Source organism: Erigeron canadensis, chromosome 6 (genome assembly GCF_010389155.1).
Source record: "Erigeron canadensis isolate Cc75 chromosome 6, C_canadensis_v1, whole genome shotgun sequence".
In the NCBI taxonomy this organism is placed as follows: Eukaryota; Viridiplantae; Streptophyta; class Magnoliopsida; order Asterales; family Asteraceae; genus Erigeron; species Erigeron canadensis.
In genome coordinates, this window is record NC_057766.1 from 366,552 (window position 1) to 420,095 (window position 53,544).

Sequence of the window (53,544 nt, forward strand, 5' to 3'; positions counted from 1 at the left end):
GCATATACCTTACAAATAAGAGGTATTTGGTTGTCTTAGATGGTGCAAATACTTGCTATATTCGTGAAGATCTGAAAGAAATCTTCACAGATGTAAAGAATGGAAGTAAGTTAGTCTTGACTTCTTCACAAACAATGGATACTATACAACCGAGTATACCTTTGCCTGGTATGTGTCCCCTAAATGAAGCAGACACTTTGGAAATGCTCAAAGAGAAGGTCGGTGAAGAGAAGAGTCCGGATCTACTTCCAGAAAATTCAAAGCTAATTCTGCAGATCTGTAAAGGTTTACCCCTCAATATTGTTCTGCTTGCTCGTCTTCTCTCAATGAGGGATCCAAGCAATTGGCCTCAACTCTTCTCTCGCATGAAAAACTCTGTGAGCATATTTTCTCTTTGCTATGATGACTTGAGTGACGACTTGAAGGTATGCCTGCTTTATTTAGTGCTTTTCCCTAAAGAATTTGACATCCCAGTAAGGAGGTTGTTGCGGTTGTGGCTTGCTGAAGGCTTTGTGAAAGAGAACTTAACCCAAGAATTTCAAGAAGATACTGCACAAATGTACTTTGAAGAATTAGTCAACCGAAACATGATTCAAATATCAAAATTAAGGTCTGACAATAGCCCAAGAGGATGTCGAGTGCTTGGTCCCCTGCATGATTTTTTGCGCCCGAAAGCCAGGCAAACCAATCTCTTCTACACCTATAGCAACTTACTAGATTCTGAGGAAGTAGGTTCTTTAAATATACGTAGGTTGGTTGAGTATGAATCTCCAAAGATGGAACAAGGAACTGACAGAACGAAAATCCCAGGAAAGGAAAATGGCGCTTACCCTTCTTCAAGTTACTTATCTTCGTTTACATCAGGTGAGAATAAAACCAAAAATCAGTCTGAAATCGAAATGTCAAATCTGTTTTCCCCTAAGAAAACACAGCCAAAAAGTTCAGGGTTTAATCCTTCTAACCTGCGGTCTTACATATCATTTAACCATCGAAAAACAGATTATAAGCAGGCTAAACAAATTGGAAGTTTTTTGTGTAATATTATAAATGATGGCTTTGGGTTATTACGGGTGCTTGACCTAGAAGGTGTATATAAACCAATCTTGCCTGAAAATCTAGGTAACTTATGCAATATAAGGTACTTGGGTCTAAGATTTACATATCTGGATAGTCTTCCTGAATCAGTAGGAGAGTTGACCCACTTGGAAACCTTAGATCTAAAACATACATGCATAGATGAGCTACCTGATTCCATTTTGAGATTGAAGAAACTTCGCCATCTCAATCTTAACGAAATGTATCTCAATGAGAAACTACAATATTCGTTGAGGCTCTTGACACTGTGGGGATTGTGTCTGGACGAGAAAGTCTCGATAAAGGATGGTTTGGATAAAATGCAAATCCTTAGAGAATTGGGTATTACGTTCCTCCTAGGTACCAACCAGGAAGATCTACTGAATTGGATTGGCAACTCAAGGGATTTACGTTCACTAAGGTTGCGATCCAAGGATAATTTGGGGCGCCCTTCAAAACTCATGTTCAAATCAATGTCGAATCTGGTGCAACTTTCCCACCTAAACTTGTTGGGTAATTTAGAGAAACTGCCCCATCAAAACGAATTCCCACCAACACTCAAGGTCTTGACACTGTCCATCTCACTGCTAGAGCAAGATCCTATGGAAACACTTGGTCAACTTCCCTGCCTAACAGTCCTCCGGCTATTAGGACAGTCCTTCATAGGGAAAGAAATGGTTTGTCGCAAAGGAGGGTTTACTAAGCTTAGAGAGCTGAAAATGTGGATGCTGAAGGAGTTGGAGAGCTGGTCGGTTGAAGAAGGGTCGATGCAAAGCCTCAAACATCTAGATATTAGATGTTGTGAAAAATTACAAACTATTCCAGTCACATTGCTGCAACAACATCAATTAGAAAAGCTAGTTTTGACAAGCATGCCACATGCATTCACAGCTGAGGTCAAGCGATTAAAATCAGAACACACATCCTTGACCATCAATCATTGGAAATTTCCTCCATTACCTGTAAGTTCTTGATCTACTGATTAGAATATTTATATATTCACTTTAATCAGTAGTATTATATATTTTATAATCAATTTCGATTGGAATCCTATCATAGAACCTAAGGTGTTAGGTGTCAAATATGCATATAATGCATGGTTAACTTACAAATGCCAACCTTCTTTTTGAGTAGCAGTGGGAGTCCAAGGATTCGACTTTGGTGAAACATGGCAAAAATTGAATCTCCAAGTGATGTCAATAATACATATAAGAAGGCTACCCACGGGTATTAGTATTACTTTAAGTAAAGTCTAATTTTCAGGGAAAATAGATGTACGTGCTACTGATGAGCAAAAGATTGGTAGATTTGTGTGGATTAAAAATAATGGGGATGAAGTTAAGTTCAGTGTAAGCAGAGTGTAAGCAGGGCCTGGAATGACTATGAATGCAAAGTGAGATGGGTCAAGCTGGTTTGGTTCAATCAACGCGTGCCTAGCCATGCATTTATCATTTGGTTAGCGGGGAAGGCTGAGTACCCAAGATAGGTTATCAAAGAGGCACCCTAATAAACAATTTGAATGTGCATTATGTAAAGGTCAAAAAGATCATATGGAACAATTATTTTTCACTTGTGAATAATCTAATTGGATATGACAGGAGGTTAGGGTAACAGTTAAGGTTCAAGGTATCCCTAGTGCTTGGGATGGGAATATAGAATTGTGAAATGGTTTATAGATTCTAAATATCTAGTCCCAAAACAGTTTGGAATGTGGTTAAAAGGATCTCATTTGCTGCTAGTGTGTGTTGGATTTGGAGGGAAAGAAATGTGAGACTGTTTAAGCAAAATAGTAGACCAAAGGAAAAATATAAGGGAGAATATCCTGGAATTAATTAAACTCAGATTGATATGTCTGAAGTTTAAAAATTGTAGTGCTTATAACGAGTTGAGGATAAATCAGATATGCGTTAACTGGTGATTATGTTTGACTGCTAGTTGGGTAGGTAAGCGTGCAGATTTGCTTGGTTTTATTGACTATTTGACTGAATGCTGGTGCTTGGAATGTATAATTGGGAGTTGCAGTGTGAATTATATGCAGGGGGACAAGACTTGTCTGTGATGTTGTTTCAATGTTTGTGCAGGAATGGAGGTGTAGGATGTGTGATGATTAGCATGGTAGGATTAAATTTGTGTATGTAGTTGATGTATAGTATAGTATCTTTGTGTTGTTGGTTCTGGTTTAGTAGTGGTGGGCATGTCCACCATTGAAAGACTAAAGAGCTTGGATGTATAATTTTGGTGTAAATAAAATTTAAGAGGTACTGTTAAATAAAAAAAAGTCTATATATCAGTATGTGAACTAGGGAAGGAAGTAAGACAGGATAAGACTGCTACTATTCAGACCTCATATACATCTACACCAACTCAGATTCCACCCCCAGACAAAGTGGTTCCAAAAATACATGCTAGTAATGCATTTTCCGCATCGGATGAAGGATTTGATGTAAGGGATCATGAAATGGACTTTGTTTTGGAGAGATGGTTGAAGCTGAGAAAAAGAAGTAGAACGAGCAAAAGGGTGGTGATTCTTCTTCTTTAGATGACGAGGCAATCAGAAATCCATAATGAAACATCTAATTATATGCCTATATGGCTCATGTGGGATGAAACTATCGCTAGTTTCCGTGTAATATTTCTTTCATTGTTTGATTAGAATCATATTAGAAAGAAAGAAAGAAACAAGAGTCATATTTTGAGATTGATTTTCCATATGTTTATTTAATTAGGCCACAAGTTTGGCAGTACGTCATTACCTCTTTCAAGTTCAAAAAATGATGAAACAATCATCCTAGTATTCTTCTCTTAATCGAGTTTATGACACAACTTCTCTGATAGATAGTTGAAAATAACGGGATTTTATTAGCAGTCATAATGAGCCTTTTCCATATTTTCAAGCATATCTACTATTCAAACAGTCAACAGGACAAGGGGAGAGCATATGTAAAGTAACTTTTAAACTATACCAACAAAAGGAAATAGAGTAAATCCTTTCAAAAGTGTAAGATAAACCATACCTCCGCAAGTTGGCGAAGCCTGAGCTTATATAGCTTCCCGAGTTTAGGCCTCAACCTCATTCGTAAGAACGTATTTGACTTTTGAACCCCCCCCCCCTTCTTTTTACATTAAGAGATACACAAAACATATACACTTTGAAAACCAGGAGTATTTTGGTCATTTTAGGGTCTTGGCATGATTTGTTGCAAATACCACTAATTGCAACATGGATGATCGACCACTTTTGACAACCGTATTATTGGGTAACTTAAGTTTAAACATGTATCAAATATCAATTATGAGCTGGGATTTAACGTACGTATTAATATGCATTCCCTTGCAAAGATGAGAAGGGTCATCTGTTAAGACTTTGGACAATGCAAAACTCTGACAGTTTTGGCCTACACACAAACGCATTTCAAGCAAATACCTGAAAAATGAAACAAACATAGAACACGAACCCAATCACAAAAACATGACTCTCTTGTAAACCTTATAAACAAACATCTAGTTGCCATAAACCAAATACCTGTGAATGCTTTAGCATGAGACGGATAAAAGAGTACCTGGTAATGAAGATGAGTTTGAAATTCGTCCGGATAGCTACTCACAACATTCATAGCTCGATATTTGGCTTCAGAAGAAGATGAGTTTGAAACTTGAAAACATCGACTACAACTTGCATTATAAGTTAGATATATAGTTTGTGCATGTAAGAATATATAATCCATACAGAACTTGGTTCACGTAAGCACGAAACAAGGATCTAACGATGTTCTCAGCCCATACTATCTTTCAGAAGGTGTTGAGCTAATAAAGATAAACACAACATATTTGGAAATAATGGTTCCATAAAGAGTGATTAGGTCAGATTCGGAAATGGATCAAAACATGCCACTTTTGATATATTGGCGTAGCATCTATGTCAAACAAGTAGGGTTGGCATGCTTAAGAGACAGACACATTTGTTTTTATTCCCTTATAAACACCTTAAAACTTGAAAGCCATTATAGCATCAAAAAGGCAATGGAGGCAGAACGGACCGAAACACACTTTTATAAACAAAGATTAAAAAAAATATTCATATTCCAGTAAAACTAAACAAACCCATTTTAGTATACCAATGCTAGCCAGCGTGAAAAGGAACTGAAAGTATTAAATGAGTTTATGTTTACCCACTTCTACACGTATGACCAGTTTACATATTGTAGCTGTCTTAGTTGTAACTATATAATCCAAGCAACTTCCTGGATCACTTTGTTTAATACATAACTGCAGTTCCAAAAGAAACGGTTACATATTGCAGCTTGGCCCAATTGACCTCCCAAATACACAGTAAAGTCATAGAAATCCAATTAGTGACATTAAATTAGCCAAACTAAAGTGACCCGTTTCACGGGATTTGGGTAAATATTCCAATCAACATCGAGTATGGCCTAATGCAAAAAGAACTTGGGCTTTAAAAACTTTAACAAAAAAATAAAAAAGTGAAAGTACTAGTTCACAAAAGTCAATGGCTCGATGGTGTATGAAAGGCTCATGCTCCTGATTTCATTCAATAATGGAATAAGATAAACACAAGATATCTTGAAACATAAGGAAAAACTAAAGGGTGTTACTCATGTTGTACCGTCCTAATATATTAATGAGATAGAACATAACCGAAATAACATCACATATATATTGCAAAGAGAGCATGACAACTGGAAAAGAGTTGAAGCACAAACTAGACCAACACTAAACATAACAACTAAAACAAAGTAATAGTGCACAATATTTACAATGAAGTGAGATTCAACACAACTAATGCTAAACATAGGTCTCACAGATAACAAAAAGCATATGGCTATATGTAAAGAGTTTGAAAATTTTCTTAACTTTTAGGATGCATACATTGTACTTGAATCTCCAGCTTAGCTTGCTTGTTTCAAAAGTCCTCAATTCAAATGCAAACTTTCAATGTGGTCATATTCTCTTGTTCATAAAATCTCAATGACCAAGCAAAAGTAGTGTTTCCATATAGGAATGCACAAAACGAGTACCACGAATTCCGATTTTAGTGTTCGTATTTGATTCTGGTTCATAAATGGCAAGTTCATACTGATAATTATAATGTTTGTTATCATTCTTCACTATGACTATGGTGCACCAGTCTTTCGGAATCCCAGTGTGGTATATATTGATGCATCAGTTGCATGAATGGAGTATAGCTTATTAAAGGATCTAGTACAGCCATGCCCAACCATCATCCATACATGATAAATTTCTCTCTCGGTGTATGTATTGAACTCGAGAACAGCCTTAGATAATATAGGGACCAGGGTTGTCGAGTGCTAAACAATCAGGGAGGTTTACTTGGGTAAATTCTTCACTTGTCAAATCAAATAACAAGATCAGTTTGGGAGTTCTTCTGAAGCCCTTCCAATAAATAACCCCGTCTATAACTGCTGGCGAACCTTCAAATTCAACCGATTCACGAGGAACATTGCCACTTCTCCAAGTCCCTCCCGAACTTAACAACGTGAAAACCTCAACTTGGGTGCCAGCATTTGCATATCGTAATCTACCCAAATCAGAAACATAAGTAATCTTGACAAGCTTAGGGTCAAGATTCCGAGGACAAACACCAAAACCGACAACAGTTGACAAATGCCGTTTTCTTAACAAATTAGGTACTGCAATTTCAACAGTTTTCCGAATAAAAGGATTCCAGATAAGAGCGGTATCCTTTTTAGATACAAAAAAAAACAAAACAAGCCATGAGAAGTACCGAGTACTATTGAATCATCATTACTAAATTTATGGACTGAATCGGGTACGAACACATTATGCTTTTGATGTGGGAAAGTGTCATCATCGACAGACAATGGACACATATTTTACCTCGATTGTGGGCCTGATGGCGGAGGGTATGAGCGGCAACAAAATCCTTGCTATCAATCACAGACTTCCATGCCTTTGAGACCGATCGGCACCGAATCAAGGATTTTGTATCAGGGATCCTCTCAATGATTTCCATTTGAATCTCGCTCACTCCCTCACTCTAGGGTTTCAATAATTTTTGTTCTCTATTTCTTGTCTGCTCATTTGTTCAAAACGTTACCTTTTAACTTTTTCATTTGACCACTTTTACTTTTTTAAGAGTTAATTACTGTATAAAAATTCACTGGTAGCTTTCGTCCTTAACTAAAAAAATTATGGTTTTGGTCTAAAAATTTTAACACTTTTGTTACAAATGACTAACCAACGTTAAAACCCCATCATCTGAATTGCACATATTAATCGCTCATTTGTTACATGACCAAATAAAAAGTACCGTTTGGACATGATGTATCTGTGATTATGTGATAGGATGAGGATCCATTATGCTCTATTCTTAAGTTTTTTTTATGAGAAAAGAAAAGGAAGGGATAGAAAAGAGATGAGAAGAAAGGAAAATTTAAATAAGTATGTTATTCTTGGGTTGATAAGAAAGGAAAAGAAAGTAATAACAACTTTACAATTATACCCTTTTATATTATAAGTAAAATATGATGGATGAGGACTTTATAGTAATAACACATAAGTTGTAGTTATTTTCTTTCCATTCCAGCCCATTTTGGAAGGAAAGTATTTAAAACTAAAACCCTTTAAATTCCCTTTTTTTTTCTATCTATTTCTCTTTACTAAAAAACTCAAGAATGCAAAAAACTATCATTTCTCTTCCTTTTCCTTTCTTTTCTATACCTAAATAAACTCAAGAATGCAGCATTAAAGTTGGTTTTAACTTTACTAGTAAAAATTTGAAGACATTTTAACATTTGAATTAAAATTAATGGTTAAGATTCAAAAAACCTTAATTTTAATTAAATGGTCAAAATCATCAATTTTACTAATACAGCTGATATTAACTTTAAAATATTTCAATCGTATGTGTTACTTGGGAGTAAATTACTAGGAAAGAATAAACATTATTTTTATCTCATTTGAAAGATTTGTATATCTGATACTTGTCTAATATGAATTTTAATATAGATATATAGAGTTATTGGGAAAGAATGTTGAAAAAAGAAAAATACACGGTGTTTTATAATCAATTAAACTTTTGGTCATGTGTTAAGAAAAAGACTATTATCCCCATCACATGCAAGTCACATGATGGGGTTTTTTAATGTCAGTTAGTCATTTGGATTAAAAGTGTTGGAAGCGGGATTTTTGAGCTAAAATTATAAATTTTGAAAGTTAAAAATAAAAGTACAAGTAACGTCTACGACAATAACGATTTATGTGATTAACTCTACTTTTAATTGTGAGTGAATAACTTCCACTCACTACTTAGGATCTCCAACAAGATATTAATGAAAAGATTTTATCTAAGAAAAAAGTTTTTTAATATCTTATTATCATTGAAGATGATTTTTCTTAAAAAGGTTGACATATCAACCTATTGATCAGACTTTTTTTATACTCACACTAATTTTTAAATTTCCTTTAATAGTATAACTTCTAACTAACAAATTTAATTTAATATCATAAATTATTGGTAGAGACACACAAAATTAAAAAAATAAAAAATAAAAAAAAAAGTCTAAGTTAATACCATTGGACTAACATTTGGAGAATTCATGGTTCCATGCGATTTTAGGTTTTTGGAAGTAACACAAAGTTTGTGAGGTCTACTCTTATATGCGAATTACAAGGTACGAAAAAACAATAAAAAATGAAAAACATCACAATGAGAATGAAATCTAAAAAGGAGTTTATATACATCGATCAACCAAAACTATTAAAACATCATACCCAAAAAAAAAAGTGGCCCAAAGATGTGAATTTCCACCAAATCAAACCAACAGCCCGATATAGTGTTGCTTTCACAAATCAAATTTCAGATTGTGGTCCAATTAAGAAACCCGTAATTCAGCCGAAATAATATGAAAAACAACCCCAAATTCCGTATCTCAAAGTAAAAAGTCCACCTAATGATAGTAGCAGTCCCATACAATTACAACTTTTAGCTAATGTAACTCTCTGTTAGAAATATGCAACTAGCAGTCTGGTGTTATACGTAACAACTTTCAAAATTGACCGAAAACTTTGCCGGCAAAAGTAACCGCCATCGAAAATCACCTGTTCAGAAACTTGAAACCAATATTCAAAGCTTGCAGTTTGTTATTCTTCATAAACTATTGGAATCCCTAAAATTATCTTTTCCAAAATCAGTAGCCGAACACGATTGAAACCAATATCCAAAGCTTGTAATTTGTTATTTCTTCAGAACCAACAAATATATATTTGGATTAAAAAATGAGAATCTAGTGACCTAGTGTGTTATACAAATAGATCAGGATAACTTCACATACACAACACTTTTATCTACAAAATTCCAACAATGAAAGAATGTAGAATCAACTAGGTCACCGATAAACTTACAAGCGTGGCCTTGAGATACCTGGAACTGTTCCGTGATCCCCAGATGTGTCATCAGAAGCCAAACATGAGTCAGAAAATCCCCTGCTTTCCTGAGCTGCTGCTCACGGTGAAATACGCTGCAGTGAGTAGAAGCATAAGCTAGAATCTCGATCCATACATGACTCATGACTCTCCACATCCGATCTCTTTTCATCTTTTTCAAAGTCAACGCGGGTCTACAACCTTCAAAAAGGACAGACTTGCATCGGTCCCCCTTCACTTGAGTAGGCAAAACTTCTAAACAATTTACTTCAACCAACTTTATGCAGGCTTCTATTTATCGATTATCAAACCTTTTTCGTTGAAGAAACATGTGGCTTCAGCACAGGTGTCACGGTACCTGATCATGCCCATACCTATTGGTAACATAACAGGGTATGACACGAGAAGATAGAGCAGATAGTGCTTGCTTTTGGTACGACATACATCAATGCTTTGATCAAGTTCCACATTAATGATGCTCCATAGAAGAACATCACACTCGCTCTTTCTGAGAGAAATTCCCTAATGAGTACATAATGCTTTTGGGGTTGGAGTTCAAAACCATGAACTCACAAAACTGACAACAGATTAATTCTTTTAGGTCTTCAGAAACTTTACTATAAGTCATGTAGCGGTGCTTTACACGGATGTCATCTAGCCCAACGAGTTTCTAAAATCTTCAAAAAGCTAGCGGGTTTCTCTTCAAAAGCAACACTGATTAGGTCAAACTGTGCAATGGAACCCACCACCTTTTTAGATTACTTTCTTGAAGAAATGGAACCCATGACCAACATGTTATGAAGAAGGTAAGTCGTATTAATACGAATGGACCAAAAGGTACACGATTGCTAGGTTGGTTAGACCAATGATCAATAGTGTCACTTTATCTCAACATGTTCGATTATAACTAAGCCTTGTTCGATTATAGATGTATGGCGCCATGTAGTTTTCTATAGATGTGCAAACCAAAAGAAAGAAACATTAAAAGTGGAGAGGAAAACGGTGAAGCAGAAGTGACAAAGCTGGGGCCTCGTTTGTGAGATGACACGCATGCTCACACACTAATTCTATATAGAGAATTACCACATGAGTGAACAATAAAAAAAATGCAATTAAATGGACAGGTTTCATTTTGTATTGGCGACAAAAGATTCGTATCCTTTTACATTATTTCACACGCTAAACTTCTCTAAATTAAGCCAATGGCCCATTGGCAAAAAATTTTAAATTTTTGTAAAACATCACTATAATTCGAATCTCAGTTCTTACATTTGTAGTAGTAGATTATTAGCAGTGGCGGATCTTGAAAGTTTTAACAGTAGGGGCCAAAAATTTTTTTTCTCATCGGTATGTTTCGGATATTATATTATGGTTATGCAATACATTAAATCGAGTCGGGTCAAACAAAAATAACACTAATAATCTAAGTTTTCCATTCAAATTATCAATACATAGTTTCTAACCAACAAAAAATTACAAGGACTTATGAAAATACCAAGAGAAAGACGTGGATTGTAGGCTAAAACATAGAATTATGAATCGACTAAGTGAATTGTGGGTTATAAAACTAAAAAGGTACATTTTTATTTTGTGCTAGAGCCTAAAACTCAAAAAAAGGATGAAGACCTTGTTACGTGGATTGTGAATTGTGGGCTAAAACATAGAATTATGAATGGACTAAGTGAATTATGAGTTATAAAAACTAAAAAGGTAAATTTTTATTGGACTTTTAAATTTATTAAACATATCAAAAGTTTTTAAGAATATAATCCTTGGGGACCAATTTAACCGCTAATTACTAACTATTAACTCGTTGTTAAAAAAAAGATATAATTTTTTTGGACAAAATACGGATATATTAGTACTATTAAGCGAAACGGCGGTGACCCGGCCCCCCACGGGTCCCCAAAGAGAACCGCCCTTGATTATTAGACGGTTTTCGAAAGTCCTAGGTTTCATCTCATACATTTGTGGTTCGAGCTCCACATACTGCCCAATTAGATGTCATTGTGGTGTCTCAAATGTTAACTGTTAATTACTTACTCGTTAAAACTTGTCTAAATTAAACTTTTTTTAGAAGTTATCAAATTTATAAAATGTGCTTCGAGTTATTTTGTTGAGGTCAAATGATAATAACATCAAAAATCTAGAAATTTTTTATATCATCAAATATTATGAGTTAAAGTATAGTAAAGTAACACCTAGTGTCATTTTTAACGGGTTTTCGGTTTCAATACCATATTTGGCCGTGTATCAGGAGATTAAGATATAGACAGTCTTACCCCTATCTAAGGTAGAAAGGTTGTTTTTAGTGTCTACTAAGTTAGAAAAGGATATCCAACCTTGCTGGATGTAAAAGATCAAAAACTTGACATCTATTATCTCCAGAGATAAGAGCTCTAACCACTTGATACAATCTAGTTTGCTTTCAAAGACTATATAAGCTATAAATTAAGTAATTAACATAAGTAATTGTTAATAGACTTTTAAACTTATTAAAATATCAAATGGACTAACATTTTTGCTGTTAAAAAAAATGGACTAACATTTTTAGATTTTAAAAAAACTATGGGAGACCGCAATTTAAAAGAAAAATAATAGAAGTGAGTCGGTTTATTAAAGCATTTCCAATGAGCAAAAACTATTAAAAGTTTTTTATCTTCCCAACCAACCAATCTATTAATTTAAAATAAGAAAAAGTTATTGACTCCAATGGCAAAAGCTTTTTCTTAAGGTTTTTTTGTGTGTGACTTCCAAAAAAATGCTTTCCTTCAAAGGCTTGAAGATTGTCAAGCTTTTAATAAAAAAAAAGTCATTGACTCTAATCGTATCAAGTCATTGAAAGACTTTTTTCTTTCAAAAAAAGCTTTCCATCAAGCACCATTGGAGGTCCTGTTATACATAAATAACTAGATTATTAACTCGTGTAATGCACGGGAGAACACATATAAATAATGACATTTTAATGTTTTATAATACTCATGTATAACTATAAATCATAGATAGTGATAAATCAACTTAAAAAGAATTTTAAAATCAACTTGACATTAAAATAATGGCATTTTAAAAACTACACAACATTGAGTTAATTCAAAACCAAATCAATCTAATTTATATTTTGATATGAACCCAACCACCATGAGTTGTATTTTTCCTCACTTTTGCAAATCAAAACAAAAATGTCTATAACCCTCTTTATACCGGAGTAAATTCAGACTCCTAGAATGGCACGCACGAAGAAGCCTACGTATATATTATAACAAAACTCTTAATTCCAAATTGAAAAAATAAAAAACAATTAATTAAATTTTACCTCTTATTCTCCAACAATAAATTTTCTTGATATCATCATCATTGACCAAAAAATTGGTAAATATAACATTTGGTTTAATACTTCGTAAATGATACAATTAAATACCACTCAATAACTTTGTTAACTACATCTTTATAATAATGGTACTCCTTATTCCTCCATGTTATAACTTATAAACAAATAAAATAAAATCATTTATATGTATATATTATATATTCATGAGAAAACTCAGTCAGATTTTTCTTCCATTAATAACTCTTACTTCAATGACACAATAAGTTTTTTTCAAAAATCATTATATTATATGATTTTTTGATGTGATGACTTTAATAATACATAGTGTTTTATAGACTAAACAGATCCGTTGATACCTATTTTTTTAGAACGACGTGTTAATTGGTTAGTGGTTCGAACTCTAACAGTGACATCCAAACGGACAGTATGCTAAAGGGTGAAACCTGAGGGCATCTCTCGAGACCAAGGGTGCGATAAAACAGCTCGCACGCGTCCGAAGAGGTAAATACCCAAAAACATAAAGAATTGAGATTCTATTCCTGGTCTTCAAGTCAAGATCTCCTCCCATAACCCCGATAGAGTGCCCTAGGTGGCCATTTGATCTAAGACCAAGTGGTTCGTCAATACTTATTATCTTTTATGTATATATAGTTATCATATTTTTTTTGGAATGTCCATACGTCATTCCATACGGATTATAAAACTATAACATTAATAATGATAACAATATTAGCGGCAGCAGCAGCAACAACAACAACAACAACAATAATAATCTTCTATATCTTTAACTTCATACATATATTCTAAATAACTACTTATTAACCAATAAAAAACTTAACTTATCCAATTCAAACATTATTTATGCCAACTGTATGTAATTAAAGTTTAATTCAACAATACATGTGTTTAATATACGTTATCTTTACTTTTATATAAAGGAACACATCTCACTCAGTCTTCTCAAATTACATGTCTAATATAACTTAAATGTCTCTCATAATTCAACACACCTACTACTTAAGATACATGATCTACCAAAAATATCTTTAATAAAGTTATTTACAACATCTATCCACCAACTCATAAAATAAATAAATTACCTCGTTTTAAATCAATTAACTTTAAATCAATTAACTTTAAATCAATAACATTTATTACTCGACGCCACCACCAATTGCCATAGCTACCTGTCGCCGCACTGCGTGTTCTTAATTGCTACAACTAAGCACATATTCAATTCTTCAGAATTGCATGAGCAAACTTCTAGTAACTTTTTAAAATTTTAAAATATAAACAATAATAAGATAAAAAATATAGTGATTTATATTATATATATACCAAATTCTAAAATTAGATAAATAAATAAAAAGGCTAAAATAATATAAAAATCATACATATTTAAAAGTATTTGAAAATAAAAATTACAAAAGAATTCAACTTGCTTAGTAAAATTCCGAAAATAGTTTACAAACTCAAACTTTTGATAACAATAAAAAGCTAGCTATATGTTTAATATAAGCTATATCATTAAATATAAAGTTTATACATCCTTATCTATACTATCTAAAAAAAATAAACGACCTTTTTTTTCCTTTAAACTTTTTATCTTTGAAAAATCAAAAATACGCTGATCTCCATTATTCACTAATTTAAACATATTCATATAATATATCTGTAATACCCTTAATGAAATAATTTACAGTATAGATCCTACAACACTTAAGATAACTACAATACCACATTTAACATCAGTTATTTTTACATTTATCCCCATCGCCGCCCTATTACCATCCACACTACCGCCCCCACCACTCCGCCACCACTACCCCCACCGCCGCCGCATTGCGCGGACATAAGTCTAGTCTAAATTAAAAAGTATTATTAATTTTTATTTCAATTTTAAATATAGCAAAAGAAAATCACATTAAACACACTATTTTTTTATTTTAAATAAATAAATACTCGTATCTAAGTTTTCTTTAGCTATATTAATCAACTAGGTTATACCTGTGCGTTGCACCGGGTTTTCTTATAATAAAATATAAAACCTTATTTCAATGAAAATTTGCAAATATATTTAAACCTTATAACATAAACGGAAGGTTTTGAATATATGTACATTGTCATCACCGGATCATGTTAAATTAACAAAGGTTGGGTATTTTTTTTTTAAGGTAGCAGTATACGTCTTGATTTATATGAAGATTTATAACTCCAAATCAAAATCTATAGCTAATTATATCAACACCAATCTTCACAAAAACTTTAACCACCTATTAGCAACCTAAATTCTTGAAGTATCTCGTATAACAATTGAATTACCGCATTAACTACATGATCAAGTATATATGATAATAAAAAAATTTTAAAAGGTATATATATTAATATAGTTGTATGCAATAAAGATAGTTTATCGTGACTCTCACATGATAAAATCCATTTGTGAAATTCTACAAATTTTAGTATTTCAAAGTCATATGATTCTAATTGTAAGGCTATTTCTTTTTAACGGTAACACTTGATTATATATAGTGTATATTTATCCATATATAATTAATATTTACAACATTTAAACATGTTAGGCCTTGTTTAAAACTATTTACTCAACTTTAGCGCTATAAAAGAAAACGGTGAAGCAGAAGTGACAAAGCTGGGGCCTCGTTTGTGAGATGACACGCATGCTCACACACTAATTCTATATAGAGAATTACCACATGAGTGAACAATAAAAAAAATGCAATTAAATGGACAGGTGTCATTTTGTATTGGCAACAAAAGATTCGTATCCTTTTACATTATTTCACACGCTAAACTTGTCTAAATTAAGCCAATGGCCCATTGGCAAAAAAATTTAAATTTTTGTAAAAAATCACTATAATTCGAATCTCAGTTCTTACATTTGTAGTAGTAGATTATTAGCAGTGGCGGATCTTGAAAGTTTTAACAGTAGGGGCCAAAAAAAATTTTTTTCTCATCGGTATGTTTCGGATATTATATTATGGTTATGCAATACATTAAATCGAGTCGGGTCAAACAAAAATAACACTAATAATCTAAGTTTTCCATTCAAATTATCAATACATAGTTTCTAACCAACAAAAAATTACAAGGACTTATGAAAATACCAAGAGAAAGACGTGGATTGTAGGCTAAAACATAGAATTATGAATCGACTAAGTGAATTGTGGGTTATAAAACTAAAAAGGTACATTTTTATTTTGTGCTAGAGCCTAAAACTCAAAAAAAGGATGAAGACCTTGTTACGTGAATTGTGAATTGTGGGCTAAAACATAGAATTATGAATGAACTAAGTGAATTATGAGTTATAAAAACTAAAAAGGTAAATTTTATTGGACTTTTAAATTTATTAAACATATCAAAAGTTTTTAAAAATATAATCCTTGGGGACCGATTTAACCACTAATTACTAACTATTAACTCGCTGTTAAAAAAAAGATATAATTTTTTTGGACAAAATACGGATATATTAGTACTATTAAGCGAAAAAACGGCGGTGACCCGGCCCCCCACGGGTCCCCAAAGAGAACCGCCCTTGATTATTAGACGGTTTTCGAAAGTCCTAGGTTTCATCTCATACATTTGTGGTTCGAGCTCCACATACTGCCCAATTAGATGTCATTGTGGTGTCTCAAATGTTAACTGTTAATTACTTACTCGTTAAAACTTGTCTAAATTAAACATTTTTTTAGAAGTTATCAAATTTATAAAATGTGCTTCGAGTTATTTTGTTGAGGTCAAATGATAATAACATCAAAAATCTAGAAATTTTTTATATCATCAAATATTATGAGTTAAAGTATAGTAAAGTAACACCTAGTGTCATTTTTAACGGGTTTTCGGTTTCAATACCATATTTGGCCGTGTATGAGGAGATTAAGATATAGACAGTCTTACCCCTATCTAAGGTAGAAAGGTTGTTTTCAGTGTCTACTAAGTTAGAAAAGGATATCCAACCTTGCTGGACGTAAAAGATCGAAAACTTGACATCTATTATCTCCAGAGATAAGAGCTCTAACCACTTGATACAATCTAGTTTGCTTTCAAAGACTATATAAGCTATAAATTAAGTAATTAACATAAGTAATTGTTAATAGACTTTTAAACTTATTAAAATATCAAATGGACTAACATTTTTGCTGTAAAAAAAATGGACTAACATTTTTAGATTTTAAAAGAACTATGGGAGACCGCAATTTAAAAGAAAAATAATAGAAGTGAGTCGGTTTATTAGAGCATCTCCAATGAGCAAAAACTTTTAAAAGTTTTTTATCTTTCCAACCAACCAATCTATTAATTTAAAATAAGAAAAAGTTATTGACTCCAATGGCAAAAGCTTTTTCTAAAGGTTTTTTTGTGTGTGACTTCCAAAAAAATGCTTTCCTTCAAAGGTTTGAAGATTGTCAAGCTTTTAATAAAAACAAAGTTGTGAGTCTACCTAACAAGATGTACACGAAATCAAGATATAACAAGATATAAGGTTAGATAAAAATAATCACAAGTTATATCAAGTAACCCGACTGACAAGTAAATCGAAACTAGATGGGACTAGTTAGAATTACGATCCAGATAATGGATAAGAGTAATAAAGAATAATTGCTTGAAACTATATTAATTACTAAATATAATCAAGTATTATGGCAATGAGTCAAGATGTATTTTTCAATGTATTTTATTTATTGCTTATAAACAAAATACAAGAGTTGTTGTGGAACGAAGATAATCACACTTGTGAAAGTATCTAAACAACCCAGAAATACAAATGATCTATGTAACGAGGAATTACTCGTAAGAATACTTAGAGTAATATCACACGTTGCAATTGCCAAAGTTCCAAGCTATTTTGCAATTGTGAGAAGTCTTATATTTATAGGCAAAGCATGTCTTGATGACATGGCAAAATGCCGTACTAAATATGGTTGGATGGATTTGTAGGACAAATCCATAACACGCTTGTTTAAGGTAAAGTATGTCAGTTTCTTGATGTGACTTGACATACTTTATTCCCAACCTTTTTGCTAAAACTTTCCCAATCCCAGGTTGATAGTAATTAACCGGGTAAAGGTAGTTAAAGCTGCAAAAAGACTTTCCTCGTAATCAGTTAAAAAGTGTTGTAGATATTTTTTCACTGAGCCTCTTCAGATTTCAACTTCAGGTAAGATCTTCTCTGAGCTCTGCTTCTGAGATGATCTTCTTCCTCAGTATTCAGTCTTTGACTTTCGTCTGAACGTCTTTCAGTGTTGGTTGATTCTGAATCTGAAGTGAAGCTTCAGTGAACTATATTCTGAATGACCTCAGAATCCTGAGCAAGCTTTCTTCTGAGCTTCAACTATTTTGAACAAATTATACTTAGTCGATTTTCGATCTAACAAAAGTCATTGACACTAATGGTATCAAGTCATTGAAAGACTTTTTTCTTTCAAAAAAAGCTTTCCATCAAGCACCATTGGAGGTCCTGTTATATATAAATAACTAGATTATTAACTCGTGTAATGCGCGGGAGAACACATATAAATAATGACATTTTAATGTTTTATAATACTCATGTATAACTATAAATCATAGATAGTGATAAATCAACTTAAAAAGAATTTTAAAATCAACTTGACATTAAAATAATGGCATTTTAAAAACTACACAACATTGAGTTAATTCAAAACCAAATCAATCTAATTTATATTTTGATATGAACCCAACCACCATGAGTTGTATTTTTCCTCACTTTTGCAAATCAAAACAAAAATGTCTATAACCCTCTTTATACCGGAGTAAATTCAGACTCCTAGAATGGCACGCACGAAGAAGCCTACGTATATATTATAACAAAACTCTTAATTCCAAATTGAAAAAATAAAAACAATTAATTAAATTTTACCTCTTATTCTCCAACAATAGATTTTCTTGATATCATCATCATTGACCAAAAAATTGGTAAATATAACATTTGGTTTAATACTTCGTAAATGATACAATTGAATACCACTCAATAACTTTGTTAACTACATCTTTATAATAATGGTACTCCTTATTCTTCCATGTTATAACTTATAAACAAATAAAATAAAATCATTTTATATGTATATATTATATATTCATGAGAAAACTCAGTCAGATTTTTCTTCTATTAATAACTCTTACTTCAATGACACAATAATTTTTTTCAAAAATCATTATATTACATGATTTTCTGATGTGATGACTTTAATAATACATAGTGTTTTATACACTAAACAGATCTGTTGATACCTATTTTTTTAGAACGACGTGTTAATTGGTTAGTGGTTCGAACTCTAACAGTGACATCCAAACGGACAGTATGCTAAAGGGTGAAACCTGAGGGCATCTCTCGAGACCAAGGGTGCGATAAAACAGCTCGCACGCGTCCAAAAATGTAAATACCCAAAAACATAGAGAATTGAGATTCTATTCCTGGTCTTCAAGTCAAGATCTTCTCCCATAACCCCGATAGAGTGCCCCAGGTGGCCATTTGATCTAAGACCAAGTGGTTCGTCAATACTTATTATATTTTATGTATATATAGTTATCATATTTTTTTTGGAATGTCCATACGTCATTCCATACGGATTATAAAACTATAACATTAATAATGATAACAATATTAGCGGCAGCAACAGCAGCAACAACAACAACAACAATAATAATCTTCTATATCTTTAACTTCATACATATATTCTAAATAACTACTTATTAACCAATAAAAAACTTAACTTATCCAATTCAAACATTATTTATGCCAACTGTATGTAATTAAAGTTTAATTCAACAATACATGTGTTTAATATACGTTATCTTTACTTTTATATAAAGGAACACATCTCACTCAGTCTTCTCAAATTACATGTCTAATATAACTTAAATGTCTCTCATAATTCAACACACCTACTACTTAAGATACATGATCTACCAAAAATATCTTTAATAAAGTTATTTACAACATCTATCCACCAACTCATAAAATAACTAAATTACCTCGTTTTAAATCAATTAACTTTAAATCAATAACATTTATTACTCGACGCCGCCACCAATTGCCATAGCTACCTGTCGCCGCACTGCGTGTTCTTAATTGCTACAACTAAGAACATATTCAATTCTTCAGAATTGCATGAGCACACTTCTAGTAACTTTTTAAAATTTTAAAATATAAACAATAATAAGATAAAAAATTTAGTGATTTATTTATATGTATACCAAATTCTAAAATTAGATAAATAAATAAAAAGGCTAAAATAATATAAAAATCATACATATTTAAAAGTATTTGAAAATAAAAATTACAAAAGAATTCAACTTGCTTAGTAAAATTCCGAAAATAGTTTACAAACTCAAACTTTTGATAACAATAAAAAGCTAGCTATATGTTTAATATAAGCTATATCATTAAATATAAAGTTTATACATCCTTATCTATACTATCTAAAAAAAATAAACGACTTTTTTTTTCCTTTAAACTTTTTATCTTTGAAAAATCAAAAATACGCTGATCTCCATTATTCACTAATTTAAACATATTCATATAATATATCTGTAATACCCTTAATGAAATAATTTACAGTATAGATCCTACAACACTTAAGATAACTACAATACCACATTTAACATCAGTTAGTTTTACATTTATCCCCATCGCCGCCCTATTACCATCCACACTGCCGCCCCCACCACTCCGCCATCACTACCCCCACCGCCGCCGCATTGCGCGGACATAAGTCTAGTCTAGATTAAAAAGTATTATTAATTTTTATTTCAATTTTAAATATAGCAAAAGAAAATCACATTAAACACACTATTTTTTTATTTTAAATAAATAAATACTCGTATCCAAGTTTTCTTTAGCTATATTAATCAACTAGGTTATACCCGTGCGTTGCACCGAGCTTTCTTATAATAAAGTATAAAACCTTATTTCAATGAAAATTTGCAAATATATTTAAACCTTATAACATAAACGGAAGGTTTTGAATATATGTACATTGTCATCACCGGATCATGTTAAATTAACAAAGGTTGGGTATTTTTTTTTAAGGTAGCAGTATACGTCTTGATTTATATGAAGATTTATAACTCCAAATCAAAATCTATAGCTAATTATATCAACACCAATCTTCACAAAAACTTTAACCACCTTTTATCAACCTAAATTCTTGAAGGGTCTCGTATAACAATTAAATTACCGCATTAACTACATGATCAAGTATATATGATAATAAAAAAATTTTAAAAGGTATATATATTAATATAGTTGTATGCAATAAAGATAGTTTATCGTGACTCTCACCTGATAAAATCCATTTGTGAAATTCTACAAATTTTAGTATTTCAAAGTCATATGATTCTAATTGTAAGGCTATTTCTTTTTAACGGTAACACTTGATTATATATAGTGTATATTTATCCATATATAATTAATATTTACAACATTTAAACATGTTAGGCCTTGTTTAAAACTATTTACTCAACTTTAGCGCTATAAAAGAAATTTTTTGATACAGATAATTAAGAACTTTAGCATTAAAACATTTGCTAGTTTTCTATTTTATAATTTTGATATGATAAATAACTGAATATTCTTGAAAAAGTTATCGAAAAATCGATTGAGCTAGTATACATAAAAAAAATATTGCCAAGAATACCATATCTTTCAACTTAAAGAAAAAAAACCTTTTTGTTTTTTTATGTTTTGTATCATCTTTAAATTTATTGTTTTTTTAAGTTTTAGATTTATTTATATATTTTTTATGAAAATACTTGCATAAGATAAGTATTTTATTTAAAACAACATGAACTTACTCTTTTTATACGAATTATTATTTATTTAAACTAATATTATCATCTATTTTACCTTTTTAATAATTTTATTATTAGTATTACTATAACTTCTATTAATTTAAGTTATATTTAATATATACTTAAACACAGTTGTTCTAACCTTATGACCAATTACAACTCTCGATTTCGTAAAGTTGACATCTGTTTTCAATTTTGACTTTAACATATATTTTTTTGTTTTCTAGAACAAATCTATTTTTTTTAACCAATAAATTTAATATAATAAATAAAGAATAATAGTTAATATATATCTTATATAATAATATCTAATATATATACACAATAGAATAATACCTAGTTATATTTAATAAAATATTTATGGTACTTTTTAATCAAAAATAAGATATTATTTATAATAGTGTGAAATTAAATACTGCTATGCGGGCCCCGGGGGAGTTTACACCAAGGTCTCGAGTTCGAGCCTTGGTAGGTTCTCCTCGACGGTATTTTCCAATTAAGGAGGTGGTACGGTGAGAAAAACTATTTAAGATCCGCTTAGTGCGGAACCCTTTCGTTGTGCGATTAGCACACATCATACGCGTCTGAGGTAAAATTCACTTGTCAAAAAAAACTTATAATAGTGTGAAATTAAAATGTAATACACCATGTGTAGCAATAAAACAAATAAAATAATAATGACATATTATTGCTTTTTAATAAAAAAAAATGTCACAGTAAACAACTTCGATGGACATATTTTTAGAAAATATTTGAAACTAAAACTCACAGTTTTAATACATAGATCAATTTTTATTATTAAAAATAGTAAACTAAACTCTAAACCATAATAAAACAATATTTATATTGATAATTTCGTAAGCCCCGTGTATTAGACAGAGCCTAGAATCTAGTATATTATAAAAGGAAATTATTGACCTAACAACCATTAACTAATCGGATTCTTAATTTAAAAAAAGTAAATTATTAAACATGTGAATGAATTGAGTTATTTTTATAAAAATAAAAAAAACTGGATATATATTAACTATTTATAAGTTTAGATAATTTGGGCTCATATAATTACTAACTATAGAAAAAAGTCGATAGACATTTTAAAAAAATATTTCAATATTAAACTTAAAGTTTTAATATATATACTCAAAAAAGTAAACTAAACTTTAAGTCATAATAAATTAATATCTAATATTGATAATATCGTAACCCTCGTGTATTGAACATATCAGACTTCTTAAATTTAAAAATTCAAAATTATTAAGCATGTGAGAGAATTATATTATTTAAAATTAAAAACTGGATCTTTATTAACTATTAATAAATTAAAGTAACCTGGTCCCATATAATTAATAACTATAGAAAAAAGTCGATGGACGTATATTTCAATATAAACTCATAATTTTAATATATATAAATCCATTTTTTATCAATAAAAATAATAAACTAAACTTTAATCCATAATAAATCAAAATCTAATATTGATAACATTGTAAGACCCGTGTATTGAATACGATCTAAATTACTATAATTTGGATATAATTGAATTTAACAACAATTAACCAATCATAATTCTTAATTTTAAAAAATTAAATTATTAAATATGTGACTGAATTTTGTTATTTAAAAAAATATATCTTTATTAATTATTAATAAATTAAAATAATTCGGATATAATTTTTAACTATAGAAAAAAATCTCATCAGCTTATTTTTTTCTTTTTGTTTTACCCTTTAATTTACACTTTTATATTTTCATAAAAAAAATATATTTTATAAAATACTTAGTTTATATATAAAAAAGTTACTTTTCAGCCTTAAATGATTATTAATAATTAATTTATCGAAAAAACTCATCTTTATAAAAAAAATAAAGTTATGTATGTTTCAATTGATGCTACATAATAATTTATATTCTCATGCTAAAAAAATATAAAGTATTATCTATTAATTTGTTTCTCCATATATTTTTAAATTCAAATTTAAAAGGTTTTTTATTTATATATATCTAAAAAATTATTTTACTTTAAAATATGTTATTTATTTGATATGAGACTAAATCTAGTTTTTGTAAACACTAACTCTTTTTATATGTTACTTTTCTAATATTTATATAAGTTAAAGTTTTTTTTTTATTATTAATAATACTTGATAACAATAATAACAAAATATGAATAATACAAATTTATAAAATTCAAGTCATTATTGTATAAAAGAGTATAAATTAGAATGTTGTTTATTACTCGTAATTAAAAAGTAACATGTGATTGATTAAAGAAAGTTATTATTATTATAACTTGTATGATTGAAGCCTAAGTATATGTATTTAAAATATACAATCATTCATTATTAATATATAGATACTATAAAGAAGGTAAATTAGATATTAAGATTGTGTTGCCTTGGTGGTTGGTCGTCTCACTTTAGAACCGTGAGTATGCGGTTTCGAATCCTGCTATTAACATTAATTTTTTGTATCAATTATCTAGATCTGTTAGAGGTGGCAGCTTAGGTGATGCCATCTAAAGTGCCGTGAGCACTTTATGATAGCCTTTCATATATATATATAGATAGATATGATACATTATCTACTATTCTAAATTTTCATATATATAAGATACGTATATAAATACTTATCAATTCAATGTTAATAATTACATCTTGAATGTAATTTAGTATTTAATATAATATATTTAATATTTAGTAATTTAGGGAATAATTATAAATAAGTATATGATGCAAGCAAGGAAATCCAAGGATTAGAATTCTACTTTTTTTTTTCATCCAAAGGCTATTACTTTTTTAAAAATGAATTTAAGAAGTTGGTTTATTATTAATGAGAGATTTCGAACAAAATAGGATAAAATAGCATTATTGAGCTGACGCCCCCTCGGACCTCAGTAAATACATACTAGTACCTAACTGTTACCTCAGTAAATGTAACTAATTGTAGACCTCAGTAAATATCAGCCCCCTCGAACGCGTAACTCGGCCGAAATCATATGAAAAACGGCTAATGTAAATGTGACCGGAAAACTTCACCGACAAAAGTAACCCGCCACTGAAATCACCTGCGCAGAAACTTGAAACCATGGGTAGGACCGGAATTACTTCGTGAACAAAACCTACTAAATTGTAAGTCGACTGGATGGAATGAAATGACGAATTTGATGAATAAAAGGTACGAATTTGAATGAATATTTGTTTAATTTTGTTGAACTTTTTGATAAATTGTGTATTGAGTTGGGATTGAAATTGAAAGCGAATTGAAAGAAATCGACGGAAAATGTTATGTTTTTCATTGATAACATAATAAGATAATCACATATAGTATTTAGATAACACAACACTTGTATAGTTTTATCTAAAAAATTACAACAATGAAAGAATAACACAACACTTGTATAGTTTTATCTACAAAATTACAACAATGAAAGAATGTAGAATCAATTAGGTCTCCGATATAGCTACAAGACGTTGATTCTAGCCCTAGCATGCCCTTGAGAAACCTGGAACTGCTCGGTGATCCCCAAATGTGCCATTAGAAGCCAGACATGAGTCAGAAACTCGCCTCCTTTCCTAAGCTGCTGCTCATGGTGAAATCCCCTGCAGTGAGTAGAAGCGTAAGCCAGAATCTCGATCCACACTTGACTCATGACTCTCCACATTCGTTCCCTTTTCATCTTTTTCAAAGTCAACGCGAGTCTGCATCCGTCAAAAAGGACAGACTTGCATCGGTCCCCCTTCACTTTACTAGGCAAAACTTCCAAACTATCTACTTCAACCAACTTTCTGCAGGCTTCTGATTTTTCGGTAATGAAACCTTTTTCGTTGAAGAAACGTGTGGCTTCAGCACAGGTGTCACGGTATTGTAGTATTTGTAGCTTTGTGTTTATAGATACAGGAGTATAAGTAAAGAGAGGGGTTGTTCATAACAAACAATTTCTGTGTAAGTGTATAAAAAACTTGTTGAAGTGGATAATGAAACTTGCCTAGAAGATACATTAAGATATAACACATCTTCAGATATAGCATTGACTTCTGTGGTGTGGTGCAATGTGGTGTGGTGAGGTGTGGTGGTTACGTCCACATTGCCTCCTGATAGTACATATAATTGTTATAAGAAAGTTCTACTAAAAAACTATATTCATATTAGTGGACTAATGGTAACCCAAAAGGTTCTGTTATCAATTGGTTTCAAATTTAACTAGATAAAAAAAAAAAGAATCGTTTTCTTGGTTATGAATTTCGACAACCGTCAATTCGAGTTCTGATATAGTAAGTTCTAGTTTCAGTTCGATATTGACAAATTAGGTTCTGCTAGCATTCATATACACACATAAACATCATTACAGAACTCATCAAAAGAATTAGAAAATTAAGTTTACAGGGACAAAGGAAACAGATAAGTGGATAACAAATTAAAATGAACATATAATATATAACAGTGACATATAAACAATACTTTGATAGTGATACTCTTTCCAAAAAAAAAGTCTCACATTGGACCTACATATACACGTATTAATATTTAATACAAGTAGGCACATCTTTAGGCACACCAATTAGGTTGATTTATCATTATCCATTTTGTAGTGAACTTCCTAGCTCGTAACCTCTACTAAATGTCTAAATGAAAGGTTGACTAAATAACATGGGTATAGATTAAAGCCGTAAGGGTATACTTTTGTATGTTGCATATCTGAAATTTCAGGTAAGAGTCTTTTGCTAATATTAGAAAGGCGTACATCAAAATTTCCTTTGCCCATAACAGGCTAACAGCCTAACTTAACTTGGAGGCTTGAACAGAAGGTGTCCGATGACTGGACAAATAAATGCATGAACTTGAATAGAAATAAGCATTATGACTCTGACCGTTAATCATGAGAGAAGGTGAGTTGTATATATTGCCAATAGCACAGAATATATATCTAACGACCCTTTTTATGACATAAAGTGGCAGGAGCTATAGTTTTTGATTTTATGTGTCATGAGAGTGTAAGGCCAAGTTTGTAATGGACTTAAACAATAGTTTAGAACTTGAGATTGGATGAAAGATGTTGTAAATGGATTGCTAAATATATATATGGTCGGATAGTGTGATCGAAGGTCCGTGTAGGCATTTTCCCACATGGTTTGAATGTATAACGTATATCTTTCTATAAGATATGATATGATATTTTAAAACAGATGTGCTAAATAATAACAGATATATTTATATGTTAATATGTTGATATGGTTGTTATGTTATAATTTGTACTAAATAATAAGAGATCATTTATATGTTGGTTCTCATAATCAAGTTTAGAGTTTGTCACAATTTGATATTTGACAAGATTCCATTAGATATTCAATATACAACAATGAGAAATATATGTACGTTGTCGGTTTCATTAGATATTCGAATACAACAATAACAAACATATATTTGTATTGATTTCCTTGCCGCTAAACTCATATATGCTGTTCAAAAATAATTAGTTTATTGTTAACATAAACTATTACAATAAAACCGTAGCGAAATGCGGAGTTAATTTTTTAGTTATATACAAAGTCGACGTTCCACTGAGTTAGACATGTTAGAAGAGGCCACATTTTCTAGTTAGTTATATACAAAGGGTCTCTACCATAAACACTAAATTCTTTTTCTTTTCTTCTTTTTTTTTTTTTTTTTTTTTTGACTTTTTGTTTTTTTCCCTCTTAAATAATCTTATTTACCCTTTGTGTTAGAATTGATCCTAAACTTACACACGAAAAAGACAAGGGCCTCTACGAAATGGATTGACCCAATTAAGTTATCACACATTACACCTCCAAGCCGAAGATTTTTAACCCAACCATGATAAGCCATACGTGAGTCAGAAATTCACCCCCTCTTCGGAGCTGGTGAGAGTGGTTAACCCCTTTGCAGTTAGCAGCTGCATAGGCTAGTAGCTCTATCCAAACTTCACTCGCGACTTGCCACGTCAGTGTGTTGTCCATCTTCATCAAATCTCTCGCAAGTTTGCAGCCTTCAAACAGTACAGATCTGCACTGATCTGTAGGCGGCATTTCAGTCCAATTAAATGCAAGCAATTTCTCACAGGCTAAAGCTTTCCCAGCAATAATAGGACTACTAGTTCGAAGAATATCCTTGACTTGAGCGCACGTTTCACGATACCTAATCATACCAAATCCTTTAGGCAGCAGTTCAGGGTGTGACACAACAAGATTCATCAGGTACTCGGATACAAGTTTACTTGCCTTACGGTAGATTCCAACTTGATCCACAACTTTCGAGTGATAGCAGAGAGCGGTAGCAACATGCCATATAAGAATGATCTCAACAAAGTCCACCCTGTCGATGCTCCAGAGGAGAGTGCGGCACCCATGTCTTTTAAGAGACAACCCACCTTTGTGGATATATAATGCCTTTGGGTCAGAGCTGTGCCTTTTAGTATCCCAAAACTGCTTGTGGATCAGATTCTTCAGAAGACCAGGAACTTCACTATATGACCTGTAACGATGTTTTTCAAGATGCTTGTCTATCCCAAAGTATTTCTGAAGTGGTGAAAACCAAGCAGGCATCTCCTCCATGGCAACACTTAGGAGGTCTAATTGTGAAATCGAGTTGGACCACCTTTTTTTACTTGGTTGCTTAAGGAACGAGAATACGAGGATATCACGGGTGAGATTGTATCGGCTCAACAAGAGTTCCGTCCAATCAGACTGAAGCATGGTAATAACTGCAAAGATTTCTTTCATGCCTACTTCTGAAACAATTAATAGGAAGGTTATGGCAACGTGAATGGGTTGGTAGTCGTCGATATCACATAGAAAACAGAAGCCTGCTCCTGCTAAAAAAACAAGAAGAACACCAAGGGCATGAAGTAGGTGGCCCTTGAAGGTACACAGCCTACTTCTGTTTGTGTATAAATGGTCATAGCCATACCCAAGAGCAGTATCAACAACATCAAAAGCTTCCTCAGCTGTATGTTCATCGCTGAAGATGGGGTTACCCGTATCTTCATATGGAAGGTCAACCAAAAGCGGCCTGACTTCTTGAAATAAATTGTAAGCTACACGTGTCATCTTACAAGAAAGCATCACAGAATAATCAACTGAAAGAGCGGATGCAGGACAAGATATTGACTCTTGGATATGCTCTGGGCTGGCTGACCTCTGAGACTGAAAACGTTCAAATAACTTGATGTACCCGGCTATATGAACAAATATGCTTAGCGACGGGAGATGAGAACACCCGGGCAAGGATAATAATAATATATTCACAGCCATCGCACAGGGAATAAACAGTTCCCCCAAGCGCCTCAACCAAAGATTGTTGTCTTCTAAAGAGTAGGCGGTAATACTATCTGGACCACATAGGTGGAGAAAAATAAGTGACCCCCAAAAAGACATGAGCTCGTTTGTTTTAGAGGTACTGCAACTCTCTAAGGCCGTTTGGGTGAGTATATAACCAAGAGCTGTTGTTGCCACCGGGTTTTTGAACGAGTAGGCATACCAGAGAGGAATTCGGTATCGACCTCTTTGATAGTATCTTCGACGGTTGCCTAGCATGAAGATGAACTGAAAACTAAGAATGATGACCATGAGTACAGGAAGCGCCCACATGTTCCATATCTTCCTAACATAACCTGGTATCACCACAATTAACCTCCTGTGGTGACCCCAATGTGTATTTACACCTACATACAACACATGTTTAAAAACAAGTTCAGATCAAAACAACAACAAAATTAAAGATGATCATGCCATGTGATCGAGCTAGCTGCTAGTCTCCCAAATTAGTACCAAAAACACTAGTATTTTCGACTGAATAGGTTTTAGAGTTACAAAAGTTAAGAATAATAACAAAAATTCTTACCATTCGAATTCATTTGAAACTCTCGATAAGTGATTAATTCCCGGTAATAAATTTGATGAAGAGGATGAAATAATACTAGTAACAAATTTATATATGCTAGGACATGTCTGTCACTGAATAATTAACAAGAAAATCTTAAACCACTATAAATTTCTCGGTAAATATTTGGGAGATTTGATGCATAGGTAATTAGATTTGCCCCAGAAGAACATAGGCAATTTATTATGTTTTAATTATGTCGTTCTTTTCAAAGTTATTTCATTTACAGCTTCCGGGAAATTTCGATTCATAGACTTATGAGGTGGTCGACAATAATAATAATAATAAAAAACAGATTAACAAAATACTTTAAAAACTGATTAAGGTTCATGGAGATATTTGACTTGGTCTTTGAACAATAAAATACATGAAGAAAGTGACTGATTTAAATTTAATTAAGAAGAAGAGAGGATAATAATACCAAATAAGGATTAATCACAGTAAGGTTAACGTACTTTCCATTTATACACAGTTGCTCATTATGCTTTTTTATCCATGAGTTTCACCCACAAACTTTTTTCTTTTGTACACGGCTAAATGGTTGACCATTATGTTTATACATGCTTCTCTCATCTACATTTATTCATATCTGATTCTCTTTCTACATAAAAAAAAACCAAATCTTCAATACTAAAAAGCCAATAATCAATTAGGCGTGTTATTTAGCCAAGCCGGGCTCGAGTTCAGCATAGCTCAAGCTCGGCTCGAACAATATTCAGTAGGCTCCAGGTCGACTCGAAAGCGTTTAGTGTGTATGCTCGAGCTTGATTCGCCGTTCTTACAATATGGCTCGAGCTCGGCTCGAAAAGCTCAAAAAAGGCTCGAGCTTGGCTTGTGTCTATAAATATGTCGAGCTCGGCTTGAAACTCGGCTCGAAAATATATATACAATACAATTTATGCTATTGAAAGCTCGAAAAGCTCGAATATATATATATATATAAATATATATAGTTTATGCTATCAAAAATATGTACACATAATATATTGAAAGCTCGAAAAGATCGATAAGTATTCGAGCCAAGATATGTAAAGCTCGAGCTCGGCTCGGTAATTATTTTAAACCTGAATTTAATGCTTGGGCTCGAGCTCGATAATAACTCGACTCAATCGAGTTCGAGTTGTTCAAAAAAAGCTCGACTTTATGTGAGCTCTATAATCAATGCCTCGTCCAACTTAGAAATTCATTTAGACAAAGTGACACAGAGAGTCATTAAATTACATTAAAGATATAAGTAAAAAAAATAAATATGTTTAAAGTTAACCTTAATAATAAGAAATATATATGAGATGATGAGATGGTTTTTCATCTACAGGTTCCAAGAAATTTCTTACTCTATGACTTATGAGGCAGGTTAGGTGGGATCAAACCTCAATGTGGACGACTGGACGTGAAGAAAATACTGATTTAATGGGGAGGGAATGGTACCAAATACATAATTTTATCTGATTTATCTCTGATCAAAACCTTTTAACTCACAATTATTCAATTATTACTCAATTTCTATCCTTACATACATAATCCTACCCAATTTCTTTTATTTTCATTTAATTTTTTTATATATAATTAAAAATATATCTGTCTATACTTCTATATCTATATCTATACTCTCTTATAAAGAGTATTGAATTTCTTAAAATTCAGCATTTTTTTTCCCCAAAATACCCCTACTTAAACATAAAACCCTTATAATCACTCATTTCTCTCATCCTCTCTCATCATTACACACTGTCAACCTTCTATAACCCCCCCCCCCCGGTCGTCGCCCTCCTTCTCCACCGTCTCCCTCGATCTCCACCACAACCTCCTTTTATATTGTCATCACCTTCTAGCCGCCGCAACGCGCGGGTACAATGCTCGTAAATATAAAACATAACCATTTCATTAAAACTTAAAAAAAAACACAATACATTTGTAAGAAAAACACAATACATTTAAAAAAAAAACATAAAAAAATAGCTTAAAATCATACCCTGCAAAACATACATAATAATACTAACATACTGAATAATCTGAGTCAGTGTCACTGTCGTCATTGCGATGTTTGTATCGATAGCATCCAGTAGACCGGGCAACGTCGTCGGGGGGAGTTGCGTACTTCTCCCCCGGGGTCAGTCTGGTAACCTGACTACAACTTAAATTCGTTCGATTTAGGCCATGTAAGCCGCCTTGTTGTCCTACGTTTTGAATCATAGTATTTACCTCAGATCTATGTCTGACGTCGTCAAACATGTGATTTTGCATCGCTATTTTTGCATCAAAAACAGTCATATTTGGCATGTTGTATGCCATAGTTCTTTCGAAAATGTGTATAAGGTAAAATGAGTATTGTATTTATAGTTGTGAAAAACAAAAGAATATTGGGTTGTATGGAAGTTGTGGTGTAAAAAATAAGGTTTTTATAGTTGAAAAAGGGTGTAACTTTTTTTTTTTTTTAATTGAGTCAAATTAGCCGTTTTGGGTGGAGGGGGTCCCACAAGCCAACGGTAGAAAATCTGAACCCAAGGATCGGCTTCACAACTCGATATGCTACCCGATTTGAGATACTTGGTCGTTACCCGATAGGTGGTTGTGTAGCCAATCGGGTTCGACGAAACTGAGCCATACCCGACTAGTACTCCCTCCGCCCTAAGAAGAGAGGATAAATATTGATCATGGACAGAGAATATATCGAAACAAATCATTCAAACAAAAATTAGATCAGAAAATTTTTACATAAATAAATAATTTTATTAAGGAAGATATGAGACTTTGATGTTTTTGGGTTCATATGGATTAAGTAAATACCACTTATAAAATATAGTAAGATAATATTTGGTAGATAGTTTTTTTAGATAGTTCGAAAATACATGATGTTTATTATGGGAAAAGACTTTTTCAAGTTTTATAACATAATTAGTCATATTAAGAACTTTTAATCACTAAGTTAAAGTCAATAGTCAATTTATTTTTGATTATTAATTTTAATACAACGATCAAGATGATTTAATTTGATAGGAGTGGTGTAATTAAGTAAACGGCATTTAATTATTATTCTATTCCATTTTTTTTGTATACCACACACATGATATATCCACGTATAAAATATTGTATAAAAATCAAGTATAAAATACTTTGTCCTTTCTTGGATTTTAAAAGAGTTTGGGTGAAAAGGGACGGAAATTACATTGTCTCAAAAGTCAGTCAGAAATTTATTTGGTTGAAACATACCTGGTAGTTTCCTTTGGTGAAGGCCGGCCTATCTATTGAAAAAAAAATGAAAGAATAAGTGGGAGATTATTTCAATTTCCGAAGAAGGTGTTACAAAACAAAAACATGATTGAAAATTATTAAGTCCCAGGTTTTTAACTCCCCTTGCGTAGATCATATATAAGTGCTACTCTTTCAAGGAAGATGATCTCCCTTGCTGGTAAATCTTTTTTTTTTTTGTTTCTGTAATTTTCTTCTGTTAGGTTTGATATTATTGTTTTTATTCGTTTATCCTAATATCTGTTCAGTAGCAAATAGTGCCCATAAGCTATTTTAAATTATTAACTTATGAGACTTGACTTACCCACAGCTTTAGTTTTGGTATGGCATGGTTCGGGTTAGAACAAGTTTTTGTCCCTAAACTGGATTGTATATAGAATACAGAGTTTGCAAAGTTATTATTATTATTATTATTATTATTAATACAGATTTTTTGTTAAAGCCAGTTCGGGTTCTGCTGGTTTCGGGCAGTATTGGACCAAACGAACTGATTTTAAATAAGAAAATCATTCCCAACCAGCAACTAGTTTTACCCTAAAAAAACCTCGTTTGGTTTGGAAAACCTTTAACTGGACCGTATCTAGAAGTACCTGTTTTTCATACACTTTGCTCAGAAGACCGATTTCTGCACACCCCTGCTTTATATATGTTGCAGCTGATATCTTGTGTCTTGAACTTGTGTCCAGCTTTAGCGTTGATGACGCTTCCAGACCACCGAAGATTATTCCAAATGGTACCTGATGACATTAAGCATATGTGGAATGAGTGGGCATTGCGTGCCCTGCTTTTGATCAGCCTTGCTTCTCAGATCATATTAATTTTACTAGGCAATGTTCGAAAATATAATCCAAGAACACGGGTCAGAATGGCTCTCTGGTTTGCCTACATAATGACATCAGCAGTCGCATCAGCAGCTCTTGGTGTTATAATCCGAACTGCCTTTGATGTATCCACTGACTCTCATACCCTTTCACAACTTCATAAAATAAGCACTAGTGAGTTCATGTCTTTTTGGGCACCGTTTCTCCTTCTTCACCTTGGGGGTCCAGATACTATCACCGCTTTTGCGTTGGAAGATAATGAGCTTTCATTAAGACAATTTATGGAGATCATTTTTCAATCAGGAGTGGCTCTTTATATCCTCTTGTTGTCATGGCCCGGGTGTTCCCATCTCCCGCTACTAAGTATGCTGGTGTACATGGCTGGTTTCATCAAATGCACTGAACGTATCCGAGCTTTAAGGCAAGCAAATACAGAGAATCTCCGTGAATCGATGCTCGGTCCTCCTGACCCAGGTCCCGATTATCCCAAATTCCTTGAGGAGTTCCACTTGAAAAAGTCTCAGGGGTTTAACGTGAAAATTGTGGAGGTCGCCGAGACCCCTCTCCTAGCCGATGATCATTCATATCCTGCAGAAGGTAAAGAAATATCAGAAGCTTATGATCTATTTCAAACATTCAAGCGTCTTTTTGTTGATCTCATCCTCACGTTTAAAGATAGAGATTATAGTCAATCCTACTTCCGCCATCTTAAATCAGATGATGCTTTCCGTGTAGTTGAGATTGAACTTGGATTTGCATTTGACATGCTTTATACTAAGGCAAATGTGGTGTATACGTTTACTGGGCTCCGTCTGCGCCTCCTTAGCATTATTTTCCTTCTTATGGTACCAGTTGGCTTCTATTATGTCCGTGGTGTGGACGATTACCACTTTATGGACATTGTTATAACTTACCTATTAATTGGTACAGCAATCTTTATGGAAATAATTGCAGTCTATACCATGCTGCGATCTGATTGGACTGATCTTTGGTTGAGCCAATGGAACCTAACCCGAAAAATCCTCATATTCCCTTTCTTCAAAAAAGTGACCAAAAAAAGGTGGTCGGGTTCCATTGCACAGTTTGACCTAATCAGTGTTGCTCTTGAAGAGAAGCCCGCTAGTTTTTTGAAGATTCAGAAAGCCGTTGGGATAGATGACATTCGGGTAAAGCACCGCTACAAGACTTATAGTAAAGTCTCTGATGACCTAAAAGAGTTGATCTATTGTCAGTTTCGTGAGTTCATGGTTTTAAATTCCGACCCCAAAGCGTTATGCACTCATAAAGGAAGTTTTTCTCTCAGAAAGAATGAGTGTGATGCTCTGCTATGGAGCATCACTAAGGTGGAATTCGATCAAAGCATCCTTATATGGCACATTGCCACCACTCTCTGCTTTTTAGAGGTGGACAATCAAGATGGTGCTGACATTGGTGTATGTCGTACCGAAAGCAAGCACATATCTGACTATCTGTTGTATCTTCTCGTGTCATACCCTCTTATGTTACCAAGAGGTATCGGCATGATCAGGTACCGTGACACCTGTGCTGAAGCCAAGCGTTTCTTCAACAAAAAAGGTTTGATAACCGAAAAGGTTGAAGCCTGCAGAAAGTTGCTTGAAGTTGATTGTATGGACATTTTGCCTAGTATAGTGAAGGGGGATCGATGCAAGTCTGTCCTTTTTGATGGCTGTAGACTCGCGTTGACTTTGAAAAAGATGAAAAGAGAACGCATCTGGAGAGTCACAAGTCAAGTATGGATCGAGATTCTAGCCTACGCTGCTACTCACTGTAGCGGATTCTTCCATGAGCAGCAGCTTCGTAAAGGAGGGGAGTTCCTGACTCATGTTTGGCTTCTGATGGCACATTTGGGCATCACTGAGCAGTTTCAGGAATTACAAGGTCATGCTAGAGCTAGAATTATCGTCTGATAAGTTATCACCATAATGTAATCATCCAGTAATTCGTGGCTTGCTATGTGAAAGCTAGGATCAAATCACTAACATTCTGTCATTGCTTTCTTACAAAATCAATGTGATGTAATATATACAATGTTATGGCTTTATGTATATATACAAATGAACAGGCTGTATTTTGCGAAGTAAAGTTTTATTGGCAACTAGGTAAACTGAACCATATGCTTTCAGTATAGTGTCAGTATATAGCAAGTAACTTCTCAGTGCCGCCTTCCGCGGGTTTTGAGCCCCAATACCTCGACGGTGTATGGGGGAGGTTAAGATGTAGGCAGACCTTACCTCTACCTAAGTAGAGAGGTTGCTTCCAGTTTTTATCTAAATGGTAGAAAAGGCCCTCCAACCTTTGCATGGGATGAGGATCGAACCCATGACCTCTGTCTCCAGAGGCAAGGATGTTTACCACTAATCCAACCATGCTGCTTTAGTGTCAGCATATAGTGCAATCAATGAATTCCAACTCGCATAGGTTCTTACTTCAGGGATTCTTTTAACGATTTCCATTTGGATTTCAAAAGGAATGTTGTCTGACATTTTCTTTGATTGTTTGTCTTTGAGTAACCCTCACTCACTCACTTTAGGGTTTCAATGTAATTTTTTTGCTTTTCACTGGTTTACTTTTAATTGTGAGTTAGTAACTTTCATTCACTGCTTAAATACGGTGAGATCTTGAAATTTTAACCAAGGTGTATTTATTTTGGCACATAGTACAATTTGTTAATGTATAATATACAAGTTGTTTTTTTAATAAAAGTTGTGGTACCAATATCACCCCTATTTATTATCTATATCTATATCTCTTAATAAAAAGAATAAACCTTCTATTAAAAGTTACACAAGAGAATTGTTTAAAATACCTCTCTCCCCGTAAACAATCCTCTCCTATTCCTATCCCCTCCTATTGAATGTCTTGATTGCCCATGTACTAATTATTGTATATTATGCATGACTGCATGAGACGCCCCCTTATTAAAAGTCTTGATTGCCACGTACTGATTATTGTATATTATGCACGAGACACCCTGTTAATATTATTCGTTGTAACGTGCGAGTATCATGCTAGTGAATACAAAAAATTCATGTGGATTTATGTTATTTCACAGGGTAAAATCATCATTTTTATTAAAAAGGCGTCTAATTTATAAGATGAGGTCCCCATTTGTCTATATACGTAATTTTTGATTTGGGTATTATATTCGGTTATTCAGTTTAAAGATGGCCAAAAATAAACTCATACCCAATAGGAATACCTGAAACTCGACATCTTTGGTCCGGGTTCGGGTCCAGTGCCAGGTATGGTTTTATATTTTCTTTCCTATGTCCGGGTCCAGGGACGGGTTTAAATGAAAACCTGCATACCTGAAACCCGCCACGATTCCATATACCTGCCTCATTTATATTACATACCCATTGGAAATTATAATATAATTATTTTGTAACATTTATATTTGTCAAAAATGTGTCATTTGTAAAAAATACTCCAAGTAAAAACGCTCAGTGTTGTATGAACCCAACATAAAACTTCACTTTAATTGTTGTATGATAGTTCATGGCAACACAGACACAAAGACGTACTATATTTATATTTCATAAACTCTTGTAGAGATGCCAAACCTCAATGAATTCTATGACTTCATGTTGCGTTAGGAGTGTAAGAGTTCCGGATGTACATGGTTCGATTAGCATGTTAATGGATCCCTAGTTACCCGTGGGGAAACCCGTTACCCGATGATTAGTAGGTAAATGGGGATCCGTCAGGTCTAGGTCCAGGTCCATGTCCGGGTCCAGGACGGGGAATTTTTATCGGGTCCGGGTCCGTGATTACCAAAACCCGGCCTGTTGCCATCCCTAATTCAGTTAAAGTCAAAAATCCGCCTAATAACAGTAGCAGCAGAAATTCCGAACAATTCCAATTTTTCTCAGAAAACTGCTAATGTAACTAGCAGTCTAGCAGTCTGTTCTTAAAGGTAACATCCTTCAAAAGTGACCTGAAAACTTTGCCGGCAGAAAACTGCTAATGTAACTTTCTTTATAGTATCACTCTAATTATGCACTAAACAACAAGGTTTATTTTAAAAGACAGACACATTTATTTGTTCCTTTTATAAACACCTTATAACTTAAAAAGCCATTATAGCATAAGAAGGCAATGGAGGCAGACAAATCGAAGCACACTTTTATAAACAAAAATTAAAAAAAAATTCTTATTACAGAAAACTAAACAAATCCACTCTTAGTATACCATAGCCAGCGTGAAAAGGAAGTAAAAGTATTAAATGTGTTCATGTTTGCCCATTTCTACACGTATGACAAGTTTTGAAATCCAATTAGTGACTCAAATTAGCCAAACTCAAATGACCCATTTCTAAAAATTTGGGTAATTATTCCCAATGAACATCGAGTATGCCCTGCTGCAGTAAAAAAAATTAGGCTTTAAAGATTTTAACAAAGATTAAAAAAGTGAAAGTTCTGGTTCACCAAAGTCAATGCCTTGATGGTGTATGAAAGGCTCATTCTCCTGATTTCATATAATATTGGAATAAACATAAGGAAAAACTAAAGGGTGTTACTCAGGTTGTACCCTCCTAATATATTAATGAGATATAATATAACCGAAATAACATCACATATTCACATATATACTGCAAAGTGAGTATGCCAAATTGACAACTAGAAAAGAGTTGAAATACAAATTAGACCAACACTAAACATGACGATTAAAACAAAGTAATAGTGCATTAATATATACAATTAAGTAAGATTCAACCTAACTAATGCTAAACATGGATCTCACATATAACAAAAGCATGAAGGGATATGTCGAGAGTTTAAAACTTTTCTTAACTTTTAGTAAGCATGAAATTGTACTCAAATCTCCAGAATTTTGCTTGCATCTTTCAAAAGTCTTCAATTCAAATGCAAACTTGCAATGTGGTCATATTCCCTCTGTCAAAAAAGCTCAATGACCAAGCAAAAGTAGTGTTTCCATGTCGGAATGCACAAAACGAGTACCATGAATTCCGATCTTAGTGTTGGTTACTGATTCTGGTTCATGTATAGCAAGTTCAAATTCAGAATAATGATCATCCTTGTTATTCTTCACTGCGACTATGGGTGCACCAGTTTTTCGGAATACCAATGTGGTATATATTGATGCATCAGTTTCATTAATGGAGTATAGCTTAGTAAAGGATCTAGTACAACCATGCCCAATCATCATCCACACATGATGAGTTACTGTCTCATTGTATACATTGAACTCGAACTCGAGGGTAGCAAGAGACTCCCTTAGGTTACATAGCAACAAAACATCACCATGGTTAAGTGCTAAACAATCAGGAAGGTTTACTTGGGTGAGTTCTTCCCTTGTCAAATCAAATGACATGATCAGTTTGGGAGTCAGAAATGCACCACCCACGATAATCCTCTTATAGGCATTCCAATAGATAAACCCATCTACAACTGCTTGAGAAAATTCAAACCAAATGGATTTATGAGGAAGGTTGCTACTTAACGGACTTCTCCAAGTCCCTCCTGAACTTAACGTAAGTACCTCAACTTGGGAGCTAGTATTTCTATATTTTAATCTTCCAAAATCAACATTATAAGTAATTTTGACAAGCTTAGGTTCAAGACGGCAAGGACAAACGCCAAAACCAACTACAGTCCTAGTGTAGTGTTTGCTAAACACATTAGGTATTGCAACATCAACAGTTTTTCTAATCCAAGGATTCCAGATAACAGCGATCCTCATTTCAAGTTCGTACAAACATAACAAGCCATGAGAAGAACCGAGTATCATTGAATCATCATTAATAAATTTGTGAACTGAGTGCAGAATGAACACATGCTTTTGATGTGGGAAAGTGTCATCGTCAACATATTTTACCTCGAGATCTCGTTCTTGTATAAGTAGATGAAGATTGTGGGCCTCATGGCGGAGGGTATGAGCATTAACAAACTTCTTGCTATCGAGCACAAATTTCCATGCTTTTGAGACCGATCGGCACCGAATCAAAGATTTTGTATCAGAGATCCTCTGAATGATTTCCATTTGGCTTTCAAATGGGATGTTGTCTGACATTTTTGATTGATTGTTTGTGTGTACGAGTCACTCTCACTCACTCACTTTATAGTTTTGATAAGCAAAATGCATATAGCTATCTTTAAATATTTGTATCAAATATACTTAGTGTGCGTAAACAACAAAATAAATATATTATTCATAACCTCAAAATATTATACCTTATGTTTCAAAAAAAATAAAAAAATTTTTAACTTGCATAATAATTTAAAAACTGCTATGACAAAATTATGTAGATGATGGAAATTTAACATGTATAAGTTATTAGAGTTTTTAAAAATAAATAATACAAACTTTTTTTTAAAAAAATGACATCATAAACAACAAAAATAAAAGTGAAATAAATCATAAATTAAATAATCACATTTTAATTTACATGAGACTTAGGGTAGAAAAGAAATAAATTACAAATCATAATTTAATAAGAAAATGATTTAAACTTTAAATAAAGATGTTGTCATAAATCAAAATAATAAAAAAAAAATAACTAATATAAAAAGTTCTAATAATGACAAGTGTGTATTGCTTAGAAGATAATTATGTCATAAAAATTTTGTTTTATTTATATAAGAGAAGACATAAGTTAAATTTTGTGAGTTTTATGGTTGCATTTGCGAGTTTTGCTCATATATGTGACTTACGAGGTAAGAAGAAAAAATATATATAAAAATTAAAAACATCACAATGAGAATTTAAATCCAAAACAGTTTCATTTAAACCAACACTAAACTAAGTGTTACTATTAAAATAGCATAGTAATCACTAATCACTATAATATGGTCGACTAAGATTTAGGCTAGCTTGAGGAATAGCCGAGTAAGCTGCTTTTGGTGAATCACAAAAGTTATTTGAACACATAGAATGACATTCATTTCACGATTAATAATTAGATGTATTGCGAAACATGATATTTATAAAATAAAAAAAAAAAAAATTGAAACATGTTATCATCGTAGCTATGCCGAAAACAACTTTTTGAGCATTAATGATAGGGAAGTGATATTGTTACAACAAGTTTTAGCCTTCTACAATAAATCTTGCATAATATAGTTGTACATTTCGTAATAAATTGTATACCTTTGTTGTAGATAGCTAATATTTGTTGTATAAATATCACTTCCCTTATTGATAGTGTACCAAGCAATATATTATAAAAAGAAGGGATTTTCTAGTGTGTGCCCTATAGGCATATTGTAAGAATTAAATAATCCACTCTATTAATTGCTTTAATCTTTTCTTTTTTTCACCTATCCTTAATTTGACCCTTTCCTAATTGAAGCCTATATTACAGTTGATTTTCCATTTGAGTTGTACAATCGTAACATAACCCCACCAATATTTTACTAAAATAAACTTTAATTGTCTAAGAAACTTACGATCTTTTGATACATATTAAAATTTCCCTCTTAAAAATTTCCCTCGTAAATTTCCCTCCTTTTTTTTTGACACAAAGTCTATATAACTTGTTTATGTTTCTTTTTCCTACAACAAAAAGTGATCAAAATTAGTATGCTTTTATTTCGTACATTTTATTTGCAAAAATGAATAAAATTCATTTATTTGATCTAAATGAAATTCCAGCAGAAGAATGTTTTGCAAGTCATGATGTGAATTATGAAGGCACAAAACAAGTTTTTGAAAAACCATTTGTGGGTCAATGTTTTCTTAGTGAAGAAGAAGCATTTGTGTTTTATCAAAATTTTGCAAAATACAATGGATTTTCAATTAGAAAAGGAAGGTTTGTTAATAAAAATGGTGAAAAGGCACGACGAGATTTCTTTTGTCACCGTGAAGGACACCAGGAGGCTAAAGCGGTAGATCCAACAAAAGAACAAAGAAATCGGATTTCTACGAGATGTGAATGCAAGGCTCATATGCGTATAACATTGAGAAAAGCAAATGAAATATTTCCAAAGGAGTGGCAAGTTACTACTTTTATTTCAGATCACAATCATGAGTTGTTATCCATCAACGAGGTACGTTTTCTTCCATCATATTGTAGCATCACAACGGAAGATTAAAAACGAATATTGATGCTCAAACAATGTGGTTTATCGGTTAAACAAATTATGCATGTCATGGAGGCCGAAAAAAATTTGTCACATGGACAACTTCATTTTCTCACTAAGGATGTTCATAATTATTTTGCAAAAATCCGTGTCATGCACTCTCAAAATGATGCAAAAGAGCTATTGGAGTATTGCATGAAAAGTAAGAGTGAAAACCCAAATTTTCAATATGCATTTACACTTGATAATGAAAACAAGTTAGAACATATATTTTGGTCTCCCCGTCGTTGTTTTGATTGGTACCAAAAATATAAAGATGTGGTGGTATTTGATACTACATATAAGATAAATTCTTATGACATGCCTTTCGGTATTTTTGTTGGAGTTGATAATCATGGAAGAACCATTTTATTTGGGTGTGCGCTTCTACGGAATGAGACAACTAACACATTTAGATGGCTATTGAAGGTAAATCAATTTCCTTAAATTAATTTATTTACTTATATCAAAAAGAGGGAATCATAATACTGTATTAAAATAAATTTATAAAGAGGCATGATAATCATTTCAGAATTTAGCTGACTAAATTATTATAAAATTGCAGAATTTTTCTCTTCTTATGACAAGTCCACCAAAAACATTATTAACGGATCAAGATCCATGGCTCACAGAGGCCATTGCAAAAGAAATGCCTTCTACAAAACATGCGTTTTGCATATGGCATATCACTACTAAATTTAGTGGTTGGTTCACTTCTATATTAAGGACCAATTACTCAAGTTGGTGCTCACAGTTTTATAGCTTATACAAGTTGGATACAATCGATGAATTTGAGCATCAATGGTCAACAGTGATAAAATATTTCAATCTGGATGAAAATAAGCATGTCATTGGGTTGTACAAGATTAGAAGATTTTGGGTGCCGACTTATCTTCGCGAATATTTTTTTGGTGGCATGACAACAACCGGGAGGTCTGAAAGTATAAATGCATTTATAAAGAGATTTATATCTTCAAACACATGTTTAAATCAATTTGTTAGACAAGTAAGTTGTTATTTTTAATTTATTCATTTTGAAAATAATTAGTAATTCATTAAGTTTTAATTATATTATATGCTATATAATATATTTCTCAATTCATGTATATATATATATATATATTTGAACTAGGTTGAACTTGCAATAGAAGACGTGGAACAAACACAAGCACATGATAGTATGAAGCAAAAATACAAAGGCTCAAGGTTAAAGTCACTATCACCATTGGAAGAACAAGGTCATCACTTTTTGACTAGCAACTCAATATAAGGTTCATGAAATGGTATGTAACAAGTTCACTGTTAAACATTATAAAGAGACATGGGGTAATATGCATGAGGTGGAGTGGAACGGTAGTGTGGCAAAGTGCAGTTGCAAGAATTTTGAGTTCGTTTGTATATTATGTCGTCATATTTTAAGTGTTTTTCTTCATAAAGACTGTTTCAATATTCCCCTTTCTTATTGGCTTTCACGATGGAGTCGACTAGAAGTTGTGCCATCAAGTGATATAGCAAATCTGAATTCAACGTCTATAAACAACGATGAGAGTGTGATTAATGCAATAGGTGTGGTTCGATGTCCTCCTACTTCAAAAACAAAAGGACGTTCCAAAGAAAAACGCTTGAAGGGTGGAAGAGAATTAATGAAACAAGTAAGGTCTTGTACTCTTTGTAAAAGTGTTGGTCATAATGCTACCACTTGTCCGGAAAAAGAAAAACTTGGGAACGAAGATGCTAATTCGGTACGAGCTATTAAGAAAAAGAAAATCATGTTAGAGAATCAAGATTTAAATCCCGTTTTCTCTTTGAAGTTTTAATTTGTTAGATGTTTAATGTTTTCCTTGAAAATTTAATTGTTAACTTGATCTATTTTACAAGTCTATATGAGATATTGAAGTGATATATGTTACACTCTGTTTGTGAAACATCAAAAATAAATTCCCGTAAATATATGATTGATTTTAGAGAAATTCAATGTCATCATTATTTTAGCAAAGGGTAGAATAAGGATAGGTGAAAAAAGGAAAAGATTAAAGCTATTAATTAAGTAGTATATATGGAAATTAGAGTGGATTATTTAATTCTTACAATATGCCAATAGGGCACATACTAGAAAATCCCTAAAAAGAATAACTTTTTTTAATTTGGTAATGTTGAAAATATTATAATATTTCACTTGGCACCCCTTAAAATACTTTTACATACACTACCTTTTTAACAATAATAATTAAATTACATTATCAATTCTTTATGTTTTAAAATATGTCTATTAATTTTTTACATTAGTTATATAAACAACTCAACACCGCTGCACCATCAACCGTAGCCCAACCAGACACCGTCACCATCACAACCACCGTCACATCATGCGGTGTACTGTGCTAATTGAAATCAATTCGGGTAAGTGTTTGTGAACACTTGGAATTATGCTACAATTGAAATAACACAACCCAATTTATTAGGTCCACTCGAACAATAGCATACCAAAGGAAAAAAATTACCCAAAGAGTTGAAATTCAAACCAACAGCCCATTAGTGGCCCAATTAAGAACCCGCAATTCGGCCGAAATCATATGAAAAACAGCTAATGTAACTAATTGTTACCGGAAAACATCGCCGGCCACTGGAATCACCTGTTCTGTTCAGAAACTCGAAACCGCGGGTAGGACCGGAATTACTTCGTGAACAAAACCTGATATATTTTAAGTCGATTGGATGGAAAGAATTGAAGAATTTGATGAATAAAAGGTACGAGTTTTGAACGAATTTTTATTTGATTTTGATGAACTTTTTGATAAATTGTGTATTAAATTGCGATTGAAATTGAAAGAAATCGAAACTTCTATAGTTTTATCTGGATTAAAAATAAAATTATATAATCACATATAGTATTTAGATAGCACAACACTTGTATAGTTTTATCTACAAAATTACAACAATGAAAGAATGTAGAATCAATTAGGTCTCCGATATAGTTACAAGACGTTGATTCTAGCCCTAGCATGCCCTTGAGAAACCTGGAACTGCTCGGTGATCCCCAAATGTGCCATTAGAAGCCAGACATGAGTCAGAAACTCGCCTCCTTTCCTAAGCTGCTGCTCATGGTGAAATCCCCTGCAGTGAGTAGAAGCGTAAGCCAGAATCTCGATCCACACTTGACTCATGACTCTCCACATTCGTTCCCTTTTCATCTTTTTCAAAGTCAACGCGAGTCTGCATCCGTCAAAAAGGACAGACTTGCATCGGTCCCCCTTCACTTTACTAGGCAAAACTTCCAAACTATCTACTTCAACCAACTTTCTGCAGGCTTCTGATTTTTCGGTAATGAAACCTTTTTCGTTGAAGAAACGCGTGGCTTCAGCACAGGTGTCACGGTACCTGATCATGCCGATACCTATTGGTAACATAACGGGGTATGACACGAGAAGATACAACAGATAGTCAGATATGTGCTTGCTTTCCCTACGACATACATCGTTGTCGGTTCCATCTTGATTGTCCTTCTCTGAAAAGCAAAGAGTGGTGGCAATGTGCCATATAAGAATGCTTTGATCGAATTCCACCTTAGTGATGCTCCATAGAAGAGCATCACACTCGTTCTTTCGGAGAGAAAAACTTCCTTTATGAGTGCATAACGCTTTGGGGTCAGAGTTTAAAACCATGAACTCAAGAAACTGACTGTAGATTAAATTTTTTAGGTCTTCAGAAACTTTACTATAAGTCTTGTAGCGGTGCTTTACACGAATGTCATCTATGCCAACGAGTGTCTGAATCTTCAAAAAACTAGCAGGCTTCTCTTCAAGAGCAACGCTTAGCAGGTCAAACTGTGCAATGGAACCCGACCACCTTTTTTTGGTAACTTTCTTGAAGAAAGGGAATATGAGGATTTTCCGGGTTAGGTTCCGTTGGCTCAACCAAAGATCGGTCCAATCAGAGCGCAGCATGGTAACGACCGCAATTATTTCCATAAACATTGTTGTACCAGTTAATAGGTACGTTATGACAACGTCGATAAAGTGGTAATCGTCCATATCACAGACATAATAGAAGCCAACTGGTACCATAAGAAGGAAAATAATGCTAAGAAGGCGAAGGAAGAGCCCAGTAAAAGTATACACCACATTTGCCTTTGTGTAAAGCATGTCAAATGCAAATCCAAGTTCAATCTCAACAACACGGAAAGCATCATCTGATTTGAGATGGCGGAAGTAGGATTGACTACCATCTCTATCTTCAAATGTGAGGATGAGATCGACGAAAAGCCGCTTGAATGTTTGAAATAGATTATAAGCTTCAGATATTTCTTTACCTTCGGCAGGATATGAATGATCATTGGCCGGGAGAGGGGTCTCGGGGACCTCCTCAACTTTCACGTTAAACCCTTGAGACTTTTTCAACTGGAGATCCTCCAGGAATTTGTGATAATTAGGACCTGGGTCAGGAGGACCAAGCATCGAGTCACGAAGATTCTCTGTATTTGCTAGCCTTAAAGCCCGAATACGTTCAGCACATTTGATGAAACCAGCTACGTAGACCGGTATACTTAGTTGTGGTAGATCAGAACACCCGGGCCATGACAGCAAGAGGATGTAAAGAGCTACTCCTGATTGAAAAATGATCTCCATAAATTGTCTTAATGAAAGCTCATTATCTTCCAACGCAAAGGCAGTAATAGCATCTGGACCACCAAGGTGAAGAAGGAGAAACGGTGCCCAAAAAGACATGAGCTCACTAGTGCTCATTTTGTGAACTTGTGAAAGGGTATGGGAGTCGGTGCATACATCTAAGGCAGTTCGGGTTATAACACCAAGAGCTGCTGATGCGACTGCTAATGCCATTATGTAGGCAAACCAGAGAGCCATTCTGACCCTTGTTCTAGGATTATATTTTCGAACGTTGCCTAGTAAAATCAATGTGATCTGAGAAGCAAGGCTGATCAAAATTAGGGCACGCAATGCCCACTCGTTCCACATATGCTTAACGTCATCTGGTACCACTTGGAACAATACTCTGTGGTCTGGAAGCGTCATCAACGCCAGAGCTGGACACAAGTTCAAGATACGAGATATCAGCTGCAAGATAGATATAGCAGGAGTGTGCAGAAATTGGCCTGACCGATTCTTACAGTAACGAAAAAACCGGTTCTTCTACATACAGTCCAGACATTGGTCCTAGTCTTCTAGAGTTTTTACAACCTGGTTCTCCATTTAATTACAGTTTTTTTTTTAATCTTAGCAAAGGACTCAGTTATTGGTTTGGTCCAATCCTTTCCCTGAACGAAACCAGCAGAACCTGAACCATACCAAACCCGAACCAGTTATTTTTATCTTGTCATTTTATATCTATAATTTGGCAAACTATAACATCCGACCTATGTATTCTATATACAATCCAGCTTAGGAACAAACTTTTTCTAAACCGAACCATGCCATACCAAAACTTAAGCTGCGGGTTAGTGGGTAAGTAAGTCTCATAAGTTAAAAATTTGAAACAGTTTATGGACATTTTTGTAACTGAATAGATACTATATTAGAAAAACTGAATGAAAACATATAAAAACATTAAAACAATATCAAACCTAACAGCTAAGCATTACAGAAAGACAAAAAGAAAAGATTTACCAGCAAGGGAGATCATCTTCCTTGAAAGATTCTAATAGCATTTAAGAGAAAGTATATTTATTAATGGTTGTGATTTGTGAAAGAAGAGGGGGAAAATTGTAGTATTTGTAGCTTTGTATTTATAGATACAGGAGTATAAGTAAAGAGAGGGGTTGTTCATAACAAACAATTTCTGTGTAAGTTTATAAAAAACTTGTTGAAGTGGATAATGAAACTTGCCTAGAAGATACATTAAGATATAACACATCTTCAGATATAGCATTGACTTCTGTGGTGTGGTGCAATGTGGTGTGGTGAGGTGTGGTGGTTATGTCCACATTGCCTCCTGATAGTACATATAATTGTTATAAGAAAGTTCTACTTAAAACCATATTCATATTAGTGGACTAATGGTAATCCAAAAGGTTCTGTTATCAGTTGGTTTCAAATTTAACTAGATAAAAAAAAAAAAAAAAGAATCGTTTTCTTGGTTATGAATTTCGACAACTGTCAATTCGAGTTCTGATATAGTAAGTTCTAGTTTCAGTTCTGTTAGCATCCATTTACACAAATAAACATCATTACAGAACTTAAAAAGAATACTCCGTATATACTATTAAAAATACACATATAGTGATATAAACAATACTTTGATAGTGATACTCTTTCAAAAAAGTCTCACAGTGGACCTACATATACATGTATTAATACAAGTAGTAATTTTCTAGTAAACTTCTTCGTAATCCCTACTAAACTTTCTTATTTATTTATCTCTATCTCTACTACATTATAAAGCATTTGTTCCTTCCATTTTTTTTTTTTTTTTAATTTTACACAAGTGTAAACCCCAAAATACCTCTATCACTTATTCATAATATCCTTAAAATAAATCTCAACCAATCATTTTTCTTTTGCCTCCATAAATTTCTATAATTCATTAAAAAAATTTTATCTTAAAAACCATAAATCGATAATACTGTATATTTTGTAGCACCTTAAGCCGAAATTATGACTCAAAAACGATAGAAACTTAACGTGACAAACTAAAGAAGCAACCAATCAAACAAAATGAACAAGGCGGTGCAGTGGGCAGGCAAATATAACGTGCTTGATAAAAATAAAAAGTGGAAACACATATATACTAGGGGTGCGGATCTTTAGACGTTGAGAAATCCCACAACTTGATGATCACCAAAAGCCCGAATAATTAACGAAGCGCGTAGCCCGACTAGGCAAAAGCGCGTAACCCGACCACCCACTATTAGCGGTGACGTCGCCGCAAATAGTGGGTCCCATAGGTCAGACTGCAACATTCAAAGCCACAGAATCACGTGTAATGGGCCCCACTATTAGCGGCGACGTCGCCGCAAATAGTGGGCCCCCCACTACGTTATATCGTTTTAAACGACGCACTCTCGTCTTCTTCCTATTATTCTTCCTTCTCCTTCTCCGTAAGAACACTCCCTCTCTTCCTCCATAATTTCCTTTCTTTTCCATATAATAACTTTTTTTATTTACAAAATCCGGCCATCTATCCCCTCATCCTCGTTATCAACAATCCTTTTTACACCACCCACGTTTTCCGGCGTCCCGGAGTCCATTTTCAGGCGCGGTTTTAGCGGAGACTTTTTTCCGGCGAATAAGTTTTCCGGCCAACCAGTTTTGCGGGGAACGTTTTTTCCAGTGATATACGGCAAACCAGTTTTGGGGAATTCCGGCGAACTCTGGGGATCCAGTTTTCCGGCGACCCAGTCAGTCCGGTTTTTGTTCTACTCATTTTTTCGGTGAACCGGTTTTCAGACAAGGTAACACTCATTTACCTTTTAAATAGTTGTTTTTATTTTAATATATAATAATGTTATCGAATATTTGTTTGTTATAGAAATTATTAGTTTGGGTTGGGTTGGGAATGTGAGTGAAAATTGGAGTATGGTTGGGTTGTATAGGTGGAATAGAGAGAAATTAATTTTTAATAAGAGATTGGGTTGAGTTGGTTCACTGATGTGGATAGTCTAATGTGAGTCCAGATTCTTCTAATAAGGTTTGTTTCTCACTCTTTATATTAAATATATTGTTTTATAAATTTAATACTCGTATAATATTTTTTTAATTAATATAATGTGATTTTAAATTAATATAAATGACAATGACAATGTAACGTGAAATAAATTAAGTTTCAATTTGTTCGGTTTAAAATAAAATGAGTTCAATGTTGGTTTATTTTGTTAAAACACTTGTTAATATGTTGAAGCAGCATGGTTGGATCAGTGGTAAACAGAGGTCATAGGTTCGATCCTCATCCCATGCAAAGGTTCGAGGGCCTTTTCTACCATTTAGGTGGAAATTGGAAGCAGCCTCTCTACTTAGGTAGAGGTAAGGTCTGCCTACATCTTAACCTCCCCCATATACCGTCAAGGTATTGGGCTCAAAACCCAAGAAAAGCGGCACTGAGCAGTTACTTTTACTTGTTAATATGTTGGAAAGATGACTGATACTCTATTTGAAGTGAAATAATTAATCAACATATAAATTAGTCTAAAAGTCATTTTAAAATCACAATATTATCTTTTTCTAAATTTCTTTTCTAATTTTATCTTTTCATATTTTCATGTATGAATATCATCTTGTAATTATAGGACATTTGAACGATATGAACTTATTATGAAGTATGTTGCACATGCCAAGTCCAATTGAATAAAAACTCTATTTGGCCCAAAGTAAGTATTGCACTAGTCACTTCAGTCAACGAACACGGTGGTGATGGAGGTGATACGACGGCTGTCAAAACCACTCGCCGGCGAATACTTGAGGCAAACCCTAATCAATACATCTCAGATTAAGCCCATTCTAGAACCAAGAATTTTCTCTTCTTCATCATCTTCTTATTCTACTCAAGTAGGCTGGTTTAATGGGTTGGGAAAGAAAAAAAAGATTATCAGTTTACCATCTATTGTGCAAGCCGGTGACCCGGTTCTTCATGAACCCGCCCGAGAAGTCATGGTTGGAGAAATCGGGTCGGAGCGTATCCAGAAGATAATTGATGATATGATTCAAGTTATGAGAAGACGACCCGGGGTTGGCCTTGCTGCTCCCCAAATTGGTATTCCTTTAAAAGTCAGTTTCTTTCTTTATTTTTTTCATTTATTTTGCTATAAATATTTTTAAACGGGTAACATGTAAAATTGGACATGCTGACGTTAACTCCTTGTGTTTTCTCTATTGTTTCTTGTTTCTGTATATGCATTTTTGTCTGACATTAATAGTTAATTAATGAGTAGATTATTGTAGTGGAGGATACTAAAGAATACATAGCACAAGAACCAGAAGAAGAGACCAAGGCACATGACAGGCATCCTTTTGATCTTATGGTATGTGAATAAAACTTTAAGAAGTGTGTAGTCCCGGTTCTTACAATGTGAAAGTTTTGTAAACGGTTTCTTGAAATGTAGGTTATTTTGAACCCAAAACTTAGAAAAAAGAGCAACAAGTCAGCATTGTTTTTTGAAGGCTGTTTAAGGTGAGTTTACTTGCCCTGTTTTATCAATCCTTAATGGATGAATAAAGTTTGTGTTCAAATTTCTGTATTTGATTTAGCATTCAACGCTTTCACATTAATTGGTATACAATGTGGTATATGGACTATGGATTCCATGTAAGAGAAGAAATTTAGAATTAGGCCTGAGAACGTAAAAAAATGCGGATGGGTGAGTTGATTTGGGTTTTGTTTTGCCTCTAACTTGCCAAACGTTAAACTTAAAAACATAAGTCCAAAAAGGGATGGGCAAAGCATGTCAAAACTCGGAAGTAGCCAAAGTGTAACTTGTACATACAGCCTCTCAAATTATGTCAAGTTAGTATTGTTATTCTCACATGTATAGTATTTGTAATTATATATAACACATTATTATAATTAAAATATTGCATAAAAAATGTTGTGGGTCAACCCGACCTTATACTATAAACCCACTCATTTTGCACCTCTACTATGGATGATGTAAGCCAGATTGTATGGATTTAATGACATTAATGCTATAGTGGATTCAACCCCATTTAGTAATATTTTGAATTAATTTGAATTTGACTGTCGGTTCTTTAAACTAATAGTTACTGACTTTCAGTCGGACCGTTTCTAGGATTGAAATAATTAAATTTGCAAGAAAACTGATTATTGAGATCCCCTGTTTTATTAAACATGCTATAGTCACTTTCAAAACGGCTCATCACTCCCTAGATGTTGCAAGTTGTGGGTGACGGGTTGATTAATGGTAATATTTTTACAGTGTTGATGGATACAGAGCATTGGTTGAAAGGTTTCTTGAGGTAGAGGTTAGGGGGTTGGATCGAGATGGGAAGCCCATGAAGGTGAATGCTAGTGGGTGGCAGGCTCGTATTTTACAACACGAATGTGATCATCTAGAGGGAACTCTGTATGTTGACAAGATGGTGAAACGAACATTTAGGACCGTTGAGAATGTGGACTTGCCTCTTGCTAGTAGCTGTCCTAAGCAGGGTGTTTGCTAGCATTATGGTTTCAAGGTCTATTCAGTATGAGTACTAGGCTACCAGTTATGGTCGCTTTGCCAAGAATACTTTAGAAGATTTATCATCTTTTAGTCGGGAAATTATAGTGTCATAGCTTGGATGTTGAAAAATAAAGAGCTTCCAAAATGGGATCATCAGAATTCATAGGTATGATCCCTTAATGTCAGACATTACGAGTAACATACTGAATGTTCATGCAACCGATTGAAATAGAATTTTAAAAAAAAAAATAATATCCCTAAACAGTTTTATACCAAAATCGATCTTGGCTACATGAACCACCTGATTGTCTAAACCTTTTTGGTCTGATGTTCTTATTATTTAACAAATCTGTAGCAATTTTTAATCTTAATTGTTTCTTGGTAATCTTTTTTATTTGGATTAGCACACGTTGTAACAATTTTTTACTTAGACTATGTAGCAAATTCACCTAAGTTATTTGACGTAATTTTCTCTTAATCCGGTGTCTTGCCAGAATATTTAGTAACAAATTCAACCGTTTCAACCGAAGTTAGTTATGATTGATACATTGTCATTATAACATCTCTTATTTATGTTTGTCAAAATATTGATTTGTCACATATTAACATTTTTGAGATTTATATGTATTCCTCACGTATTACGCGGGAAAATAAATATTAGACAATATTATTACTTATATTAACATTTTAGTAGATTTATATGTATAACCACTAGATTAAATTTAATTATTTCATCTTTATCAAATATACCCTTTTTAATTATATAATATACCATAAATAAAATAAATATATACGTTTTAAATAAATATTAATGTTGAAAAGTGTAAATTAGTAGTGGAAAGCAAAAAAGTGTAACTTGTAAATTACAAATATACCCTTCTTAATTGTTATAATATATCATAAATGTATGATAATATGTAAATCTTTCAAGTTTCAATGACAAAAATAATGCACGAGTTATCCTACACATTTTGTATAATTATAAAAGACTAATAAATCAAATTTATATATAAATCCACGTATTGAAAAACTAAGTTAGGCAAAATTCTCCAAATCCCAATCATTTATTACATTTTTTTTACTACGGTATTTTTTCACTTAGGTTATTTTTATATAATATATTAGATTAACATGACTTTCGAAAGAGACAAATATTTCAAAAATGTTTGATGTACTTAATTTATGTGAGGTGAATTTAACTTTTATTACTTTGTAATAATAATTTTTTTTAAACGACATACTACTCTATCACTATCGTAAATCCCGTGTCCAGTGTTGATCCATTCAATAACCATTCTCGAGATGTCAGTCGAATGCCACGTCACCACTATTTGCGGCGACGTCGCCGCTAATATTGATGACGTGGCATTCGACTGACATGATCTGTCAGGCAGTGTTTCAGTTTGTCGGGGGTCCCACTGTTAGTGGTGACATCGCCGCTAATACCCTGGTGGGGTTGACCATTGACCTGATGGTGTTACCCAATACCATAATTAAACGTTAAAGCATCCTCGAGTCTTAAAGAGTACAAGCGGAAGTTATGTAATTGTAACAATATGTGGATACTGACTACTGAGACTAGCAAAAGCAAAAGTGTGAATGAGATAGAAGTACCATCTAAATATAATTTCGTCGCTAGTGCATTGCATTTTACTATTATATAAAAGCTTGCTGGCCAACATAATAGTTATAGGAGACTAG

At 33.2% G+C, this 53,544-nt stretch overlaps 5 protein-coding genes and 1 pseudogene across 6 annotated transcripts in view; 4 read left to right on the forward strand and 2 right to left on the reverse strand.

Moving 5' to 3' along the window:
* LOC122602926 (putative disease resistance protein At1g59780) overlaps positions 1 to 3,783 on the forward strand; it is a 4,657-nt gene extending 874 nt beyond the window's left edge. The window contains exons 1-2 of one of the 2 annotated variants that reach the window (XM_043775539.1): positions 1 to 2,036; positions 2,209 to 3,783. The exon at positions 1 to 2,036 is cut by the window's left edge and continues 874 nt beyond it. In XM_043775539.1, coding sequence (XP_043631474.1) covers positions 1 to 2,036; positions 2,209 to 2,256 — 2,084 coding nt within the window. In that variant the 3' untranslated portion in view covers positions 2,257 to 3,783. The remainder of the gene's footprint in view (positions 2,037 to 2,208) is intronic. The other variant, XM_043775540.1, reaches the window with a different exon arrangement.
* Positions 3,784 to 32,722: 28,939 nt separating this feature from the next.
* On the forward strand, positions 32,723 to 35,716 carry LOC122602927. The gene is made up of 2 exons (XM_043775541.1): positions 32,723 to 32,957; positions 33,484 to 35,716. Exons 1-2 carry the CDS (start codon positions 32,942 to 32,944, stop codon positions 35,544 to 35,546), a joined length of 2,079 nt encoding a protein of 692 aa, XP_043631476.1. The 5' UTR covers positions 32,723 to 32,941; the 3' UTR covers positions 35,547 to 35,716.
* Positions 35,717 to 38,547: 2,831 nt separating this feature from the next.
* On the reverse strand, positions 38,548 to 39,672 carry LOC122602938 (putative F-box protein At3g52320). The gene has a single exon (XM_043775552.1). The coding sequence runs from the start codon at positions 39,670 to 39,672 to the stop codon at positions 38,548 to 38,550; it is 1,125 nt and encodes a 374-aa protein (XP_043631487.1).
* Positions 39,673 to 41,213: 1,541 nt separating this feature from the next.
* On the forward strand, positions 41,214 to 43,537 carry LOC122602939 (annotated as a pseudogene).
* A 1,158-nt stretch (positions 43,538 to 44,695) lies between these two features.
* On the reverse strand, positions 44,696 to 46,750 carry LOC122602940. The gene has a single exon (XM_043775553.1). The coding sequence runs from the start codon at positions 46,748 to 46,750 to the stop codon at positions 44,696 to 44,698; it is 2,055 nt and encodes a 684-aa protein (XP_043631488.1).
* A 3,219-nt stretch (positions 46,751 to 49,969) lies between these two features.
* Positions 49,970 to 52,321, forward strand: LOC122602928 (peptide deformylase 1A, chloroplastic-like). The gene is made up of 4 exons (XM_043775542.1): positions 49,970 to 50,434; positions 50,599 to 50,688; positions 50,770 to 50,837; positions 51,601 to 52,321. The coding sequence occupies exons 1-4, from the start codon at positions 50,081 to 50,083 to the stop codon at positions 51,839 to 51,841; spliced, it is 753 nt and encodes a 250-aa protein (XP_043631477.1). The 5' UTR covers positions 49,970 to 50,080; the 3' UTR covers positions 51,842 to 52,321.
* Positions 52,322 to 53,544: the final 1,223 nt, after the last annotated feature.

Excerpts from the sequence above, each read along its gene's own strand:
- LOC122602938 (XM_043775552.1), bottom strand. The coding sequence starts at position 39,672 with ATGTCAGACAACATCCCATTTGAAAGCCAAATGGAAATCATTCAGAGG.
- LOC122602940 (XM_043775553.1), bottom strand. The coding sequence starts at position 46,750 with ATGACGCTTCCAGACCACAGAGTATTGTTCCAAGTGGTACCAGATGAC.
- LOC122602928 (XM_043775542.1), top strand. The coding sequence starts at position 50,081 with ATGGAGGTGATACGACGGCTGTCAAAACCACTCGCCGGCGAATACTTG. Across the intron at positions 50,689-50,769 it reads GGCATCCTTTTGATCTTATG|GTTATTTTGAACCCAAAACT; the intron begins GTATGTGAATAA and ends CTTGAAATGTAG. Across the intron at positions 50,838-51,600 it reads TTTTTTGAAGGCTGTTTAAG|TGTTGATGGATACAGAGCAT; the intron begins GTGAGTTTACTT and ends ATATTTTTACAG.